Raw genomic sequence first — 72,089 nt, 5'->3', positions numbered from 1 at the left:
TCATTAAAACACTAGCATATCTCCACTATAGCATTATGTGCAAAAACACATAAAATCACACAAAGCAAATCACAGAATTGTACTTTTTGTTTAGTAAATTTGACAGTGAGATTTTACTGTAAACAACTGACTTGTTTACACCATTTTATTTTTAGTGTGTCATCAAAAGTTTGCTGTCCATTCCAGTTTGTTAGACCACAGGTGACATAATCCCCATCTATAACCAATAGAATCATCCACATAACAGCTGGGAAAAAAACTAATTACAATATATTCACAACTTCTATTTACTTTTTCTTCTGCACTCCCATGCAGCTCCCTTTGTTTTGTCTACTGCACTCCCAGCTCCCTTTGTTTTGTCTTCTGCATTCCCAGCTTCCTTTGCTTTTTCTTCATCGTTTCCTTTGACCTTTGCCGTTTCTTGCTTTTCATTAAATTTAAGTAAATAGAGAAACGTTAAAGCAAAAACAAGAAGAGCAGGAGCAATGAAGACAAGGACATGCTATATTCCTGGAATAATTGCATGGATATGAAAAATTTAAATCAGCCTAAATGTCCAGTGGAATCAACAAAAGGCTTGCTGGAACAGATTTTAAAACAGTGTTTTTAGCCAGGTCGTTCTTAAATATGGCTGGAATTTTTTTTGCTGTTTTTTTCTTTTTTTTTTTCTTTTTGACATCTTCTAAAACTCCGACAACACAAAACAGCTTGTGTGACTATTGATGGTGTTTTGGTCTCTTTATGCTCTATGGAAATATTTGCAGCTCGGTGAAGATCCCCGGTGAAGATCCCGATGGAAAGTTGTTTAATTAGTGGACAGAAGTGCTGCAATGAACAAAATGACATAAAATGACAAAAACAAACACAATTCAATACTATTAGATATTACAAAGATGTGTTTACTTGCAACATATGTAAAGACGATGTCCAATAATATTTCAATGAATTTATTTCTTTATTTTAAAGTTAATATACAGTATGTTTTAGACTTACTCTTGTTGTGGCTCTGTTGTGATGTGTTGTCTGTTTGTTATTCCGATTCAGCAACAATAAAAAGTGTTGATGTGTCTTATCAAGAAAAACATGTTTCAGATGTATTAAGCAATGTTCAAAGAAATTTAGGGGGATACAGGGAAGTACAGATACTTACTTATTCTTGAGTTAGTTATAGCCATAAAGTCCAAGTAATATGTATAAATATCCCAGCATGAAACTGAATCTTCTCCAAGTTGAAATAGTGTAGGCTACAGCTCTTTAGAAAAGCTTGCATTGTACCAGTGCAGAAAACCACATCCTGTTATTATAGCATGCTAACCATATTTCACAGTGACAGAAAGACTAAATTTGACAGTCTAACTCCTTCTTTGAATCTTGAACTCAGATTAACCCTTCCTTGAGTCCTTAAAGGGATAGTTCACTTAAAAGTGAAAATTCTGTTATCATTTACTTGCCCTCATGTTGTTCCAAACCTGTATGAGTTTCTTCTGTTGAAGACAAAGGAATATATTTTGAATAATGTTGCTATAACCAGACAGTTGACGGTTAACCTTTATGGTATTTTTTTCTATGGAAGTCAATGGATATCGTCAACTGTCTGATTACCAACATTGTTTTAATGTGTTTATCTTCTTTTGTCTTCAACAGAAGAAACTCATACAGATTTGAAAACACATGAGGGTGAGTAAATGATGACAGTATTTTTATTTTTGGGTGATGAATCTATGTTGTATAGGAGAAAACACCTTTTGTGTCTCACGGCAAACAAACTATATATTACAAAATGGTTAAACGATTACAGAAATGTTATTCATTTTAAGGTTTTAATGTGTAATCTTGTTTAACATGATGTAATCCTCTGAAACGAGTTTGCAACAGAAGTCACAAGCAGAGCTAAATACTATTTCATAGTAGATTAAAATGCATTTAATAAATGTGACAAAAAATATGACATTTGAATGCAATTCTATGTGTCCTAGATGGTTTGTGTTCTATTTAAGAGTATTATTGTAGTGATTACTGCTTTAAAATCCTTATCTCATTAAGTGAAGGGGTTTTGTAAAAGAGAAATCAGACTACACACGATCTTTGTACGTTTTCTTAAACTGAAACTTTAATTAATGACAGAAATCCTGTCTGGCAGGATTGGATGATGGTTATGACATCATAGAGCAGTGCAGCTTTATTGTAAAATATGATCGAAAATAAAGAAATCATCATGCAAGCCAGTGGTTGTGTCGAGTATTTTTAATATTTTTTTAAAAGTCTCTTTCACGTCTTGCACTTGCGCTTATGTAAAAACACTCGTCTTGACGAGTATCTTGGTAAACAAAGGCTGGATCCCAAATGGCACACTCCGGCCTTGTGGACATCCTTCGAGTTCACACTTGGTGACGTCAGGACGTGCAGACCTAAGGGGCGCTGGGCTCAAGTCCATTTTGAGAGAGTATTTTGGGACATTCTTGATGACATCATGCCACTGAAAGTCAAACAGCCACGAAACTCCTCCCCTCATTTATCTGATTGGGCGTTCTCAATGATTCCTGGGTAACTCGTGTGGAGGGTGTGAAAGTGCGGATTTCGCCTAAGTCTGCTTCGAGGGCACAAAGGAGGCGCTCGCGAGCACACTTCTGAGCGCTGAAATGCCAAATGGGACACCCTATGGACTATACACATGGTGAGCATGCGCAATTTAAGGCCACGAGACCGCAAGTCCACATGAAGTGTGCCATTTGGGATCCTTATGCATCACTTTCTGCCAGGACTTTTACGGACTTTTCTCAACTCAGTGAAGTGACCTCGACATCCAGGTTAGCGGTAGCATTAGCCATCAGGCAAGCGTGAAAATAACAGAAAGAAATTTATATTTGCTGAGCCAATTAAGCAAATTAATATGATTCATATTCTTTTGGTTTCTCTACCTAATACATTTATAAATTAAAAATGCAGTGAAAATACAGGTATCTGTATTTGACTTGTTCTGGAAAAAGTGGTATTGGTGCATCCCTAGTAGGTAATAATAGGAATTAATAAATGTTCAAGGCTGTACTGTGGCCTCACAGAACTTCTGGGTTCCTCCAGATGCTGGCTCTTCCAGGAACCACTTAAATGTTTACAGATCTCACAATAACCTTTTTATAGAATTTGAGTCCCTCTAATTTCTCCCAAAGCACTTGAGGTTTCATGGTATTAAAAAAGTTGACTACAGAACCTCTGAACTGAATAAAAAGTGCTTAAAGGTTCCCCCATAAGTTCCAGCAAGAACCGCCAAGACGGTCAATGGTTCCACCAGTAACCCTACTATAGGTGAAAGATCTTTGAGGCACTTAAAATACATTATGAAGTTCCTTGAGCACTTTTAGCAAGAGCACAAGAACACATGATGAAGAAAACATCTTTAATAATCCACTCAGAGGGCAATACAAACAAGATGCACAAAATAAACCAACCGCTATGCGGAAACGTGACCAGAACAATGAACACAGAGAAGACTGGAACTTAAATGCAAAGCAAATGAGGGAAATAATGACAAACACTTGTGATGATTAATGAATCACCATGACAACAGATAAGTGATGGAAAACTGAGACAAAGGAGAACATGTGACTGACAAACCAAACTAAAAGTCCATGATAATGAAACGTACTAAACAGAACCATAAAAGTTAAAGTGTCTTAAGTGATTATGATTTTCTCTTCACATCTTTTTTTTTTTTTTTTTTTGTCTTTGGAAATGTACATAGGAAATGTACATAGTATGTTTTTTTTTCTTTATTTTTACATTTTTTAAACAGAATCATGTTGCAATTCGCAAGAAAACAAATGGATAATAAATCTATTCATATAATATTGACATTTATTTATGTATTATTGTTTTTTTATATACAAAGTTGTATGTAATATACAGATAAACAAATGAAAACTAAATGCACTAAAAGTTACATGAAAAGCACTTTGATAATCTTTATTAGTCATAGACGATTAGATGATCAGTTAAAGAATAAACACATTGAAACAGAAATGAAAACTCACTCTCACAAATAATAATCTCAGACAGCAGAAGAGAGCATTAATAGAACATATGAACACGAGGTGATAATTTCATACACTTTGTGGAACTTGCAGAGCAGTGGCCTCAGTTTCTGCGACCACCTCTGATCTCTGTTGTCTTGACACTGAAGTTCCACTTCTGTTGTTGCCTTTACTCATACACAATATGATGCAGAGGATGCAGCAGGAGACCAAGGCCAGGGCATAACCTATTAACTTGAATAAAATAAAAATAAAAATACATTGATTGTCATGATCATTGAAGCCAATAAATTAATTAAATCCTATACTATGCTATAAGTTATATGTATGTTGAAGGGTTAGTTCCCCCAACAATGAAATTTCACAAATTAAGATATTTTTGGTTTCTGAACCACCCATGACAGTAACGTCATTGCAACTTTCAAGGCCCAGAATGGTAGTAAAGACATAGCTAAAATCTACGTCAGAACGTCGGCTCATTCATAGTTCCTGTTTCAGCATCACACGCAGGTGTCGTGGTTCTCACGTGAACAGCGTCGGCCAATAATGAGCCGGCGTTCTGACGTAGAACCCGGAGATGCTGCACTGTGTTTACTACATGATCAGAGTAGCAGACTGACATGGAAGAGAAGGGATTGTTGAATAAAGTTGTTAATTTTGGAAGTTTTGCGCACAAAAAGTATTCTCGTCACATCATAACATTAAGGTTGAACCATTGTAGTCACATTGACTATTTAAACTGTCTCAACTACCTTTCTGGGCCTTGAAGGTTGCAATGACGTTGCTGCTTATGGGTGGTTCAGAAACCTCTCGGATTTCATAAAAAATATCTCTTCATTTGTGTTCCGAAGATGAACGAAGGTCTTACGGGTTTGGAACGACAAGAATTTTCATTTTTGGGTGAACTAACACTTTAATGGTTTAGGATCACAATTGTTTTTGTCAAAAATAATGACAAAATAATAATAATAATAATAATAATAATAATAATAATAATAATAATAATAATGACAAAAAGGAATCTTTCCCTGCAAGTTCTTTTGGAGAAATTTGCTTCTTACCAATTAACAGATTGTACAAAAAAAAATCAGGTGGAATTCACTTAGACTGAAATGCCAACTATTTGAATGTGCTGTAAATCCGGGTTGATTTAGTAGCATAGAAGAGACAAAACACCCAATTATACTTTTTATGGAAAACCGGTGACTTGAGTTGATTTCACTTGACAAATTACAGGGTTTTCTGTCTAAATTGTCAATTTTTTTGGTTTAAAACGTTTTTCACAGTCCAGAGATTTAATTATCTACCTTCCTTAAATGTAATAAAACAATCTCATCATTAGGCCTTTCCGTTGGATTATATATTTAATGATATTTAAAACAAAATGTTCAATTATAAAAAAGTTTTGAATTTTATTTTTTCTGTCGTAAAACTGATCATGCAGACCAAACCGTAAGGCCTAGAGACTTGTAACTTGGCCAGACGGTAGATCTCAATTTGGGGGGAGACTGACAAGGTATGACCCCAATTGGCCAATAGGTGGCGCTACAGTGATAAAAAATGTGAAACCGCTCATAACTTCTAGACCATTTGTCATAGACTCAAGTGCTTTATATCATTGGAATACAAGTATACTGGCTCAAGACGAACAAAACATTTCATTAATTTATGCCTGGAAATTTTTTCCAGGGCCTAGGTTTTTTGCCCGATTGAAACCAAACCAGTGCAGAAATATTCTCTTGAGTCTGAATATTAAAAATGATCAGAAGAATATAGAAATTTTCATTCAGCTAAGGGGCGCCACAAAGTTTGAAGTGGGCGGAGTCACTTTTACTAAAATGGCTATAACTCGAGAACGAAATGAGATATGTTCACAAAAAAAAAGATGTTCTCATATGTACACATATGTATGAGCTTAAAGGGATACTTCACCTCTGGAAAGATGAATGTGTATTTAAATTGGGTCATTATGTAGTAGAAATGTGGAATTATTTTTGAATTTGGAGCTTTCTAGACTGAGAAAAGCCAGAAAATGTATTTTTGGCTCATGTGGATGAAAGACAACAACTCCCAGAATGCACTTGCTTCGCTGCCCTACGAGGCCACTCCCAAGCCATGCCTACCGGTAAGAGCGCGCAGTTAAACAACTAAGCTGGGCTACTAGTTGACTCGAAACTTAAAAGACGCCGTTTTATCGTGAGTCTCCGTGATGAGTCTGCCCAGGATTTCGAGATTACCCAAAATGTCCGGGATTCGGCTTTTGCGTTCTACAGTCGCCATTCATTATGTTTACTGTGGCGAGCAGGACGAGGCTGAGGGGCACGGGAGAACGTCGCGAGGCCGGTGGCGTGATTACTGATGAGCGACACCTGTGAGACGCACCGGTCTCGAAGGCTATCTCTCAATGAGGAGCGGGAACTTTCTTAGCAATGCTAAAACGCACATCAACCGATCAACTTGTTAGTGTTCATGTAAACACTACATTCAGATTCACCATTGCCATTTCACTTGTGTTGCCATTTGAATGGTCGGTGTGTAGTGCTCCTGTGGTTTTTCTTGGGCCTTCCTGCGGCAGATATTGAAAATATCCAGTAAAACAAAAAAGTAAACAGACATGATTAATTATATTGCTGTCAATTTAAAATGAAGACCATTTCATTTGTTATATCCATCAATCTATTCATCCATCCCAACATCTCTGGCCACAGACAGATATATATTAAATTATTACAATAATTTTTGAAGGCTGAAATAAGTGATTTCCTTTGGAAGTCAGTTGTCCCGTTTTGAAACCAGCATGTATTGCTAACTTTCTTCATCAAATCCAAACTATCATCCACATGGGCCATTTATGCTTGGACCCCGATGATTGCCGCTCTATTTTGATTCCCTATATTTTTGTTTTCATCTTTGTGAAATGGTAAATTCCCCAAAATGGGGAAATATGTACAATTAGTGATTTTAAGGTCCTGTGTTACAGATTGGAATATTATTAGGTCTATTGATCTATTTCTGTTTCACTTATCCTTCCCTGACAAAACTTGCCATATGTGGGGTAAAAATACTTGGCATTTACCTTTGATATATTGATTTTCTCTTGTGTGGAGATATATTTTCCAGTCGTATTTGTTCCTTGGTTTGATTCAGGTTTGCACCAGCTCACACAATTGGGATGAACATCTGTATCACAGGTGTAGTGTCCATTCCAGTTTGTCAGTCCACATGCAACATAATCACCATCAATGAAAAATATACAGAGCCACAGTAGTGATGGAATTAAGCGAATCATACAATGAAGTTTTTTTCCACTCTTAGATCTTCCTGTGTTGTCCTGTCCTTCAGACCATCCACTGTTATTTTGTTTTTGGAATCTTAAAAATAGATGCATCATTAGCCCAGCAAAGAAAGCAGGGACAATTACGATGAGGAGTGCTATAACTTGGTTCCACAAAAAACGACATGGGCATGCAAACTTTACGCCCATAAACACCTGAAAACCTAGTAACAAAAAGCTCACTGCAGCGCTCTGGATAGTAATTTTGGTTTTTTTTTTTATAATTGCCATTTTCTGAGGTTTATACACAGTACAATAAGTATCTTGGGTGATCCTTTTGGTTGCTCCTGTTCCTTCTACGCTATGGAATGTGATCCGGTCCACAGGATGCCCTGGAATAAACAGAATAGCCTACTATTATAAGCACATAGAATAACTAAACTATAAATAATGGAAGAATATCATTTTATTTGCACCAGTAATCGAATTAAATTCATTTTCATTTTTAAATAGAAAACTACCATAAGAATTAGGTGAAACGTATGCCTTTAAATTTGTGTTAACCCCTTAAACAATAGCTTAACCTCAGGGTACTTCTAATGGTACAATCCCTTGTAATTGTGCTGGTTATTTGTGGTAAAGAACTGTTCATTTAGAAGAAACAAATAGTTCTGGCTACAAATACTCTATTTGCAAACCTATTTGCTCTTAAAATTATTATTTAGGGTAAACCTTACAAAACTTTTTTCTATAATAATAAAAGGAACATTTCTTTGACCTAGTTGCAAGATTTTTAAAAAATGTAAATTAAAGTCAAATTATGTATCTTTCTGCATTTTTTTAGTCTGCATTGTGAACGATGTCTCAATGGCTTCAATAAAAAAAAACTGTTTGTGGTATTGGTTTAGTCAGATTATAGGTAATGACTTACTCTTATTTCGGCTCGTCTTGTCTGTTTCGATGAGGTGTTAGTGCATCATTCTGCTTCTGAATCAGCATTTGAGGGTCGCTGTGCAGCAACTTTAAACAGGAAAGAGAAAAAAAAAAAATTCAACACTTGCCCCACTAAAGCTAGTGGGTTCTCTCTCCTGGAGCTCTTTCAACATTTTTCCTTGGTTTTTGAATGAATGAAGACATAAAATTATTAGGGAAAGAATGAGAGAGGAAATGGAATCAAGGCCAAGAATCAGACCTGCATGAGCAATTATTTGATATTTGTCTTCATATTGCTATGTCATCAACCTGCATTTCTGATCAAAGTTTTGGATATCGATCAAACATTTAATTATGCAATTAGTTACAAGTGTCTAAGAATATATGGGAAAACTATTAAATACCTATTTAGGACTTTTAATAAAACAATAAGGTATGGGTTCACCATTTCCTTAATGCACGACTTCCTCTCTGCTTTGCTCAGGTCCTTGTGCATCTCTTTCTGAGATTTCTTCCTTCTGCACTTGTATCCCTGGTCTCTTCTCTTCAGATTCTCCCATATCGTATGCTTTAAGTCTCCCTCCTTCTCTTTCTGTCCTTACTCTGGGAACTCTCGTGCAGTGGTTTCGATGGTATAAGATGGTACTTCCTCCTTCCATTTGAACTGTTGCTGGAGCTCTCACCATTGTTGTAGGGTCCCTCTCTCATGGGCTCATTCCACTTTCTTCTGTATACCCTCAGTTATGCTTGGTCACCTGGCACATTTCTTGACATGACACACCACCAGCATATCCAGTTAAAGAAGTCACTGCTTGCCACTGATATATATAAAATGAGGGGCCAAACAGGTAATAATTACATATAAATAGTGAATATATTATGAGCCTGAATATATACACGTAAATTCGAATATATAGATGCAAAAGAGTACTGAATCTCCTGATCGAAGAATAGGCAAAAAAAGAAGCAGAAACAAAAATATACATGTTCAGATATTCATACAACAAAATATTCTGGTGACCATGAAACTTCTCGGGTTATGACTGTAAGCCCCGTTCACACCAAGGACGACAATGATAAAGATAATGATAAAGATATAGTTCTAAAAATCTTTCTCAATATTAAAGAATAGCTATAACGATAACGCTATAGAGAAACGATATCGTTGGGATCACTTTCGTAACGATTTTTTTCCCAGCTGTTAAACGATAAAACACTGAAAGCCAATCAGAATCCATTCTAATTCATGGCCATTCAAATGCAATTAAAAATGGCAGACGACATTGCAGAGAAGTTAATTGCAGATGTCCAGAAAAATCCACCACTTTTTGACAAGTCAAGCCCCTTTTCAAGAAAATGAATATGGAAAACAATCATTTATACCCTTTGAATAAATGGTGAGAAGTATTACCTAAGGTGCTTAGCGCTCGTTTCAACAACATTGCCTTGCTTCCTTTAAAGTTGCGGTGAAAAAGGAAAGGTGTTGTTTTTATTCCACTATATTGACTACATCAGCTAAATTCACTGTTAGATTATTAGATAAATTACACTAGCTTTACTCAAAACATGGCATGCTGAGTACATGAAAAACGTGTTCAATGACGTTGTACACACTTTGAAACCGCAGCACGCAAGCTTAGTATAAACAGACCATTATCATTCGTTGGTGTGGACGCAAATATCGTTAAAGTTATCTTTAAAGTTTTCGTTCTTGGTGTGAACGGCCCTTAACCCTGGTTCCCTGAAAACAGGGAACAAGACACTGCGTCCTGAGACACTATTGGAGAACTATTTCATGCCAAGAAATGGCTGTGACTAAGCAAAAATAATGACAGTTTCAACAGAAATGCCCCTCACACACAAGGCTGTCATTGACAGTACTCTCTACGGCCACTGCCCGAGCTATCACGCCTCACTGAGGAAATACCTTCGTATAGTAACAGAAGGAGTTGTCAACCAGCAACTTCACTAGGAAGGAGTTCCTTTGAGGGAATAGGGCCAGGGAGCCGAAAGGAGACCTGGCCAGTCACTTTTAGGTGGACTTCGTGGTAACCCCCAGAGCCACCAGGGAGGCTGTCCCGCTCTGACTTGTGGCCTATAACAAACAATCTGTCTGTTGCCTTACTAAAGCCTCCTACCATACTTGCCTCATGAGAGGGACTGCAGAAGAGGCAGTGACCAGCTCAGACCAGACAAAGAGACGGGCATCCTGAGGTGCAGGAATCAGTATAGCGCTTTCCAAACCCTTACAAGGGGAGATACTCCGCTCAACCCTGGACCTACAGAGTGCTTCTTTTTCAAAAGACTATGGAGAGTGGTTACTCTACACTGGGTCCCTAATGAGAGGAGTACCTCCAGCTCTATTAGGAGCTGATCTACTAAGGGAGTTCACAAGAATCTCCCGACCTTTTAGATCAAACTCAGGGAGCGAGGTTCTCTATTGGGCGATCCTCTCAAACAAGGGAGTACCTACACATCTAAAACACTGATCTACCTCTCATGAAAGACCTTCAGCCTTCTGACCAGATTCAGGGAGCGAAGTACTCTACAGAACGACCCTCTAAACGAGGGGAGTACTACCTAGGCTTGACCGAGTGGAGTGCCGACCAAGCTCTAGAGCTAGTACCAGGGAGGCTCCTGTGGAGCCTGCCACATGATGGAACTCTAGGGAGCCAGGATACTAAGTTAGCTAAAATGCTAAAAGCCTAGCTCAACCCGGAGGATTGCCTTTAAAGGGATACTCCACCATTTTCTCATATTAAACTATGTTATTCCCTTAACTAAGATGAGTTGATACATACCTCTCTCGTCTCAGTGCGTGCACTTAATCGCCCAGGCGCTCGGCGACACTTTGATACCACTTAGCTTAGCCCAGTATATTCAATGGTATCTAACAGCAATGAATTTAGAAGTGACCAAACACATCAACGTTTTTCCTATTTAAAAACAGTTACACAAGTAGTTACATGACCAAGTATGGTGACACAAAATAAAACATGGCGCTTTTCTAAGCAGGTTAAAAAGAATAACTATAATGTATGGCAGAATAGCACTTTTGGGAGTACTTCGACTCAGCGCAGTAAAAAGTCACGCCTGATCCTCTTCCTCTCAGCATGCACTGAGACGAGAGAGGTATGTATCAACTCGTCTTAGTTAAGGGAATAACATAGTTTACTATGAAAAAACTGTGGAGTATCCCTTTAATGTGGCCCAAGGAGTGCGAGCGAATCAAATTCTAGCAGAGATAAACTTTCCTCCACAGTGTACTAATTATTGTGGAAATAGTAGTAGATTCAATAATATAAATTCTATGCAACATTTCAGTTTGGTAAATATAGCCTATTAAACATGTAAGCGCTATGCTGTAAAACACAACAATTACCTAAACCTGACAAAGTAAACAATGACTGAATAATAAGGATTTCCCGATAACGTTGCTTTCACTGGTCAACAGTGATAAAGCTAAGGTAAAGCTATACCTTATATATAAGAGTGGTCCAGACCAACCTTCCGAACGTATGACTTACAGAAGGTATACTTAACTAAGAACGTTTCGGGAAACACATAATAATGATAAGGTATAGCTTCCTGTTCCAGAAATTCAGCCCTGGCTGATAGAATAGACTCTTGTAAATTGTTGCAGCTCCGAAGCGAAAAGCTGATATGTGATGCACCTGCTGCTTATTTATACCCGTACTGCGGGCGGAGCGGCAGATGCAAATCTCACATGCCAATGTGCATTGGCTTGTTTAGTTACACTCAAAGTAGATTGGTCTCTCTAGCAAGATTTCCAATTCGTCGGTTCACGCTCCCGACATGACGTCGAACGTGACCGTCTGAAAGGGAACTATTTTTTCTGGTTAGTAGTTTGTCTATGGAAGTAAAATAATGACAAATGTTTTTGAAAACAAAAAAGCTTAAAAACTACTTAAATACTTAAAAAATATGCATTGCATTAACCCTGCATGCATTTTTATGGGCTGAAATTCAACATGGTTGTATATTTAAGCTGTAAATATTTTAATTCAAAACATTTCACACACGTTTTCATTTATAATAATTCAATAATCCATATTCACCTTTCAGATTTCACTTCCAAAATATTCATTCTGTTTAAAAATACAACCTATAATATTCGACAGGCAACAGTTTACAGTTGGTTTTATGACTGTAAGTCATTCTCTTTAAATGCTAGAAGTTAGAAATGTGTACCAATGTCGTATATGTAACTTTAGAGACGGTCCCTAAAGTGTGAATATCGAATATCCAGTGTCAAGCCAACTTTATGGCAGTACTTCACTGGGAATGGCTCAGCGTGAAACTTTGCATATTACGTTCATATTCTGAGTCCGATTGCCTGTTCCCTTATCTAGTATAGCCTACATCCCCAATAAGGTGTGAGTTTGGTATTTTATATTAGTCCATTAAGCGTTAAGTGTCCTGACCACAGGGGAATCCTGGAGAATGACATATTGAGGGAATCCCCAGTTCTGCAGCACAGTTAAAGTTAAGATAACTAAACAACCGAGAGAAATGTATGTCTACTACCTCAGATTTAACGTTTTATCTGTAGATCAGCATCGGGAAATAACTTTATAATCTCAATCACGGTAGAGAAAGCTGCTTACATGTGCAAAAATAACTGTGAAGACTTAAATGTTTACACAGCTTTTGTGTCTATCAGCTTTTCCATATATATATATATTTGCCTCCAAATGTCCAAAAATAAAATAAAAAAATGAGACAAAGTTATGATAATAAAAAAAGAGCAGAGGTTATTGAATAATCTTCGTGGCATTGTCACGAACCACACCGAACAGAAGACAGGTAGATCCAAATGCAGTAAGTGAATTTTAATGGGGAAATCCGTACTCAAAATCCAGTCCAGGCAGGGGTCATAATCCAAACAAGCAATCCAAACAAAGAGACACAAAGACAGGAACAGGCAGGAACAGAATACAGAAGTGGTGTGATATCTTACAACGACTCCGTGACAAACACTAAAACAGACAGGGTATATATACACAAGTGCTGACAAGGTGACGAGAAACAGCTGAAAGACAATGAACAATTAGTGACAGACAGGAATTGTGGGAAATGCAGTTCAGAATTGTGACAGACACCGTGGGGAAGGAGGACATCTAGTGGTGACCCAGGGAACATAAACCAGACACTGTGACATAACCCCCCTTCTACGGAGCGGCTACCAGACGCTCCAAGACACAAACAACAAAACAAGAGTCCAGGAGGGAGGTGGAATGGTGGAGGATCAGGGGGAGGGATGGAGGACCAGGTCCAAGGAGGGAAACGGGGACAGGGAGTGACAGATCATCTGGCAGCCAGGGCGGAGACGACAGACCATCTGGCGGCCAGGGCGGAGACTTTCCTTCCGGCGGCCACGACGGTGAAGACCCCTCGGACGGCCAGGGTGGTGTCAACAGTCTATCGGGCGGCCAGGGCGGAGACTTTCCCTCGAGCGGCCAGGGCGGTGTCAACAGTCCATCGGGCGGCCAGGGCGGAGCAGACTGTCCATCGGGCGGCCAGGGCGGAGCAGACTGTCCATCGGGCGGCCAGGGCGGAGACTTTCCCTCGGGCGGCCAGGGCGGAGACTTTCCCTCGGGCGGCCATGGCACCGGAACAGACACCACCGGCTCAGGAACTGGAACTGGCACCACCGACTCAGAAACAGGAACTGGCACCACCGACTCAGAAACAGTAACTGGCACCATCGACTCAGGCACTGGAACTGGCATCACCGGAACTGGCACTGGAACTGGCACCACTGGAACTGGCACCACTGGAACTGGCACCACCGGAACTGGCACCTCCGGAACTGGCACCACCGGAACTGGCACCACCGGAACTGGCACTGGAACTGGCACCACCAGAACTGGCACTGGAACTGGCCCCACCGACTCAGGTTCAGGAACAGACACAGACTCCGGCTCAGGAACTGGAACAGACACAGACACTGGCTCCGGCTCAGGAACTGGAACAGACACAGACACAGACACAGACACTGGCTCCGGCTCAGGAACTGGAACAGACACAGACACAGACACAGACACTGGCTCCGGCTCAGGAACAGACACCACCGGTCCAAGTGTGTGCGTAGCCCACACACACCACATGGCTGTGGCCATAATGGCCAGTGTCGCGGTCACTGAGGGCTCAGAAACAGACACAAGCACTGGCTCCGGCTCAGGAACAGACACTGGCTCCGGCTCAGGAACTGGAACAGACACAGACACTGGCTCCGGCTCAGGAACTGGAACAGACACAGACACAGACACAGGCTCCGGCTCAGGAACTGGAACAGACACAGACACAGACACTGGCTCCGGCTCAGGAACAGACACCACCGGTCCAAGTGTGTGCGTAGCCCACACACACCACATGGCTGTGGCCATAATGGCCAGTGTCGCGGTCACTGAGGGCTCAGAAACAGACACAAGCACTGGCTCCGGCTCAGGAACAGACACTGGCTCCGGCTCAGGAACAGACACTGGCTCCGGCTCAGGAACAGACACTGGCTCCGGCTCAGGAACAGACACTGGCTCCGGCTCAGGAACAGACACTGGCTCCGGCTCAGGAACAGACACTGGCTCCGGCTCAGGAACAGACACTGGCTCCGGCTCAGGAACAGACACTGGCTCCGGCTCAGGAACAGACACTGGCTCCGGCTCAGGAACAGACACTGGCTCCGGCTCAGGAACAGACACTGGCTCCGGCTCAGGAACAGACACTGGCTCCGGCTCAGGAACAGACACTGGCTCCGGCTCAGGAACAGACATCACCGGCTCAGGGACTGGAACAGACATCACCGGCTCAAGAACAGACACCACCGGCTCAGGGACTGGAACAGACACCACCGGCTCAGAAACAGACACCACCGGCTCAGAAACAGACACCACCGGCTCAGAAACAGACACCACCGGCTCAGGAACAGACATCACCGGCTCAGGGACTGGAACAGACATCACCGGCTCAGGGACTGGAACAGACACCACCGGCTCAAGAACAGACACCACCGGCTCAGGGACTGGAACAGACACCACCGGCTCAGAAACAGACACCACCGGCTCAGAAACAGACACCACCGGCTCAGGAACAGACATCACCGGCTCAGGGACTGGAACAGACATCACCGGCTCAAGAACAGACACCACCGGCTCAGGGACTGGAACAGACACCACCGGCTCAGAAACAGACACCACCGGCTCAGAAACAGACACCACCGGCTCAGGAACAGACACCACCGGCTCAGGAACAGACACCACCGGCCTCAGGAACAGACACCACCGGCTCAGGAACAGACACCACCGGCCTCAGGAACAGACACCACCGGCCTCAGGAACAGACACCACCGGCCTCAGGAACAGACACCACCGGCCTCAGGAACAGACACCACCGGCCTCAGGAACAGACACCACCGGCTCAAGTGTGTGCGTAGCCCACACACACCACATGACTGTGGCCATAATGGCCAGTGTCGCGGTCACTGAGGGCTCAGGAACAGACATCACCGGCTCAGACACAGGCACCGGTTGTACGGCCATCTTATCCAGGGACACAGGGTCTGCAGGCATGACGTGAACAGTTTCTGGCTGGGCAGACACGACGAGAACAGTCTCCGGCTGGGCAGACGTGACGTGAACAGTCCCCGACTGGGCAGACGTGACGTGAACAGTCCCCGACTGGGCAGACGTGACGTGAACCGTCTCTGGCTGGGCAGACGTGACGTGAACCGTCTCTGACTGGGCAGACGTGACGTGAACAGTCTCTGGCTGGGCAGACGTGACGTGAACAGTCTCTGGCTGGGCAGACGTGACGTGAACAGTCTCTGGCTGGGCAGACGTGACGTGAACAGTCTCTGGCTGGGCAGACGTGACGTGAACAGTCTCTGGCTGGGCAGACGTGACGTGAGCCTTTCTCCTCCTCCTGCGTTTTGGAGCCACCGGACTCTGGACCACGGCACTGGGACCACCGGCGCTGGGACCACCGGCACTGGGACCACCGGCACTGGAACTGGGACCACCGGAACAGGGACCACCGGACTCAGGACCCCCAGAACTGGCATGGAGGAAGTCTTCCTCTTTCTCCTTCGTGTCCGCGAGTGACTGGGTGCTGTTCTCTCCCCGGAATTAACCGGGATAGCAGCACTCTCCTCCCTGATATGAGCAACCAACGCAAAACATTCATATAAAGTCATGCGCGGCTCCTCCTCTTCAGCTCGAGAATTCCCATTCAGCTGCCTCCTCTCCCTCTTAGTGTTTGTGGAATAGTCATGAAAACTCATACCGCTGGATCTATGCGTGACGGAGTCGTTCTGTCACGAACCACACCGAACAGAAGACAGGTAGATCCAAATGCAGTAAGTGAATTTTAATGGGGAAATCCGTACTCAAAATCCAGTCCAGGCAGGGGTCATAATCCAAACAAGCAATCCAAACAAAGAGACACAAAGACAGGAACAGGCAGGAACAGAATACAGAAGTGGTGTGATATCTTACAACAACTCCGTGACAAACACTAAAACAGACAGGGTATATATACACAAGTGCTGACAAGGTGACGAGAAACAGCTGAAAGACAATGAACAATTAGTGACAGACAGGAATTGTGGGAAATGCAGTTCAGAATTGTGACAGACACCGTGGGGAAGGAGGACATCTAGTGGTGACCCAGGGAACATAAACCAGACACTGTGACAGGCATAGGTTTCAATGCTCAATGCTCAGACTTCATTTAGATGTTACACTACTCAGTGCTCTGACTTTGGCTAACTGTTACAATTCCCACAAGTGTTAATATAACAAGGAAGAAATAAATAAAATATCACTGCTTCACAATATCATCATGTGACGTTAAAAACCTTTAAATGGAGACATTCTCTTACCCTTACAAAAAAGTATACTTTAAGTTCATTTAATTAATTATATTTAAATAATCTTCAAGTGTATTTTTAAGTATACTTTATGCAGTACTAATTTTAATGTACTAGAAGTATACTTGTAACTTTTGTAAGTGTACTATTTCAATGGTTTGAACTCAACCAAAACATCTTTTCAAGATGCACGTGGAAATTCAGCTGATCCTTGACGCAATAACGGCCAGCATGCAGCGCAAAGTTGATTTTGCGCTAACTTGATTCATATTTGATGGGTTTTTTTTAAATGCTGTAGATTAAGTAGCAAATGAGATTCACTGAAATGATTTAATATGTTTTGAGACAAAGGTCTTTCGGTTTTGTTTAAGCTAATTAAAGCATCAGTTTTTCAATAACAGAAGAATATGTCAAAGTATGGTATTCGGGGCATACGACCCCAATAATTATTGTTATTATTGTTAATAATTAACATCATATTAAATAGATTTAGTTTTCCATTTTTCATGACATGGTTAGATTCAGATGGTAAATATCATATATCAAGATGGGTGTCCACCTTAGAGATACTCACTTATAATTAAACTTATAATATAATTTATAATGAAACCATCATATTTAATTATGTGATATTAATCATATCATTTTATAAAATAGCATTCATTGTTACTACTGTGATGATCATTAATGATCATTCTGATGTGACGCCCCTTATCTAGATGATGCCCTTTAAAAGGAGCCATTCTACTACTCTTCAGGGCTCCTCATTTTTTTTTTTTTTTTTTTTTTTTTGGTCTTTTCCTTTGTTACACTTACACTGGAGCCACATTACATTACATTTCATGCCTACATCGTACTCGTACATCGTACAGTAACTGATTTTACTGACGCTACATTTCGCACTTGTTTGGTTTAGTTTTCTGTTCAGTTAAACAACCTTGAGTTAAATTTGACTGAATGCACGTTTTAGTGGCACTCACTGGACATTTCACTTTTAAACTGAAGCAAAACGTGCAAGAAGCAACATCATATTTTGCAAAAATGTCGCCCCATGCAGAATATATTCATTATATATATATTCATATATATATATATCAGTAGTGCTTTTATAAAAAAAAAAAAAAAAAAATATATATATATATATATATATATATATATATATATATATATATATATATATATATATTTTTTTTTTTTTTTTTTTTATAAAAGCACTACTGAAATCCACATGTTAAAAGAAAAAGTTTTAGAGATTTATTAACAAAAGAAAGGAGATATGGGGATAAAGGGAAGTATATGGAATAAAAATCAATGACGGCTGCATCTCTAACCTTCATCAAGCTGAAATAGACTACAGCACTTCAGAAAAGCTTGCAGATGAGAAACACTTGCACTGTACCTATTGTGCAGAAAAACCACACATCCTGTTATAGAATGATAACCATCATTCAACACAGACAGAGAGAAGAAATGTAACAGTCTAAACTTCTTCCTTGAGTCCTTAACTTAACTATTCTGATTTGTGAAATCTTTCACAGTATTGTTTTGTTCAGTTAACCCTTTCTTTTATGATTCAATTCCCTATTCTGATTTCTGAAAGGTTTCACAATACAGTTTTGTTTAGTTAAACCTTCCCTGAGTGTTGAGTGGGAAAATATTCCCAAGTCAAGATGTGCCAAACTGATAGACTCGTATCCAAACACACTGAGTGCTGTAACAAAATCAAAGGGTGCTTCAAATAAATATTAGTTCAGGGGTGTGCACATTTATGCAGTTAGTTATTCCTTCCAAGATTTTTTTTCTTTGTAATGTCACTGTGGTTTTCACTGGCATTACATAGGTTCTAATTTCTACAATAAACATGCAAAAGTTCTGATATAATTATCTGTTTAATTTTTTACATCTCAAAAGCAGTTTTAACAGGAATGCGTTGACTTATATCCACTGTATGCAAAAACTATATAAATTGTACATCCAACAACAGATATGATAATGATTAATCGTAACAAAAGTTAGACATCTCAATTTGAACTTCAGCATTTCTATTTAATTCTTTCAAGAACATAGAAACTATCAAGAGCATTGAAACTTAATAACATCCATAATGTTGCATTATCTTTCAAAGGTGGCATGTAGATTTGCATTAGTATCTTGCAGTGCATGTGTAGCCCTATAGCACGCATGAGAAAAGCTTGCTCTATATAGTGCAGTAAACCACATATCCTGTTAGAGAAACATCAATGACAAATATCAAAAATAAAATCTGTGACGAGCATATGATGCAAATCAAGACTTCGCAACAGTGGTGTGTGTATGGAGTGTTGAAATAGTGTTTGAGTGATGAACTGCAGGTGTGTGTGTGTGTGTGTGTGTGTGGTATGAGGGCCTATGGGAATTGTAGTCCGAATAGTAACACTAAATATTCTGGTGAGAGCTCCCTCTGGTGATCTGGAGGAAGTGTAGAGGAAGCCTCTACTGTAACAATGTGAATAACTAGAGGCTGCAGTGGGCTACATCGCTACAACTACTTCAAGCATAATTGAAGATGATCCATGTTGATCATTCTAGTACATCTACTATTGCATTTAAAATGAATGCATAGATATTACTGATGTCAGGCATGAGAAGCAATCAGGGGGTGAAAAGGAAATTTTGGCACTGTTTCTTTGTTGTTTTACTGAATGGTGCATTATCCTCGTGTACTAGTAATACTGAAGTGTATATAAATTGATTTTTGTTTACTTCCGACACTGGAAATTGTATAATGGCATGTTCTTGCAGGTTCACTTTCATCCATTATGTTTATTGATGTTTATACAAAAAAAGCAGAGAAATAAGAATTATTATTATATATTACAGCATTTCTTTAAAATATTTCCCTATGAGATGGTCTCACAATACCCATCAAAACCTAATACAATATTGGGTATATTTAAATGTGACTCAATAAAGTTTGTTGTCCATGATGAGGAGAATAGATCTGTGTAGATTGTACTGCCCTTCCACCCCCAGAGGCCCAGCAACAGCCCCTGGAAGAGCAAAAAAATGCACATTTCAAATGGCTTGTAACTCTGTAGTGTAAGTCTGGTTAGTGTATCAAAGTAAAAATCAGCAGGTCAACTGCTTATGCTATGTTTGCTAAATAATGTTGGCCACAGTTTTCAGACATATATGGAAAGCTGGCATAAAGGTTTTTATTAAAAGTGCTCACAGTAAAATATCACTTTTCATCCTGTCACATGTGTCATAAAGGTTTGTTCAATAAACATATTTAGATATCCAGTTGTCCATTAAAGATATTATTTATTTAACATTTATTGTTTAATTACTAAACGTTTTAAACTACATTATATCTCTATCATTCTATCAATGGAACAGGAAACATGGTGCTGTAGTTCATTGAAATGTGGAGAAATGCTTAGGGTTAGGGTTGGGTTCTTGGTAAAGGAGTAATTTCTCACAACATAGAGACACTTTATAGTTAACTTAAAGGGATACTCCACCGTTTTTTCATATTAAACTATGTTATTCCCTTAACTAAGACGAGTTGATACATACCTCTCTCGTCTCGACCTAGGACGGTGACACAAAACAAAACGTTGCGCTTTTCTAAGCGTGTAAAATGGATAACTATATTGTATGGCGGAATACCATAGCAAGTGCTTGTAAGCACTTCGACTTGGCGCAGTAATACCTTCACTAGAGGGAGCGGGGGCCGGTGAGAGGATTTTTCACGAGTGAAGATATTACTGCGCCGAAGTCGAAGTGCTTCCAAGCACTTGCTATGGTATTCCGCCATACAATATAGTTATCCATTTTACACGCTTAGAAAAGCGCATAGTTTTGTTTTGTGTCACCGTCCTAGGTCGAGTTACACTACGCGAGTAACTGTATTTAAATAGGGAAAACGTGGAGGTGTTTGGTAGCTTCTCAGCTTGGCCCATATTGAATGAACTGGGCTAAGCTAAGTGCTAACAAAGTTTCGCCGCAAGACAGAGCGATTGAGTGCACGCACTGAGACGAGAGAGGTATGTATCAACTCGTCTTAGTTAAGGGAATAACATAGTTTAATATGAAAAAACGGTGGAGTATCCCTTTAATGTATAACTAACGTAATGATAACACCAAAACATACTTTGTAACATGAAGCGCCATTTTATATGGGTTAAAAGATAGTCCAATCACAGTGAGTTCTGCAATAATGTCACAGCCAATAACAACCCAGCTGAACAGATGTGTCACACTTACTTGCCCATTTATAGTAAATTATGACAGATCTCTTCTAGTTCCGGCTGCAGGGATAGATACCTTTAATATTTGGGCTGTTAAACATGTATTTCGTCTAATTCAATTAAACAATTAATTAAATAATAAAATTCACATTTAAAAAAACAAAAGACTCCTGTGTGTGATTACCATCTAAAAACAAGTTCACATGATCAATTACAACAAATTGACTTATTTGATTAGACTTATGCATAAATACATTTGAAAGATTTTTGTTTTCTAAGCAATGGCCTACAGCAGGGTAGTTTTGCAGTATTTTAATTAAAGATAATTGCATGTACTAAATTGCTTCTAACATTTACAGCGTAGTATATCAAATGTATATAAATTATATTCAAATAAATATAACAAAAGCATAATGAATGCACACAATTTTGAAAGTATATTCCAATATTTAATGTCAAACTGTTTAAAGACAAATGTAGTGCCAAAACTACTGCACAACAGTATAAAAATCAGTTAATTATATAAAACAAATGAGCCAGATACAGGGGCAATCTATTATAGTGACACATACAATAAAATAAAATAAAAATCACTGATGAAGTAATAATTTATTTACAAACCAAGAGATGAGATTCAACTTTGTTATGTGAAAATATATTTGTTTCTTCCCTTTAAAGAACAAATAGGCAAAAACTTAAGCACAACATTTTATATTCTCAACTTTAATTCTATATCATTGTGATTATTGTAACTAAATGAAAGGCAACTTAAAATAGTTCATTATTATAAATGTCTGCAAGAAAATGCTTTTATAAAATACATTCACGGGTAAGCCTATATTACATTTACATTAACCAGGTAGTGATATAATGATACCATAGATAGTTATGGTGGACATTTACTATATTGACCACTGTAATAAAAGGTTTAATGAAGCTAATGGATGGCAATGAATATGTCCTTTAGCAAAGCTCCTGATGAGCACTGGCGCTTTTTTGATAAAGGCATTAGGCAGACATCAAGAACAGTTTGTGTAGCTGAAAAGAGAAAACAAAATTCTTTAACAGTATGGAAAAAGATAAATGATTATATTGGTTCTGCATATATCAAAGAGATTACGAGGAGGAGTGGGACTTCACATGAAGACTTTCAGAAACTGAGACAGAGCAAAGGGTGCACCTCGCTGGACACATCCTTCGCATGCCCAAACAACAACACAAAGACAGTAATGAAGTGGACACCACCAGGAGGATGCAGGAGACAGGGAAGACCAAGGAAGACACGGAGACAGATCTTTCACGAAGACCTGAAGAATGTCAGTGTCCCATGGGAAGATGAGTGAAACCCCCCCTATTACTTTTACTTGTGAATGAATTGACACAATTTTTGTCATATGTATGAAATCTATAGAAATAATCTTGTACAGCGTCTTAAATATCTGCAAGTATTTTATTGCTTGAAACAAAGCTCAGGTGGTTTGAAATTATTAAAGATATACGTTTTATTTTTACACTGCAGTTTTAATGTTATATAATGGCGTAATAGTTTAAGAAAAACCTCAATCTTGATTTTACATTTTTAAAAGCCTTTACACTGCTGTTCAAAGGGTTGAGAACACTATGATTTTATTTGCCATTGAAATTATCAAAAATGACATTACAGACTAGAAATTATATTTCAAATAAAGGCTGTTCTTCAAACTTTCTGTATAAAACACTTCCATTTTCACATTTTTTTAAACTTATTTCTCTTACAAAAGAGACTTTTAAAATTGTGGAAACAAAGGTTGTACAAATGCACATGAAACAAAAAGTTAAAATATCTAAACACCAAAGTAATGTTTCTGCACATACAGCATAATATCAAAACTCTGACTCTTGCAATCTCAGAATCTTGACCAGAATATGGACCGATAATATGAATCCATGTATAATAAAGGTTAATATGAAGTTTGAGACTTTCCTTTTCTTTCAGTGCTTCGAAGTAGTTTCTGTTCCTCCTCAGATGATTTCTTACTCTTTCGCTTTTTATCGTTGTGGTAGATAAGCCACAGCCAATATAAAAGCAATGCTTATGATTAAAAGACAACAATAACCGGCAAGCTGAAAAACACACACACACTCACACACACAAATAAATCTGCATGTACAATAAAAAATTAAATAATTTCATGATATACTGTGCTTAATGCTCTGTCCAAGTGACAGGAAACAGCCCTGAGATATTAGGTTTATACTATTAAGTTTAAGTCTGTGAGTTAAATTGTGAATTTGTAATACATTTCTTTCAAAATACAGTACTGTAGCTCTATTTATCTTTATGAAAATCACTTGATTTTTAACAAATACAATTCCATTATATTATCTGAAGATACGGTATATATGTGACTTACCTGTGAGTCACATACACTGCTCAAACAAATAAAGGGAACACTTAAACAATACAATGTTACTCCAAGTCAATCACACTTCTGTGAAATCAAACTGTCCACTTAGGAAGCAACACTGATTGACAATCAATTTCACATGCTGTTGTGCAAATGGAATAGACAACAGGTTGAAATTATAGGCAATTAGCAAGACACCCCCAATAAAGGAGTGGTTCTGCAGGTGGTGACCACAGACCACTTCTCAGTTCCTATGCTTCCTGGCTGATGTTTTGGTCACTTTTGAATGCTGGCGGTGCTTTCACTCTAGTGGTATAGCATGAGACGGAGTCTACAACCCACACAAGTGGCTCAGGTAGTGCAGCTCATCCAGGATGGCACATCAATGCGAGCTGTGGCAAGAAGGTTTGCTGTGTCTGTCAGCGTAGTGTCCAGAGCATGGAGGCGCTACCAGGAGACAGGCCAGTACATCAGGAGACGTGGAGGAGGCCGTAGGAGGGCAACAACCCAGCAGCAGGACCGCTACCTCTGCCTTTGTGCAAGGAGGAGCAGGAGGAGCACTGCCAGAGCCCTGCAAAATGACCTCCAGCAGGCCAAAAATGTGCATGTGTCTGCTCAAACGGTCAGAAACAGACTCCATGAGGGTGGTATGAGGGCCCAACGTCCACAGGTGGGGGTTGTGCTTACAGCCCAACACCGTGCAGGACGTTTGGCATTTGCCAGAGAACACCAAGATTGGCAAAATCGCCACTGGGGCCCTGTGCTCTTCACAGATGTTGCAGGCAGCAGAACGTTCTCCATGGCGTCTCCAGACTCTGTCACGTCTGTCACATGTGATCAGTGTGAACCTGCTTTCATCTGTGAAGAGCACAGGGCACCAGTGGCGAATTTGCCAATCTTGGTGTTCTATGGCAAATGCCAAACGTCCTGCACGGTGTTGGGCTGTAAGCACAACCCCCACCTGTGGATGTCGGGCCCTCATACCACCCTCATGGAATCAGTGTTGCTTCCTAAGTGGACAGTTTGATTTCACATAAGTGCGATTGACTTGGAGTTGCATTGTGTTGTTTAAGTGTTCCCTTTATTTTTTTGAGCAGTGAGAGAGTCAGGTTTTTTTATGAGAGAGTCAGGTTTTGTAGTTCATTCTCATTTCTTCCAGGTTCGATAGGTTTACACCATTTTATTTTTAGTGTGTCATCAAAAGTTTGCTGTCCATTCCATTTTGTTAGACCACAAGCGACATAATCCCCATCTATAACCAATAGAATCATCCACATAACAGCTGGGAAAAAACTAATTACAATATATTCACAACCTTTATTTCCTTTTTCTTCTGTATTCCCAGCTCCCTTTGCTTTTTCTTCATCGCTTCCTTTGACCTTTGCCTTTCCTTGCTTTTCTTTTAATTTAAGTAAATAGAGAAACAATGAAGCAGGAGCAATGAAGGACTGTTAGTGCTAAATTCCTGGAATAATTGCATGGACATGAAAATTTGAAATCTGTGTCCAATGTTTTGGTCTCTTTATGCTCTATGGAAATATTTGAAGCTCGGTGAAGATCCCCACAAAAGATCCCGATGGAAAGTTGTTTAATTAGTGGACAGAAGTGCTGCGATGAACAAAATGACAGAAAATGACAAATACAAACACAATTATTATTATTACTGGAGATCATCTTTACATATTTCAGTGAATTTATTTCTTAATATGTTTTAGACTTACTCTTGTTGTGGCTCTGTTGTGATGTGTTGTCTGTTTGTCATTCTGACTCATTTAAAAGTGTTGATGCTGAATGTCTCAGCAGGAAAGGACGTGTCTTATCAAGAAAAACATTTCTCAGATGTATTAAGCAATATGGTTATTATAGTTTTGCATTTTTAAATGAGTTTTTATTTTAATATCGTCTTCAGTTTTGGGTAACACTTTATAATAACTGCACACAATTAATCATTAATTAAGTATTAGTAAACAGTTAATTCATCATTTATAAAGCATTAATAAACATTAATAAGCAGTATATAAATACAGCTATAAATGCTTTATTCTTGATTTAAAGGCGTATCTATAATGTGTTTAATAATTGTATTGTCATACTTCATTAATGATCAGTTTATCATTTCTAAATGAAGTATAGCATTATTTACAAACCAGTTATTTAGGTGTTGTCATTGATTCATAAGATCCCTTACAAATTGTAAGTAAATGTAGTAAATTCAGGTAGTTATAAAGCATTTAGTAGTGGTCAGTTCACTATTTTTTGTGAGCTCATCTAAAGTGAGGACTAGTTATGCCTTGTAAAGCATTTATAAAGGAGATTTAAAGGCTCATTGATCTTCTAAACAGAAAAAGGAAACAAACACAACACTGTGATACAGAACATAGAACTATTAACAGCCTTTAAATCTCCTTTATAAATGCTTTACAATGCATAACTAGTCCTCACTTTAGATGAGCTCACAAAAATAGTTAAAGGAGAAGTTCACTTTTAAAATGAAAATTCTGTCATCATATACTCACCCTCATGTTGTTTCAAAGCTGTATGAATTTCTTTCTTCTGCTGAACAGAAAGGAAGATATTTAGAAGAATATCAGTAACCAGACAGTTTTTGGGTCCCAATGACTTCCATAGTATATTTTTTTCCTACTATGGAAGTCAATGGGACCCAAAAACTGTCTGGTTACTGATATTCTTCTAAATATCTTCCTTTCTGTTCAGCAGAAGAAAGAAATTCATACAGCTTTGAAACAACATGAGGGTGAGTATATGATGACAGAATTTTCATTTTAAAAGTGAACTTCTCCTTTAACTGACCATTACTAAATGCTTTATAACTACCTGAATTAACCATGAATTACAATAGAAATTACCAATAATGAGGTAAAAGCATGGAAAGTTTTGTGATTACTGTCCTTTACTACACCCATCACAGTAAAACTAACAAACAACTCGCGTCTGTTGTTTGAGCCGAAGGTTTCCCATTGAAAGCAACAGAGTTCCTAATTCGTCATAGAGTGACGCAAAGGGCCACCTTTGGCGTCTTCATTGTGACGCCGAGGGCACTTGACCATGCTTCAGTTTTTGATGCCTTGGGAGTGAGAAACTAATAACAAGTTTTCAGTTTTTAGTTGAAAATGGTGTTGTGTAAATGGCCTTTTACTTTTATAAATGTTTACAATTTTCCCCACACAATGTCTGAGCTCTGTTAAAACCAAAAGTTATTAATCAAACAATATCTAAAGACCAAAACAATATCTGTCGGCTCTTGTTGTGAGAAAGTGAGAAAAAGAGAATGAACTGTTGAAATAGGGTTTAATGTAAAATTAAGGTTTAAAAGGGTACAATATCATTTCAGTTACAACAAAAAACACAATATATATATATATATATATATATATATATATATATATATATATATATATATATATATATATATATATATATATTAAAGAAAAGAAAAAAATGAGAACTATGGCTATCTTCACATATGATTCTTAAAGGGATAGTTAATCCAAAACTACAAAAATGCATGGGTTTATTCACAGTGAAAAAGAAAGTCACACAGGTTTATAATCACATGACGGTGAATAAATGATGACAGAACGTCTGAACTATCCATTTAAACACTCAGTTGAGATTTGAATAGGCACTAAAGGAAACAACCAACTGAAATGTGAAAGAAATCTAATTATTTTATAAGAGTTTTATAAAGTTTGAGAGTAACCTGATGGCATAGCTTTGGTTGAGGAAGAGAGTAAATATGTAATCTGCAGATAGCTGGTCTTTGTCACAGCTGCTGGTCACTGTTGGGTTTTTAAAAGCTTGTTTGACAGCTTTCTGGCAGTAGCTTTTGCAATTCCACTGTATTAGAACTCTCTGACCCTTGCTTTCCCTGTATGGCTGTAGCAGAACCCCCTGATTCTTCCTGTCCCTCACCCGCCCGAGAACCCCCTGACCCTTGCTGTCCCGTTGTAGCAGAACCCCCCGACCCTTGCTGTCCCGTAGTAGCAGAACCCCCCGACCCTTGCTGTCCCGTTGTAGCAGAACTCCCTGACCCTTGCTGTCCAGTTGTACCTATTAGAAAAGGAAAATCATAAATATTAAAATTGCATTAAATAAAGCATGATCATTTCCAGCCATCTCCAGTTAATTGTATTTAAGTTTTAAAATTTACGTTTTACCCTCATAACACATTTGGGTCCTTTTTGCCTCGGAAGACATACAGTACATAACTTTTCTAAAAAGAAATGCAATTTTTTAAAGGTAATTTATTAAGATATAATCGTTAAAAAATTGACGAACCATTGCAGCATGAAACATTTACCACTTTTTTCATCTGAAGTGAAAGATTGTGCAAGTTTGCAAGTTTATTTTGTTTGATTTTGTTTATGTTGTTGTTTTGTTAAAAATAAATATGTAGATTTCATAAATGTGGACTGTTTTGAGCAATCATGAGTTAAATCAAATTCCAGTAATTCCAATAGGGTTAATAAGATTCTCAGATTATACTTAGTAAGGTCGCAAGACACACAAAAGCTGATGGCATTTGATGTCATTAACATCAAGGCGGTGTTGTAGCCGGTTTGTTTAAGAGACTTACATCTTCAGTTGCATTTTCAGGTTTGTTCATCGGAAGTTTGTCAGTGCATTGCACAGACTGTTCATCATTACCTGGATCTTGATGTCCTTGAATCTCTGGATCAGTCCGGCCCGCTGATGGTTTAATTTTGCAGTCAAGACTCACAAAAATAATTGCTAGGATGCAGAAGAAAATAGCCAGAGCATAACCTGTAATCTTGATATATATATATAAAAAAAGAAAAATTACATACATATATACATATTACTAAAAATCAATAATTAAAGAACATTTAAATAAACAACAATTTCTATGCAGTTATTTCAGGTATATGTTGGGTATATTTGCACTTGAAGATGTAACTATTAGATTCACAAACCTTGAAGTGTGTGTAGCTGTTGGTTTAGGTGGTTTGTTGTGGGTTTTTAATTTGATTTGATGTAATTATTTATTTATTTTGCTGTACTTTTTCTATGACAGTACAGCATCACTGCACCACTGGGATAAAGACATAAACTCTGTGTCTGGACAAATGCCAGTTGTAACACTCTTCTATCATTTGATCAGCACTTCATGAATTACTGCTGTCATGATCTGAAGAAAATGTACACACATTTCTATTTTAAAATGTAATTAAATCAAAGCTGATAAAAGAGTTGTTTTCTTTCAGTTTAAAACTTTGTTTACTGTCTAGAAATGCGGATGATTACCTTAACTGAAATGCAATAAAAACATTTTAAATATTCAGCATACTTCATTTGTTTGTAGCTTTCTTTAAAAAATATAGAAAAAAAATGTATAACAATTAAATAGTTGTGAAACAGGATAATGCAGTCTTAACCTGTCACATACAGTATAAGGGGAAATTGGGCCAAAATCCTATGACGCTTACCTTTGATATCCAAATCAACTCCAGGGTTCTTTCGTAACATTCATTTTCATTTTTTTCTGGGCTTAATTTGGTGGGTTTGCACCAATTCACACATCTTGGATGCAGTTCTTTATCACAGGCATAGTGTCCATTCCAGTTTGTGAATCCACATGCAAGATAATCACCATCAATGAAAAATATACAGATCCACAAAAGGCATGGAATACAACAAACTACAAAAACTTTACAACAACTAAATTTTTCCACAAGCTCATTTTCTTCAGACCGAGATGTTCCTCTGTTGTCTTGTTCTTGAGATGTTCCTCTGTTGTTTTGTTCTTGAGATGTTCCTCTGTTGTTTTGTTCTTGAGAAGAACAACAGCTACGTTCATATTTACAAGGTCTCAACAATAGGAGCATTATTACCAAAGCACAGATAGCGGGAGCAAAAAAGATGAAACTTGTTAAAGCATGGTTCCTCTCAACTCTGCAGGGGCATGAAAATTTGACATCCATAAATGCCTGCAAACCCACTAACAAAAAGATCATTGGAACTGAGGTCACAATGCTCATTTTGGACAGCGGGGTCACAAACACTCTTAAAAACTGGAAAGAAGGCATCTTCTGAGGAGGTCTGTAGGCAGCACGGTGAGTTAGACTGAAGACCTTTTTGGTTTCTCCGGTTTGGAATGTCTTTGGTCTGGTCTACAAGATTCACAAAAAAGAGAAAGAGTTAATAAATTATTAGTCAGATCACTGTAATGAATCTTCAAATATCAGAAAACTTGAGAGGGGACGAGTTCAGTTCAAGTCTGAGTCAAGTCCTAAGCTGGAGTCCAAGTTAAGTCTGAAGTTTGTGATACTGGAGTACGAGTCAAGTGTTGAATATTTTGTCATAAGTCAGAGTTAAGTCTCTAGTCACTAAACCTCAGTGGCAGCTCATGAGTGGAGGCAAGGAAGGCACAGCCTACATACACAATTTTTAGGTGGAAAATGGGAGAAGGACGATGTTAATGTTAATACAATTCCCAGTTATTGTTTCATTTCATGCCATAAAATACTACTGAATCTAAACCACCGCTGCTCTTCCCCGAACACGCCAAATCTGCCATAGGGAAAACTGTGCCAAGGTGAGTTTGAGGGAATAGAGAAGGGGAGGGGGCAAATCTATAGCTGGAGACTTTTGCCTCCATTACTAAAAAAGAGTTACAGAGTACTTTCAGCGGTTAGTGTTGAGAAAAAAGGAGGGCTAGCTTTCCTTGTTATATCAACCAGTCATCGCAGATAAGCAAATTATGTGATATTAGTCTGAATACTGTGAATTACTCAGAACTGCTCCTGCTGATAATCTAGCAACAGCCTTAATAGTACGTTTACACAACAATTATGCTTAAAACGGAGAAGTTTTTCCTTTGAGATCAGAGTACAGACAAAATAATTGTCAAAATAACATTGTCAAAATAATCCCCATTCACATGGATCCGCGAAAACAACTAAAAACACTGTATTCTGCTGTCAGGCCATTAGATGGCGATGAAACACTATAGACACGTGACATAATACGCATATGCATCAAAGAGTATAGAAGCCCAAGAGGCGAAACTCAATAGAACGCTCCATAGCAACAGTTGCCCCCATGACGTGACGGCGCGGCCGCCATTATGGACTGAAAACTGAAGGAAAACGCCGAAAAATAATGGGAGTCAATGGCACTGAAAAACTTAACATAACAAAAACTTAACATAACTTAATTTTTTCTGGCCGTCATATCTAAATATGAAAACAATTTAAAATACATTAATGAGGATGACCGACGTTAAATGACGTTAAATGACAGAAAATATACGTCTTTGTGTTGGTTATGCATGGCCTAATTACCCTTAGGAAAATAGTATTTTGGGACAAAATATTACTATAGAAGTACTATAAGACTACTATAGAAATACTATAGCGGCTCTAGGATATTATAGAGGTATTACAGAACATAACATACTTCTGTGATGTTCTGTAATACCTCTATAATAATTTTTAAGCTGCTATAGTATTTATACAGGGTGGGCCATTTATATGGATACACCGTAATAACATGGGAATGGTTGGTGATATTAAAGTCCTGTTTGTCCGACTTCTAAATGGCCACCATGGTCACCACCCATCTTGAGGAGTTTGCCCCCTCACATATACTGTGCCACAAACAGGACTTTAATATCACCAACCATTCCCATGTTATTACGGTGTATCCATATAAATGGCCCACCCTGTATATTGCTCCAGTGCTGGAAAGAGGGAACAATACCCCAAGACATGCGGGATGCGAAGATCGTCACGCTCTACAAGAACAAGGGCGACCGCAGCGATTGCAACAACTATCGCGGGATCTCTCTCCTCAGCATCGTGGGAAAAGCCTTCGCCAGGGTAGTCCTCAACCGCCTGCAGGCGATTGCTGACCGTGTGTATCCTGAGTCGCAGTGTGGGTTCCGGGCCAAGCGCTCAACCATCGACATGGTGTTCTCCCTCAGGCAGCTGCAGGAAAAGTGCCGCGAACAGCGACGTCCCTTGTTCCTCGCCTTCATCGACCTGACCAAGGCGTTTGACTTAGTCAGTCGGTCTGGCCTCTTCGCCCTCCTCTACAAGATTGGATGCCCCCCCAAGCTTCTGAAGTTGGTCGAGTCGTTCCACGACAACATGTCTGGCACAGTACAGTACGACGGATCAGCATCGGACCCCTTCCCAATCAAGAGCGGCGTGAAACAAGGGTGTGTCCTGGCCCCGACACTGTTCGGCATATTCTTCTCCCTGCTCCTGCGCTACGCATTCAGTGAGTCCGAAGATGGCATCTTCCTCCACACACGGAGTGACGGGAACCTCTTTAACCTCGCTCGCCTCAGAGCGAAGACCAAGGTGCGCAAGGTCCTCATACGGGAAATGCTCTTTGCCGATGATGCCGCCCTCACTGCTCACACTGAAGCTGCACTTCAGCGACTCATCACTCGTTTCGCTGAGGCATGCACAGAGTTTGGCCTTACCATCAGCCTCAAGAAGACCATCATCATGGGACAGGATATCAGCACCACTCCCACAATCACCATTGGCGACCACATCCTGGAGGTGGTGGACAAGTTCACATACCTCGGCTCCACAGTCTCCAGCAACCTATCCTTTGACGCCGAGCTTAACGTAAGGATAGGCAAAGCAGCAACCGCCATGGCCCGCCTAGCGAAGCGTGTGTGGGACAACCCCATGTTGACCCTCAACACAAAGATGAAGGCGTACCAAGCGTGCGTGCTGAGCACCCTTCTGTACGGCAGTGAGGCTTGGACTCTGTTCATGCACCAAGAGCGAAGACTGAACGCCTTCCACATGCGCAACCTCAGACGACTCCTCGGCATCACCTGGCAGGATCGCGTCTCCAACGCAGGCGTTTTGGCCCAGACAGGCATGTCAAGCATGTTCGCCATCCTCACCCAGAGGCGCCTGCGCTGGCTCGGACACGTATGCAGGATGGACGATGGCCGCATCCCAAAGGATATCCTCTATGGCGAGCTAGCCACAGGAACACGGCCAAACGGACGACCTGCCCTGCGCTACAAGGATGTCTGCAAGAGGGATTTGAAGTCATGCAGCATTAACCCAGCAGATCTTGCGACAGCAACCTCCGACCGCTCTAGCTGGCGTGCAGATGTCAAAACTGGCGTTAAGCAGGCAGAGGAGAAGAGAGAGATCCAGCGTAGGGAAAGGAAGAGCTGTAAACAGCAGAAAACCCAGCCTGCGACTGCTTCCCCTATGGCCCCTACCAATGACCACACTTGTAGCAAGTGTGGTAGGAACTGCAGCTCCCGGATTGGATTATTCAGCCACAGCAGGCGATGCAGCTCCATAACTCAGTAAACACTTCTCAACTAAGGTGCAGACTCCATTGTCTCTAGAGACAGAAGGATGCCAACAACTGAGTATTTATATAATAGTCTTATCGTACTTCAGTAGTATGTCCCAAATTATTATATTATTCCTATAAGATTACTATAATATTTTGTCCCAAATACTATAAGATTCCTATAGTACTTTTTAGTAAGGGTATGTCCCCCACCGAATCGGCTTCATTAGCCTACCACTTACGGTTTGCAAAGATACAGTACAATTATAAAATTACTGCAAACCTCAATATTTATGTTCTATTATGCATTTTCCTTGCTATATGAATAACAGAAATTCATGAACTAATATATAGGCAGACACACAGTAATAAGATATGTATTCAAATGTTGATTTTGAAATTAGTGAACATCACCATATATATGATTTGGAAAAATAAATAAATAACATTATAAATGAACATTTCTAAAGACTTTTCTTTTACATAGAATATCACAAAAATATTAACTTGTTTTTTCAACATCTTCAGTGAAAGTGCACACAGTGAACGTTTCAATGGCAAGAAAAAAAAACAATCTATGAATGTCCTATTACAGGCGGAAACTTACAAAAGTTGTGCAAAAAGATGTGCAATCTAGCAAGTGCACACATGAACTATAAACACCTACTAAAATGGATTTTGCCATTGACTGGCGCTAACGATTTCAGCAGCTTTCAGTCCATAATGGCGGACGCGCCTCCGCAGCGCCATCTACAGACTGTTACCCATAACACAACAGAGTTTCGCCTCTTGGGCTTCTATACTCTTTGTATGCATGATGCCATATAGACCTTTATCTCATTTCCCGGTTTCGGAACGTTCGAAATCGCCAAGCAGTGTACTTGCACTTCCGGTGGTTACTTAGTTACCTTTAGATGAAAAGTAGGTCAGTAGCCTAAACTTAAATAAAATCGCGATGTAGACCAGTGTCTGTCAATATTAAACCGCATAAAGACTATTTAAATAGGAGTTATGCATGTTCTGCGTGTCTCTGAGTGGTAAATGAAACAACGCCTCTGTGCCATTCATTCACACACACTGAGGCAGGCATGACGCTATATGTTTTCAGCCTATATGAGGACATTAATGCACTTCATCAACACAGCCGCTCTGAGAGTCACTTCAGCAGCATTTTAGCTTCATTTGAGAAAAACTATGGTCATATCATAAAACACAGAGAGACTCAAAGGTCTACACCGATACCGTCAAAATAAAAGTTTGGTTTAACCTTTGAAGAAAGTTTTGCTTAAATCATTACATTTTAAATAATTGGTTATAGCAATTTAATTAAACCATTAACATGGAATCAAGAAAACTAAAAAAAAGAAACTTTTGGGAGATGCGAGCGCGAAGTAGTACAGTGATAATTAACAGGCAGCCATGGTGAACGCAATAACCAGAAGACGCAGTACACTGCTTTAGCAATTTTTCGCGGCTACTTCCGGCGTTCTAATGTGATGCGATAAAGGCCTATTGTCTCCAGAGATTCGCGTTTATGTTGTTTACATGAAGACCGCATTCAAAAACTTGCACTTTGAAACCCGTTTTCAAAACTTTTGCATTTTCAGGCACCTAAAACACATGAAAAGTTGTATGTTTTTAGTTGAAAGTTGAAACCAGTGTTGAGTAGGCTATAAATAAATAATATAATATTAATATTAATATATTTATTAAAAATATAAATAACCCCAAATTTACCACGATACCATTTGAGCAGCAGTTACAAATGAAGGAGGACCCCATGCTTAGGGTATCACATCCTGATACCTATCAATAAAAGAAGTGGTCTAAATATAAAAAAAAATTACATATAGCTCAGGACTGATAATATAGTAGTCTATATTATCACTACCTGCTTGTCAACATGTGTTTCAGTGTTTCCTTTAGGATTTTTTTTAGCAGTGGGGGCAGGTCTGTCCGAACAACCGCGCGATTCTCCGACATACACTTTAACAATCACTGCTGATAGACGGCTTTCGTACAGCCCGGGCTTTATGGTAACTTGTTTTATTAGGAGCACTTGTGTTTTTTTTCCTTTAACGACACAATATTACTGTGCCACATTGTGTGACAAAAGTTTACCTTATGAACATTAAATATTTTCAGTTTTAGAAAAACAATTACACTGGCTGTCATAAATAAATTGCATATAAAAAAAAAAAACTAAATTCATACATTTCGTGCCTCACTAGCGATTCTTGCTTTAAGTGTGAATGTCCGCACACAAACATTGTTGGCCCTGCAGGGTTTTACCTGGGTCAAAAATGGTCTTCGGTGGCCAACACTTTAAAAAAAAAAAAAAAAAGGCTGTGATTTTACCTCTGGATTTCATAGCTTTGTAAGATAAAATCCTTCTTTTATAGATTATTTTGGTATATGGGCCATTCTACAGAATTGGTGCAAACTGCTGTCCCTCATCCAAAAAACACATTTGAAAAGCATTTAATTATTAAAATCTTAGATGTTTACTAAGATCCTTCAATTATCTATTGAAACCCACAATAATATTTAAGATATCAGTAAGCTTTATATATATAAAATCATAATTTATGGGCTACTTTCAATTAGGAGGTGGCTGTCCCAAACCCTAACCCCTAAATTTCAACTTGTGAAAATGATATTGAAAAATTTTTTGCAAATTTTTCCATTCTTGTTTTAAAAAAAATATTTTTGTTTTTTTTTTAAAAATGAAGTTAAAAAAAATATTTATTTTATATTTTATTTTTAAATCATGAAACTTTATCTAAAAAAACATGTCCCGCATTTTCATGTCACTACCAAAACAGTGAATGTTGTAGTCCATTGGCTGAGACTGATTTTAACCACACTCCTACATTTTTGATCAGGAAATATTCCTGTGTCCCTCTCTCTCATGTGCTATATGGTGAGTAGATTGATCCCATCATTTTGAGGTAAATGTGTTCTAAAGTCTAAAAATCTGTGTGTAACTTTAAGGAATGTCACTACCAAACTCATTTTTTCTGCTATTGAGAATTTTTTTTGGAATGTTATTCCATAAAATTTAGTTGTTATATGTGTTCAACTGTTCTGACCAGTGATTGCTAACCATGTGCTGATTAGCATCTTCGAGCTAGGCTCAAAAGTTATCTAAAATTGTCACTACCAAAACAGTCACAACCGAAACATTTTCTTGAAGTTTCGGTTGTGACATTGTTTTGGTAGTGACAAAAGGGAACACATAATCCTTTATTTGGAGGAATAAACTACATTTTAGTACAGTTATGCAAATAATTACTACTGTAGTATGTTTTAGTAGTGTTTTAGTATGCAAGATTCTGTTAAAATTCTGTAATGTGATGAGGTTACAATTACTTAAGGTTGCAGTCCATGATACTAGCTTAGGTGTAAGGTTGTTGTCAGTAATGTTAATTTCTATGATTAACTTGACAGGGAGAATGACAAAACACCAACATGCCTAAAAAAAATAGAAAAACTACAACAGAGAGATAGAGAGAATACAAACAAAGGTTGAGGGAAGACCCAGTAAAGTACGAGGAATACTTGAGGAAAGAAAATGAAAGAAATAAGAAACGAAGGGAAGAAGGAAAGTAGAAGAGCATCAGTGAATTATCTGACAGGGAGCAAAGACATGTCAGAAAAGCATGGAGGAAAAGACAGAAAAGACACAGGATGATGGTGAAAAGACAAAAAGAGATGGAGACATTTTGCAGGGCTTCCACACCACCTAGCACATCCAGTGAGGGTGATCAGACACCAGTACACACACACACACACACACACACACACACACACACACACACACAGTTCAGTGGTTCTGGAGATTTATCTGAATGAGGAAAATTATTCTGAAATTAATGTTTTATGTACACACACACACACACACACACACACACACACACACACACACACACACACAGAGAGTTCAGTGGTTCTGGAGATTTATCTGAATGACTCATAAACAAAATGTTGAAAATGTGAAAATAAAACAAAGTGGGTCTGAGTCTACATTGTAAGTTGTTGTTTTTTTGGGAAGAAAAATCTATGAGCATACCTCTTCTCACTTGCACCTCAAGACCCAAAATATAGAATAGCTCTAGGTGTTCTTATAAGATATTTACTGTCAGATGTGTGTCTGCTATATGTACTGACTGCATATGTGCATCATAGTTATTTATTTATATTAACATAAAATGTGGACAGTCTGATTCAGCCATGGCTAACAAAGTATTGTGGTCACTACCAAAACATTACTGTCACTACCAAAAATGTGCAGTCACTACCGTAACATGGGATGTTTTGTCAAAAATACAGTATATTGAATTATCAACTAAGATGTTATGATAGTGTTTGGTTCAATGCATATTCAAACTAATGAATCCTTAACTTTGAAATCAGTACGATAAACTTTATGCCTTCTACAAAGAAAGATTGGGTTCAAAATACAACAAATCCCATAAATCACACTTAAAATATTATTAAAATTATAATCTTTATTGATTTAACCAGTAAAAATATTTTTTTTAAATAGAAAAAATATATATTTATAAGGTAGATGTAAACAAAATCTTAATAGGTCATTATAAGCCTTCTTAATAAATGATTTAATATTGTGTTTCGGTAGTGACAAATTTGGGGAGAAGGAAAATATTCCAGCATTTTCTGAAAATACAATATGAGAATTAACTGCACAATTACTAGAAAAGCGTACCTAAGTAAGTCCACCGTAAGTGGATATTATACAATTTGCATACATGCAAAATTTGTGGGAAAAAACAAAAAAATTTCAAGATGTTTCCAACTCTGACTTTGCACCAATTCTGTAGAATGGCCCATATAATCATATCAATATAAAAAAGCAGGGAGAAAAAGTAGCATTAAAAAGTTTATTTTAACTAATAGTCTTATTTTCTACCATCTACAATTGAATAGGCTACCATTCAGTTGTAAATGCTGTAGTTTATTAAGGCTAAATCTTGCTAACCATATAGGCTGTACTAAAGGGGGTAAGCACACCTTACGTTCTTATTTGTTCTGTAAATGATTTTTTTTAAACCCTTTACAATATGGTTTGATTTAACATTAGTTTATTACTAACATGAACCATGAGCAATACATGTTACTGAATGTATTCATCTTTATTATTCTTAATAAAAATACAGCTGTTTATTGTTTGTTCATGTTAGTTCACAGTGCATTAACTAAATGTTAACAAATACAACTTTTGATTTCAATAATGTAGGCTATTAAATGTTGAAATGAACATTAGCAAAGATTAATACATTCTGTAGAAGTGCAGTTTATTAAAAGTTAATGTTAACTAATGTAGTTATAACTAGAGTTTAATAAATGGAACCTTATTGTAAAGTGTTACCGATCTGTTATACACCGATTCAGACGTCTCGTGAGTTCAGTGTTGGAAAGATCAGTCGTTTAACCATTCATTAAAACGTGGAACCTTGCTTCGCAAAGAGAGTGCTCGCGCGCACGCGACCAGAGGGCGCGCGCTCTCGCTCTCGCTCTCTCGTTCTTTTAAACATGCGCCCAGCTGTCACAAGCGCAGCAGTTTATCTACATTACACACCGGTCAAATGAGACTTTGGCGGGACGAAAAAACCGCTTTGGCGGCTGCCCAAAAAAAAATCTTCGATCGGGTCAGTCGCACAAGTGCGCCTAAATATCTTTTCATGATCGCACACAGACATATTTAGGCGCAAATGCGAGTGAAATGGTCGCACTGTAGAGCCCTAACGTTACCGTGGCGGCAAAAATGTTGCCGTGGCGGGCCGCCATTAACTAATCAACATAGAGGAAACACTGTGTTTTCATATCTGCACACCCTGCAAATCCTCATTCACTATTCCCTACATTTGTTCACTAATACTGCTCACTTAAAGGAGTGAATAGATGCAAATCTCGCACATCAATGTCGATTGGCTTGTTTAGTTTACACTTGAAGGTGATTAGGGCACTCAGGCGAGATCCCAATGCTGTACATGACAGGGAGCATATTGTTCTGGGTACAAATATGTGACCCTGGAACACCAGTCACATGTCGCACAGGTATATTTGTGGCAATAGCCAAAAATACATTATATGGGTCAAATTATAAAATTTTCTTTTATGCAAAAAAAAAATTAAAAAACCATTAGGATATTAAGTAAAGATCATGTTCCATGAAGATATTTAGTAAATTTCCTACCGTATATAAAAAATATATATTTTTGTGAGTGGATGCAGCAAAATCGCGAACATAAATGGATAACACACCATACACCAATGGAAAGCTTATTTAATCGGCTTTCAGGTGATGTATAAATTTCAATTTCCAAAAATTTACCTTTGTGAGTTTGTGATCCAGGGTCAAATATATGCTTCAAAAATGACCAGTTTGCACTTAAAATGATTTTTTTAAAACCTGTACAAAATAGTTTCTGTAATAAAGAAATGAACTTTTCTCTGACCTAAATTTGCAAGAAGTGACCCGATCTGGCGAAATGAGTCGGAAGTCGCAACGTTCCATTTTAAGATATGGGCCGATTATGTGGAAAAACAATGAAATAATAGATTTAAAAAAAACAAACAATTTTTTAGCTAAAATCCAAAGAACAGACATCCAAAAATAATCTCCTAAAGTTTCGTAGTCTAGATAATTGAGTAAAGGTATTTAAATGACTATTAAAGTTTACAAAGTTTTACTAAATTTGCTGAAAATGAATATTGCTTTTCTCAACTTCTCTCGTCACCTCTGAGCATTTCCCGGGAATCCCCTCAAACGTCTCTGCTCTCCAAATATGGTGTTTCACGTTGTATAGAACCAATCAAAGAGCTTAGAAATGTACACAAACGCTGATCATTTGTCGACTGACCGGCACGCGATTGGTCCAGCCATCCTCCTGTCAGACTCGTAGCGCTATGTGTAAACAAGCTAGCAGATCTCCTCAGAAAGATTAAATATTATTAATTTGAGAAATGTCGCTGTCAAAAGAGAGCAAAGTCGCCAAAAAGTCGCCAAAAGCGTTGAAATCACTAGAGGCTTCTAACCTAAGCTCTGCTGCTGGTCATCAAGAGTGGCTAAGGCTAGTCAGTGATTTTTTTTGGATATGGAGACGTGTCATCCTCTGATGACAGCGACAGCGAAAGTGACAGCCCTGTGGTATTTATTGTGTATGGATGTGAGTGAGTGCAATTATTCTGTGAGTGTATTTATCTGCAAGGAGAATCCATTACAATGTGTTTGATTTATTTTAACCCAATATTTAACTGTTGGTATCTCCGTTATGAATGTGTTAAACTGTTATTGTCAACTAGCCTACACAAAGATATGATTGCATAGGCTAACATTATTTTGTTCTCTGTTTCCTTGTCTCTCTGCCTCTCTCAATTTCTCTCTCTCTCTCTCTCTCTCTCGCGCTCTCTCTCTCTCTCTCTCTCTCTCTCTCTCTCTCTCTCTCTCTCTCTCTCTCTCTCTCTCTCTCTCTCTCTCTCTCACACACACACACGCACACACACACACACACACACACACACACCCTCTCTCAAGGAAAACTGTAGCACCTCTGTTCAATCTTACTGATTTTAGTAAATGTTTGTAAAAGTGCCTTTTAAATTATTTATTAAAATAAAAACTTTAAAATAATTTGAGCTTCAGCCTGGTTTAATAGCATATATTAATGTCTTTGGTCAAATTAAGCTGTACAATAAATAGTTTATCCCTTTAAATGCAATGGATTTTGAAAGATATCAACAAAAAACGGGCAAAAAACTTTAAAAGCGATTTTCTCAGGTTTTCAATTGTAAAAAGAGGACAGACGACCATAATTCAAATGTGTATATCTTTACAACCATTCAAGGTATGACTTTGACTTGGATATCATTTGAAAGCTTATGGTCTCCTCTTTCCATTAATACCAAAATCTCAATTTTTAAATTTGGGTCACTGTGACTCATTTTGCTGGATCAGGTCATTTGTATATTTCTACATTTTTCAGACTGCACTGTCAATGATTACTCTATGGCTTTTTTTTAATTTTTTTTTTAATTGAATAGTACAACTATTTGTGTTATTAGCTTAGTTAGATTGAGTTTGTCTATTTATGATTTACTTACTCTTGTTTCGGCTCGTCTTGTCTGTTTCGAGGAGGTGTTAGAGCATCGTTCTGCTTTGCATCAACATTTGAAGGTGGCAATGCAGCAACTTTAAACAGGAAAGAAAGCGGCTTTCTGTGTTCTCAGAAAAAAAAGAAAAAAACCACAAGAAATGTGATAAAAAAATAAAATCTTGTACTCTAAAATAAAAACACATACACGTCATTAAAATGTGCACTTTCTCAGCACTTTTATTGTTTTTTGCTGCTTTAAAAGAATAAAGACAATTTAAATTTAAATTTTTCTTTAAAAATGACAAACATGGAGGCTACAGTGAGTTACTCAAAATGGAAGTGAATGGGGCCAGTTTCTGGAGCATTTAAGAGCAGAAATATGAAGCTTATAATGGAATAAAAGCACTTACATTGATTCACATGTTAAAACTCCTGTTTTATTCAGGCCGTAAAGCTTTAAATCATTTTACTGTCATTTTAGGGTTTATGACATTGTCATGGCAGCAAAGCTGTAAAATTAGATGAAATGTTACACAGAAAAGATTGGGATCAATTGTGTGGCTATACTGTACAATTGAGTATTTAAAAGTTTATGGATGCGTCTCACTGTAACAAATGACTCAATTAATTAGTCCAGTCAAATTAGGAAATTACATGGACAGGAACACTGTGTACGCTATAAAATAATACCACAAAATCACACATTCATATTCACTAATAAAGGTGAGAGATGCACTTCATAGAGATGTCTGGGCACATCCGTGACAAATCTTAACATTAGCGTCTTGCTGCAAGTGTGTAACACTGGGCATTCATGAGAAAAGTTTGCACTGTACCCACAATGCAATTTACCACACATCCTGTTTTTGCATAATATCAGCACTTGTTCACATAACACACTGATATTTATCTCTGGCTTCTCTAGGTTTGTAGGTCAGGTGGTGTCCAAGGGCTTCATTTATAAAATATTTTTTTTATAAAAAAAATACCTACAGTGTCACTCCACTCTGCAAGGTCCCCGTCTTTGGCATCGCCTTGGACCTCCGGGCCTGCAATATTGGCCCAGGCTGTTGTCCCTCTGACCTCGCTGCAATCTCCACCTCTGTCCATCAGCCCCAAGGGGGGCTTGTGGGGGGTCGTCTTGGGCATTAAAATCCCAGGCTGAAAATGGGTCCCACTCTGGTCATTGTCCTTAAGAACAGTTAAAAACTAAAACATCAGAGAAATTCACAAATAGCAAATGAGACACTGCAGAGAATACAGAGAGAAATATGAAGCTGATGTCACATTCCTGTCTTGTGTTCCCCTGGTCTTGTGTGGACTTATTTCCTGTTCTGTGCCATGTTTTGCAGTCCTTTGTAGTTTTTCTTGTTGATTAGTTCTGTAATTGTTCTCAAGTGTGTTTTATTTGCCAATTACCCCTTGTGTTTTTAAACCCCAGTGTTTCTCATGTTCCTTGTCTGGTGTTGTCCTTACATGGATGTATCGTGAGCATTTTTTTGTAGTACAAATAAAAAAGAACAGAATGAGGTTATCCTCTGAAAACTTAGACTATCAGAATTGTCTCATTTGGCTGGTTCTTTTTGAGTCGGACATGAGGGAGAAGCTGACTTTCACATCTGCCTGTACTGTAGGTTTGATTTGTTCATTTCTGGTCATTCTTATTGGCTGGACACATTTGGACATGCTCATTGGCTCATCCAGTGTTGTGCAAGAACTGTGCATTCAACTTCAGATGTGCATCTTCTGCCGTCAACTAAATATCCATTTGAAAAGAATGATTTGTTCAAGCTAACATAGTACAGTATCATATACAAGTCCCGTGAAACACGAGTCACAACACTCCACAAAAGAGCATACAAAGTTGAAGATACAAAATGGAAAATGTTTATTTAAAAAAAAAGTTGTATCTCTCTTTTGCTTCACAGGACACTTTTTTTTCAGTTTTCGATTTACTGCGCTACGTGAACAAAAGCAATAAAATGTTGGCATAGTCACATTTATCTGTTTTGGAGAAAACTGAATGCACGTTTAGATTTTTCACTTTGAAACTGACGCAAGATGTGCAAAAGGCAACATCATATTTTGCAAAAATATCACCACATGCACAATAATTTCATGGAAATTCACGCGTTAGAAGATTTTTTTTTTTTTGAGATTTATTAAGCAATATGCAAACAAAAGAAGGAGTTATGTGGATAAAGGGATAAATAAAAATCAAGGACGGCTGCATCTCTAACCTTCATCAAGTTGAAATAGACTACAGCACTTCAGAAAAGTTTGCAGATGAGAAACGCTGACACTGTACCTATTGTGTAGAACAAACACACATCCTGTTATAGAACGATAACCATCGTTCAACAGACAGAGAGAAGAAATGTAACAGTCTAAACTTCTTCCTTGAGTCCTGAACTATTCTGATTTGTGATCTTTCACAGTAGTGTTTTGTTTAGTTAACCCTTTATTTTATGATTAAATTCACTATTCTGATTTCTGAAAGGTTTCACAATACAGTTTTGTTTAGTTAAACCTTCCCTGAATGATGAGTGGGAAAATATTCCCAAGTCAAGATGTGCCAAACTGATAGACTCGTATCCAAACAGACTGAGTGCTGTAATAAAATCAAAGGGTGCTTCAAATAAATATTAGTTCAGGGTTGTGCACATTCTTTTTAAGAAGGGAGACCGGAGGGTGTGTTCCAACAACAGGGGGATCACACTTCTGGATACTGGAGAGGAGAATACGGCCGATAGTAGAACCTCGGATTCAGGAGGAACAGTGCGGTTTTCGTCCCGGTCGTGGAACACTGGACCAGCTCTATACCCTCTCCAGGGTGCTGGAGGGTTCATGGGAGTTTGTGCTTGTGGATGTGCTTTGTGGATTTGGAGAAGGCATTCGACTGTGTCCCTTGCGGCGTCCTGTGGAGGGTACTCTGGGAGTATGGGGTCCAGGGCCCATGCTATGGGCTGTCCGGTCCCTGTACAACCGGAGCAGGAGCTTGGTTCGCATTGCCGGCAGGAAGTCAGACTTGTTCCTGGTGCATGTTGGACTCCAGCAGAGCTGCCCTTTGTTGCCGGTTCTGTTCATAATTTTTATGGACTGAATTTCTAAGCACAGCCAGGGCCCGGAGGGTGTCAGGTTTGGGGACCACACGATTTTGTCTCTGCTTTTTGCGGATGATATTGTTGTATTGGCACCATCAGACCAGGACCTTTTTGCATGCACTGGGACGGTTTGCAGCCGAATCGCTGTGAAGCGGCTGGGATGAGAATCAGCACCTCCAAATCCGAGGCCATGGTTCTCAGTTGGAAAAGGGTGGCTTGCCCACTTCAAGTTGGTGGAGAGTTCCTGCCTCAAGTGGAGGAGTTCATGAGTGAGGCAAGGATGGAAAGGTAGATTGACAGATGGATCGGTGCAGCTTCTGCAGTAATGCGGTCGATTACTGGTCTGTCGTGGTGAAGAAAGAACTGAGCCGCAAGGCGAAGCTCTCGATTTACCGGTCAATCTACGTTCCTGTGGGTCATAACCGAAAGGACAAGATCCCGGAATCAGGCGGCTGAAAGGAGCTTTCTTCGCAGGGTGGCTGGGCGATCCCTTAGAGATATGGTGAGAAGCTCGGTCACTCAGGAGGAGCTCAGAGTAGAGCCGCTGCTCCTCAACATCGAGAGAGGTCAGCTGAGGTGGCTCGGGCATCTGTTCCAGATGCCTCCTGGACGGCTTCCTGGGAAAGTGTTCCGAGCATGTCCCACAGGGAGGAGACCCTGGGGAAGACCTAGGACACGCTGGAGGGACTGTGTCTCCCGGCTGGCCAGGGAACGCCTCAGTGTCCCCCTGGAGGACCTAGAAAAAGTGTCTAGGGAGAGGGAAGTCTGGGCATCTCTGCTTAGACTGCTGCCCCCGCGACCCGGCCCCGGATAAGATGGATGGATGGATGGATGGATGGATGGATGGAAGGATGGGTGTGCACATTTATGCAGTTAGTTATTCCTTCCAAGATTTTTTTCTTTGTAATGTGTCACTGTGGTTTTAACTGGCATTACATAGGTTCTAATTTCTACATTAAACCTGCAAAAGTTCTGATATAATTATCTTTGTTTAATTTTTACATCTCAAAAGCAGCTGTTTTAACAGGAATGTGTTGACTTAAATCCACTGTATGCAAAAACTATGAAAACTGTGCATTCAACAACAGAGATGATAATGGTTAATCGAAACAAAAGTTAGACATCTCAATTTGAACTTCAGCATTTCTATTTAATTCTTTCAAGAACATAGAAACTATCAAAAGCATAGACACTTAATAACATCCATAATGTTTCATTATCTTTCAAGGATGTCATGTACTGTATTTGCATTAGTATCTTGCAGTGTGTGTGTAGCCCTAACAGGATGTGTGGTTTACTGCACTGTACAGAGCAAGCTTTTCTCATGCGTAAAAGCTTGCTCTGTACAGTGCAGTAAACCACACATCCTGTTATTACAAATAAATAAGACTACATGCATCTAAACAGAAATGAAAATTGTACCTTGGCGAAAGTTTAAATCTATGTCTATTTATGAATATTTATAACCATAAACATTTGTTTGACATGTTGCATTTAGGCAGACGGGTGCTGTGCTTCCTCTTCCGAGCTGCTGAGAGATGTTTGTCGTGTTGGTTCATCATGTTTATTCAGTTGCTCTAAAGTTCTGCTCGTACAGTCGTTATACAGGAGGAAGTATTTGAATACCCTGCTATTTTGCAAGATCTCCCACTTGGAAATCATGGAGGGGTCTGAAATTGTCATCGTAGGTGCATGTCCACTGTGAGAGACATAATCTAAAAAAAAAATCCAGAAATCACAATATATGATTTTTTAACTATTTATTTGTATGATACAGCTTCAAATAAGTATTTGAACACCTGTCTATCAGCTAGAATTCTGACCCTCAAAGACCTGTTAGTCTGCCTTTAAAATGTCCACCTCCACTCCATTTATTATCCTAAATTAGATGCACCTGTTTGAGGTCGTTAGCTGCATAAAGACACCTGTCCACCCCATACAATCAGTAAGAATACAACTACTAACATAGCCAAGACCAAAGAGCTGTCCAAAGACACTAGAGACAAAATTGTACACCTCCACAAGGCTGGAAAGGGCTACGGGGAAATTGCCAAGCAGCTTGGTGAAAAAAGGTCCACTGTTGGAGCAATCATTAGAAAATGGAAGAAGCTAAACATGACTGTCAATCTCCCTCGGACTGGGGCTCCATGCAAGATCTCACCTCGTGGGGTCTCAATGATCCTAAGAAAGGTGAGAAATCAGCCCAGAACTACACGGGAGGAGCTGGTCAATGACCTGAAAAGAGCTGGGACCACCGTTTCCAAGGTTACTGTTGGTAATACACTAAGACTTCATGGTTTGAAATCATGCATGGCACGGAAGGTTCCCATGCTTAAACCAGCACATGTCAAGGCCCGTCTTAAGTTTGCCAATGACCATTTGGATGATCCAGAGGAGTCATGGGAGAAAGTCATGTGGTCAGATGAGACCAAAATAGAACTTTTCATAATTCCACTAAACGTGTTTGGAGGAAGAAGAATGATGAGTACCATCCCAAGAACACCATCCCTACTGTGAAGCATGGGAGTGGTAGCATCATGCTTTGGGGGTGTTTTTCTGCACATGAGACAGGGCAACTGCACTGTATTAAGGAGAGAATGACCGGGGCCATGTATTGCGAGATTTTGGGGAACAACCTCCTTCCCTCAGTTAGAGCATTGAAGATGGGTCGAGGCTGGGTCTTCCAACATGACAATGACCCGAAGCACACAGCCAGGATAACCAAGGAGTGGCTCTGTAAGAAGCATATCAAGGTTCTGGCGTGACCTAGCCAGTCTCCAGACCTAAACCCAATAGATAATCTTTAGAGGGAGCTCAAACTCCGTGTTTCTCAGCGACAGCCCAGAAACCTGACTGATCTAGAGAAGATCTGTGTGATCTAGTAGAAGGCTCACTGGGGGAAACGCATACTTGCGGAGGCCCCGCGGCCAGCTGTGTGCCAGTGCATCCGTGCTGAGCGTGCCCTCGGTCAGGGAATAAAACAGGTCGCAGTGGGACGAGTCGTGGGAGGAAAACAGATCTACCTGAGCGTCCCCGAACTGATCCCAAATCAGCTGAACCGACTGGGAATGGAGTCTCCATTCTCCAGCGAGAGGCCGAAACCGAGAGCGAGTTGCGACATACGGCGGGAGCGTAGATCACCTTGACGTTTGATGTACGCTACTGTGGCGGTATTGTCTGATCGGACAAGTACGTGTTGTCCCCTGAGCAACGCAAAGAAGTGGTGCAGGGCAAGGCGTACAGCCAGCAACTCGAGGCAATTGACATGCCAAAGGCGCTGGGGACATGCCATTGCACATGGTGCCCCAACCCGTGGTGGAGGCATCTGTCGATACAACAACATGCCTGGAAACTTGTTCTAAGGGAACTCCGGCCCGTAGAAAATTGAGGTTCGACCACGGGGAGAAGGTCTGATGGCAGGTCGGAGTCACTGGGACTCGGAGCGTGCCGTGTTGCCATGCCCACCTCGGGACTCGATCGCGAAGCCAAAGCTGAATGAAGCAATCATATGAAGCAATCCTAGCGGCATTACTGCGGCTGCGGATGCCATATGCCCCAGTAGCCTCTGAAAAAGTTTCAGTGGAACCGCACTCCTGCCCTCGAACTGACGAAGGCAAGTCAGCAGTGACTGCGCGCTCTCGCTCGTAAGCTGCGCGCACATGGCGACCGAGTTGATCTCCATACCGAGAAAAGAGATCCTCTGCACGGGGCAGAGTTTGCTCTTCTCCCAGTTGACCCGAAGGCACAGACGAGCTAGGTGCCGGAGCACAAGGTCCCTGTGTTCGCAAACCTGGTCTCGAGAGTGAGCTAGGATCAGCCAATCGTCGAGATAGTTCAGGATGCGAACCCCGTGTTCCCGTAGAGGAACAAGGGCTGCCTCGACGACCTTTGTGAAGATGCGAGGAGACAGGGCTAGCCCGAAAGGGAGAACCGCGTACTGGTATGCCTGCCCCTCGAAAGCAAACCCAAGAAACAGTCTGTGTCGAGGAAGAATGGAGACATGAAAGTAGGGTCTGTGTCGAGGAAGAATGGAGACATGAAAGTAGGCGTCCTTCAGGTCGATCGCTGCAAACCAATCCTGTGGCTGCACGCAATCGAAAAGGCGTTTGGCCGTGAGCATCTTGAACGGCAGCCTGTGAAGGGAGCGGTTCAGGACGCGCAGGTCCAGGATAGGTCTTAATCCACCGGATTTCTTCGGTACAATGAAGTAGGGGCTGTAAAAGCCGGAATTCATTTCGGCTGGAGGGACAGTCTCGATCGCACCCTTCGCCAGTAGGGTGGCGACCTCCACTCTCATGACAGGGGCATTGCCACCGACCATAGTGAAGCGGACTCCGCGCGAACTGAATCGCATAGCCGAGCCTGATGGTCCTCGCGACCCAGCGGGACAGACCGGGAAGCTCTAACCAAGCTCCCAAGAACTGTACCAGCGGGGTCATGCGGACCACAGACGTACCCTCGGTGGTGCAGCGAGGCGGAACGAGCAGCGGGAGTGGGAAAACCAAGGATTCTCCCCCGGCCCTCCACCGGGGGAAGGAGCAGCCCTGCTACCGTCTCCTGAAAAGAACTCAAAGCCATCTCTGAGCAGCCCGTCTCAGGAGCGCTGTTTTGCATGGTGTTTAGCGGGGCGCGGGGTGGGAGAGGGCTGTGGCGCCTTCCTGCGGCTTCCTCCACGACGCGGCCCAGAAGCAGCTTGCTGCTGGGGCCGATTGGGAGGGGTGGGAGCCGTAGGAGGGCGCCCTCGGCTGCGAGCAGGCTGAGGCACCTGTGCCGACAACTGCGCTGCCGAAGCAGCGGGCCACCAGGGCAGGACATGTTTTAAAGCCTCAGTCTGCTTCTGAGCAGTCGAGAACTGCTGGGCAAAGTCCTCGACTGCACCGCCGAAGAGGCCAGCCTGGGATATGGGGGTGTCGAGGAACCGGGTCCGCTTGGCCTCCCGCATATCGGCCAGGTTGAGCCACAGGTGTCGCTCCTGGACCACACAAGTGGACATCACCTGACCCAGCGAGGTCGGTGGCGGCACGCAACTCATCAAAGAGTGCTGGTTCATTGCGTTGATTGGCAAATTGCGTTGGTCGCTTGACTTCACACACCAGCCCTGAAAAACAACACCACACAATTTTAACGGAATGCACCAAAACACTGTACACATTAACAAATGCACAGATTAAAATAATAAATTAGATAAAGTCATTTGGCGAATACAACCCAAATTACTGTACATATAAAGCAAGAGATTAAATCTAAAATTGCTACTTTGGTTATCATTAATTTGAGGCAAATAAATCAAAGCTAAATGTCCTTGTGGGATTTTAGCTAAATTAAAAAAGATAATATTCTGTTTTACTAAACCAAGCAAAAACAAATTATAGAAAAAAATAGAGTTTAGATTAGGCAGAGACATAAACCTATAGATCACCTTGTTTATTTTACATCACCTTGAATGTTTCAGCACATTTTCAACCCATTCTCACTCCCAAGGCATCAAAAACTGAATCATGGTCAAGCGCTTAAACTGAGGTTAAAAGCATGGTAAGTGTTTACTGTGCTTCTACTACAAATACCACTTTGGAACTAATTGTACTACTTTGAACCTGATATGAATATGATTAACTGATTGAAGGTCTATAGCATGTCACGTGACAGGCATTGTTTAATCACCATAATTTAGGTGTTGAAAGCAAGCAATAAAACGCAAAGCCTCCGTGGAATGATACTGTAGATATAATGCAGTGACTGAACATGAGGTAGCTAATCTGATTAATATCGATGAAGCCATATAACAAACATTATTAGGACAGCGTATTTACGGCTGCTTACCAACATCTGGCACACTTTGAACCGATGCTAAATATCGTGATGTGTTTGGAATGAGACTTCTTCAGCGCAATAACCTACTGATAAAATGTGCATCTGTTGTTGATGCCACAGGTTTCCCATTGGAAGCAATGGAGTTCACAATTCGTCATAGAGTGACGCCGAGGGGCGCGTTTTTGGCGTCTTCATTGTGACACCGGAGACGCTTGACCATGCTTCAGTTTTTGACGCCTTGGGAGTGAGAATGGGTTGAAAACTAATACAAAGTTTTCAGTTTTTAGTTGAAAATGGTGTTGTGTAAAGGGCATTTTCTTTTACAAATGTTTACAATTTTCCCCACACAATGTCTGAGCTCTGTTAAAACAAAAAAAAGTTATGAATCAAACAATATCTAAACACCAAAATAATATCTGTAGGCTCTTGTCATTTGAGAAATTGAGAACATGTGATGTAGTTGAAATAAGGTTTAATGCAAAATTAAGGTTTAAAAGGGTACAATATAATTCAGTCTTTAGGAAGTTACAGCGAAAAACATAAAATATATAAAAAAGAAAAGAAAAATGAGAACTATGGCTATCTTCACATATGATTCTTAAAGGGATAGTTAATCCAAAACTACAAAAATGCATGGGTTTATTCACAGTGAAAAAGAAAGTCACACAGGTTTATAATGACATGACGGTGATTAATGATGACAGACTGTCTGAACTATCCATTTAAACACTCAGTTAAGATTCAAATAGGCATTAAGCACAGGTAAAGGAAACAACCAACTGAAATATGAAAGAACTTTAATTATTTTACAGAGTTTTATAAAGTTTGAGAGTAACCTGATGGCAAAGCTTTGGTTGAGGAAGAGAGTAAATATGTAATCTGTAGATAGCTGGTCTTTGTCACAGCTGCTGGTCAGTTGGGTTTAAGCTTGTTTAACAGCTGTCTTTGTGTTGGTGGTCTGATAGTAGATTTTTCATTTCCATTGTATCAGAACTCTCTGGTCCTTTCTCTCCATTTTTGGCTGTAGCAGAACCCCTCATCAGAAGGTTATCAGTGCGTTGCTCAGACTGTTCCTCATTACCTGGACCTTGCTGTTTACTCTCTTGACTTCTGCAGCAGTCACAACAAGTGACAAAAATAACTGCAATGATACAGAAGATAACAGCCAGACCATAACCTGTAATCTTGATATAAAAAAAGATATATACATATTAATAAATATCAATAAATAAAATAAACAACACTTTCTATGCAGTTATTTCAGGTATATATGTTGAGTATATTTGCACTTGAAGATGTAACTATTAGATTCACAAAGCTTGAAGTGTGTGTAGTTGTTGGTTTAGGTGGTGTGTTGTGGGTTTTTAATATGATTTGATGTAATTATTATTTTATTTTTTTGCAAAGGACAAATGACTACTGTGATCTGGTGTATGTTTTCTATGACAGTAAAGCATTATTGCACCACTGGGATACAGACATAAACTCTGTGTCTGGACAAATGCCAGTTATAACACTCTTCTATCATTTGATCAGCATTTTATGAATTACTGCTGTCTGAAGAAAATGTACATGCATTTCTATTTTTAAATATAATTTAACGCTTAAATTACTGACGCAATGACGTAATGACACTTACCTTTGATATCCAAATCAACTCCAGTGTTCTTTCGTAACATTCAGTCTCATTTTTTCCTGGGCTTAATTTGGTGGGTTTGCACCAATTCACACATCTTGAATGCAGTTCGTTATCACAGGCATAGTGTCCATTCCAGTCTGTGAATCCACATGCAAGATAATCACCATCAATGAAAAATATACAGATCCACACAAGACATGGAATACAAACGACAAAAGCTTTTCTTAAATTTTCCACAAACTCTTTCAGCCTTCCACACTTTTTTTCACACTGAGATGTTCCACTGCTGTCTTTTCCTTGAGATGTTCCACTGCTGTCTTTTCCTTGAGATGTTCCACTGCTGTCTTTTCCTTGAGATGTTCCTCTGTTGTCTTTTCCTTGAGATGTTCCATTGTTGTCTTTTCCTTGAGATGTTCCACTGCTGTCTTTTCCTTGAGATGTTCCACTGTTGTCTTTTTCTTGAGATGTTCCACTGCTGTCTTTTCCTTGAGATGTTCCACTGCTGTCTTTTCCTTGAGATGTTCCACTGCTGTCTTTTCCTTGAGATGTTCCACTGCTGTCTTTTCCTTGAGATGTTCCACTGCTGTCTTTTCCTTGAGATGTTCCACTGCTGTCTTTTCCTTGAGATGTTCCACTGCCGTCTTTTCCTTGAGATGTTCCACTGTTGTTTTGTTCTTGAGAAGATTTAAGTCTCCACAATAGGAGCATTATTACCAAAGCAAAGATAGCGGGAGCAAACAAGATGCAGCTTATTAAAGCATGGTTCCTCTCAACTCTGCAGGGGCATGAAAATTTGACATCCATAATTGCCTGCAAACCCACTAACAAAAAGATCATTGAAACTGAGGTCATAATACTCATTTTGGACAGCGGGGCCGCAAACAGTCTTAAAAACTGGATAGAAGACATCTTCTGAGGTCTGTAGACAGCACGAGAAGTTAGACTGAAGACCTTTTTGGTTTCTCCGGTTTGGAATGTCTTTGGTCTGGTCTACAAGATTCACAAAAAAAGAGAAAGAGTTAATAAATTATTGGTCAGATCGCTGTAATGAATCTTCAAATATCAGAAAACTTGAGAGGGGACGAGTTCAGTTCAAGTCTGAGTCAAGTCCTAAGCTGGAGTCCAAGTTAAGTCTGAAGTTTGTGACACTGGAGAATGAGTCAAGTGTTGAATATTTTGTCATAAGTCAGAGTCAAGTCTCTAGTCACTAAACGTCAGTGGCAGCTCATGAGTGGAGGCAAGGAAGACACAGCTTACATACACAATTTTTAGGTGGAAAATGGGAGAAGGACAATGTTAATGTTAATACAATTCCCAGTTATTGTTTCATTTCATGCCTCAGAATTTTAATTTCTTGTCTGTAATTTCACCATTGTAACACCATAAAATACTACTGAATCTAAACCACGGCTGCTCTTCCCCGAACATGCCAAATCTGCCATAGGGAAAACTGGTGAGTTTGAGGGAATAGAGAAGGGGAGGGGGCAAATCTATAGCTGGAGACTTTTGCCTCCATTAATAAAAAAAAATTGCCAATCACCATTGAGTACTTACTTAGTGTTTAGTATTACAGAGTATTTTCAGTGGTTAGTTTTGAGAAAAAAGGAAGGCTAACCTTCCTTGGTATATCAACCAGTCATTGCAGATACGGTAATTATGTGATATTAGTCTGAACTGCTCCTGCTGATAATCTAGCAACTGCCTTAGAGTACGTTTACACGACAGTGATATGCTTAAAACAGAGAAGTTTTTCCTTTGAGATCAGAGTACAGACGACACCATTGTCAAAATAATAATAGTTACCCTTCTCTGTTTCCATGTCGATTAACCACTCACCCTTGTTATCTTGTTAGGCTTGTTACCCCTTGGCTGAATTGGAAATCGCCTCCTAAATCCTCATTCACTATTCCCTACGTTCGTCCACTAATACTGTTCACTTAAAGGAGTGAATAAAAAAGAGTGAGTGAATTCGGACAGCCGTTGAGGGTACATCGGTTGTACACTTGTTATTGCAGTGCAACTCTCAACTGCACTCAATGGCTATATAATCTCCATTCAGAATCTTCCATCCATCCAATGTGTCTACAGCATAATATCATACATGTGAGATCTGGTGACTGTGGGGGCCATTTTAGTACAGTGAACTCATTGTCATGTTCAAGAAACCAATTTGAAATGATTCGAGCTTTGTGACATGGTGCATTATCCTGCTGGAAGTAGCCATCAGAGGATGGGTACATGGTGGTCATAAAGGGATGGACATGGTCAGAAACAATGCTCAGGTAGGCCGTGGCATTTAAACGATGCCCAATTGGCACTAAGGGGCCTAAAGTGTGCCAAGAAAACATCACCCACACCATTACACCACCACCACCAGCCTGCACAGTGGTAACAAGGCATGATGGATCCATGTTCTCATTCTGTTTACGCCAAATTCTGACTCTACCATCTGAATGTCTCAACAGAAATAGAGACTCATCAGACCAGGCAACATTTTTCCAGTCTTCAACTGTCCAATTTTGGTGAGCTCGTGCAAATTGTAGCCTCTTTTTCCTCTTTGTAGTGGAGATGAGTGGTACCCGATGGGGTCTTCTGCTGTTGTAGCCCATCCGCCTCAAGGTTGTGTGTGTTGTGGCTTCACAAATGCTTTGCTGCATACCTCGGTTGTAGCGAGTGGTTATTTCAGTCAAAGTTGCTCTTCTATCAGCTTGAATCAGTCGGCCCATTGTCCTCTGACCTCTAGCATCAACAAGGCATTTTCGCCCACAGGACTGCCGCATACTGGATGTTTTTCCCTTTTCACACCATTCTTTGTAAACCCTAGAAATGGTTGTGCGTGAAAATCCCAGTAACTGAGCAGATTGTGAAATACTCAGACCGGCCCGTCTGGCACCAACAACCATGCCACACCCAAAATTGCTTAAATCACCTTTCTTTCCCATTCTGACATTCAGTTTGGAGTTCAGGAGATTGTCTTGACCAGGACCACACCCCTAAATGCATTGAAGCAACTGCCATGTGATTGGTTGATTAGATAATTGCATTAATGAGAAATTGAACAGGTGTTCCTAATAATCCTTTAGGTGAGTGTAATATGTGGCCTGGCTAAATGAGTCGGCCTGATAGCTAATTTTGGTCGAATTTGAGGTCTTCACAAAAATAGCAATTAAACATCTAAAAGTATCTTAATTTCTGCATTTTCTGAGAGGAGTAGGCTACCTATTCCTTGTCCATGAAAAATGCTGTTTCCCTTTCGAAAGGAAAATTGTAAGGACTGATTTTCCTGCTAAAACAAAAACTCACCCTGCAATAAAGCCATAAAACGCACCTACAGAAGATAGCAAAAACAGAGCACAGGACAGGATTGTCATGTCCAAACTTATCTCTTCGTCTCCTTGTTTGACTTCAACTTATCCCCCCTCTCCCTCCTTAAGTCACTGAAAGTTCATTAAGAAAGTCTATATATCACATATGGTGTATCTTGTGAATCTATTGTTTTTCCTTTTCGTGTTTGGTATCATTTTAAGTGTCTCAGTGCGATTGGTAAAATGGTCTTAATTTCATTGCAGTCATTGGTTTAATGAGAAAGATTGAGAACTTAGGAAAATCCTGTTCTCCTCTCTGGGTGATGTCTCTTAAAATATCTTAATTCAAACAAGAAAAAACCTGTAAAATAACAGTTTTTTTTTTTTTCTAAAACTTTTAATGAAAAATTCTGTAAAATTATAGTTTTTGCACTTTATTGGAATTAAGATATTTTACTTTCATTTACGTTTTTTGTTTGGCAGCCGTAGCTGCCAGTCATTTGACCGTTTTTTTACAGTAATGCACGCCTGTCACCGGATTTACAAATGCACATCTTGCTTGTTGCACACACACATATTATGTCATATATATTATAAATAATTTTTCATAAATTAAACATATTCATAGGTTCAAGAGGATTTTTCATGTTGTTTTTCATATGTTAATTGATTAGTTTGTATATGCTGTCCTACGTCAATATATGTTTCAGTGTCTCTACAAATATAACTAATAGTACATCCATTAGAACCCCACTTAGTTAAAATTCATAGCTTGATTTGTGGGATTCACCCACATTTAGACGGCATCCAGTCCCCTATGGACAGTACTAGAACCAAGAATCTTTAGTGCCCTACCTTGCTGCAAATCAGTAACACAAACAGATTCCAGTGTTTCCTTTGCTTTGTTTTTATTCACGACCAGCAGGAACCTCTTCACAGCAGAGAAACTCACCCACCTAACGAACCACACAAGTTTATACTGTAGGATAAAGCATTGTAAAAGTTAGCATACCACAGAGAGGCAAACATGTCTCCTGTCTAGATCAGCTGGACCTGGGGGTCTCCACTCTCCTGGAAGCGCAGGCTGTAGTGAGAGCTCGTCGGCTGCACGACGGAACAGGCCCGGAATGTGAATGTGAATGTTATGCAAAGGTGCCATGAAAGAAATCAAGACAAGACATGAAAGTACAGGTCAGGTTGATCGCTGCAGACCAATCTCTGTGACGGATGAATTCGAAAATATGTTTTTAGCATCTGGAATGCAGAGGTGGAGAGTAACAAAGTACATTTACTTTAGTACTGTACTTAAGTACACTTTTTGAGTATATGTACTTTATTTGAGTATTATTTTTTCTGGAAACTTTTTACTTTAACTTCAATACATTTTAAAGACAAATATCGTACTTTTTACTCTTCTGTCAAGGTCCTTGTGTAGAAAGTAGTAACGTCAGTCAGGGGATGATTTTGGTTGCAGGGGTTGCATTTTGGTTGGAAATTAAAGTCGGATTGATGTCAGAAACCGACTGATGTTGGTACTACAATACAACCACAATACAACGTCTGTCCTACGTTGGAGATTATTGTCAATCTAGCGTTAGATTCTGACATCAACCTGATTTTCATTTTCAACGTTGGGTTTGGTCTTCTAAATGCGAATTTTGTCATTGTTTTGGTGCACACTAGCTTATAGATAACAGTAAGGCTAACATATTCATACTAAAAGCCAAAAAACTTTAAATAGGGCAATATCTGAGGGAACAGCCATTTGGGTGTCCGAAACCATTGTGGACGTTATTGAGTGCACTTATTCAATCTCACATTCAATCCCACTACTAGAACTGTGTTCTAGAAATAAATATGATATTGATATGAGGGTAGGTAGGCAGGCATAGATTCAGAGGCATAAGGTACTGTAAGTATTACACTCAACAATGCAACAATAGTAAAACAAAGCATTGACATTTACTTTTGATACTTAAGTACTTTTAAAAACAAGTGCTTCTGTACTTTTACTTAAGTAAAAATCATTCTTTACAACTTTTACTTGTAATGGACTAATATTTGACCAGTAGTATCTGTACTTTCACTCAAGTAAGGAAGTTGTGTATTTTGTCCACCTCTGGTGGAATGGGAGCTTGTGAAGGGCTTGATTCAAATTTCCAGGTTCAAGATTGGCCATAACCCACCGCCTTTCTTGGGTGAACTCGAGTCTCGACCGGCACATCTAAAGTGCCGAATGACACACTGGATTGCTGCCACAACCCGCACTGTCAGCCGGCAGCCCGACGGCACACAGTGCTGACGTGGTGATGCTCTCATGTGAGAACATGAGCCACCCACGAACGTAGTCTCAGCACGCTTATGCCCAAACATGTGAGACAGTGATCGTTGCCGTCAGACGAGGATAGGCAACAACCGCATCCAGAAATGCATAGGTGGAATGATAGCATTAAAAAGACGCACTGTCTGTGCTTGCCCTTTCAGGGAAATTTTAGCTCTCTTACAGTGCTGAAGCGCACAGGGGAAATGGCCGTCGCACAACTAGCAGGGAATAGATGCAAATCTCGCACATCAATGTTCATTGGCTCGTTTAGTTTACACTTGAAGGTGATTAGGGCTCTCAGACGAGATCCCAATACTCTACATGACAGGGAACATATAGTTCTGGGTACAAATATGTGACCCTGGAACACAAAACCAGTCACATGTCGCACAGGTATATTTGTGGCAATAGACAAAAATACATTATATGGGTCAAAATTATCAAATTTTATTTTATTTTAAAAGAAAAAGAAAAAAAATCATTAGGATATTAAGTATAGATCATGTTCCATGAAGATATTTAGTAAATGTCCTACCGTAAATCTAAAAAAATATATTTTTGTGAGTGGATGCAGCAAAATCACAAACAAAAATGGACAACAAACCATACATCAATGAAAGCTTATTTAATCGGCTTTCAGATGATATGTAAATCTCAAAAAAAAAAAAAAAAAAAGACCTTTGTGACTGATTTTGTGATCCAGGGTCACATATATGCTTAAAAAATTACCAGTTTACACTTGTGAAATGATTTTTTAAAAACCTGTACAAAATAGTTTCTGTAATGGTGCGTTCACACCGGACGCGAACAGCGCGTCAGGCGCGAGTGATTTCAATGTTAAGTCAATGCAAAGACGCGTTACGCGCGTAAAAAATTCCTGCGGCGCGAATGAGGCGTTTAGCGCGGCAGACGCGAATTCGCCTCATTCGCGAATTGAGCGTCTGGCGCGTTAAGCGCGTTACGCGCGAATGATTTTATTAGTGCTCTTTGTGCATTCACGCGTTTGACGCGAATTCGCGTCTGACGCCCGAGTTGAAAAATCTGAACTTCTGCGTCAATTCGCGCCGCGTTAACCAATCAGGAGCCTGCTTGCATGCTGCTGTCACGTGGTGAAGTGACAGTTTATAATGTTATTTTATGTTTGGCCTCAATAAATTATTTTGTAATATGACTAAAATGCACAATAAAGCAAATAAAAACATAAAACTCGATTTCAATATATGAGAGATACTCATTTTGTATTGAATGCTATTTATTCCATATCTATTCTAGATTATATGAAACATTATTAATCTAATGTAAAGACAACAAACACAATTTAGTGTATAAAAACAAAAATCACAGGACAGGTTTCACTTTTGAAGGCTGGCTCCATTTATTATCAAAACAAAAATAAATCACAGATTAGGTGCGGATTAGATTACCTCGCGCCGGGCTGTACAGCGCGGGCTCGTCAGGCAGCGACCACTCGAGGCCGAGGCTTATACGGCCTACGCTATCCACGTCAGCGTCCTCACCGTTAGATCCACCAAACCCTCCGGAGGGTTTCAGGAGTTTCACAATTTGCTCCAGCAAATTGTGAAACTCCTGAAACCCTCCGGAGGGTTTGGTGGACCCGAGTACAGCCACGATGTCCCCTACGCAGCTGTTTCTGCTCTCCAGAGCATATACGAGCGGTGACTCTCTCGATTAATGCTAATGCTAATGCTCGATAAACATCTAAAAAAAGATGGCCGCCAACAGGTTTCGAAACTTTTGCCTCTGACACGCGTGACGCGCGTAAATTTCGCTTCAAACTTTTGATTTTACGCGCGTCAATTTCGCTCTTGACACGCGAATGCACACAAAGTGGTCAAGCGTATAACTAGATGCGGCAGGCGCGAATTTGACGCGCTGTTCGCGTCCGGTGTGAACGCACAGTAATAAAGAAATTAACTTTTCTCTGACCTAAATTTGAAAGAAAAAGTTTGTATAGGCCTATTTCTGCATTTTTTTAGACTGCACAGTGAATGGCTTTAAAAAAAAAAAAAAATTAAAAAGTACAACTATTTGTGTTATTGGCTTAGTTAGATTGAGTTTGTCTATTTATGATTTACTTACTGTTTCGGCTTGTCTTTTCTGTTTCGAGAAGGTGTTAGAGCATCGTTCTGCTTTTGCATTAAAGGAGAACTCCGGTCAATTTTAACATTGAGCTCATTTTTTTGTACATTTGGAGTGCTGTCAATACAGAGAACAACGACAAAAATCGGTGTTGCCTACACCGAGTTATTCTATTTTTAAAATTTGCACCCTGTTGACTTCAATGGGGCAAGTACTAAACCTGCTTTTAGCCTCTTAACATCCTTGATGTGTCATTACAAGTGCACAGAAAATGTGAGTGATTCCTTCTGAGTGAACACGAGTGAGTCTGACTGCAGTAGATGTGAAAGAAATGTATAAAAATGATGTTATTTAAGCCAGCGCAAATACCTTTGTTTACATCCTGTTTTTCGGTTGAAGTCCAAAGTAGTCGATTGCCGAGTTCACGAGCGTGATCATAGGTATTAAACCTATGCGTGTGAACTCTGCAATCGACTACTTTGGACTTCAACCGAAAAACAGGATGTAAACAAAGGTATTTGCGCTGGCTTAAATAACATCATTTTTATACATTTCTTTCACATCTACTGCAGTCAGACTCACTCGTGTTCACTCAGAAGGAATCACTCACATTTTCTGTGCACTTGTAATGACACATCAAGGATGTTAAGAGGCTAAAAGCAGGTTTAGTACTTGCCCCATTGAAGTCAACAGGGTGCAAATTTTAAAAATAGAATAACTCGGTGTAGGCAACACCGATTTTTGTCGTTGTTCTCTGTATTGACAGCACTCCAAATGTACAAAAAAATGAGCTCAATGTTAAAATTGACCGGAGTTCTCCTTTAACATTTGAAGGTGGCTATATAGCAACTTTAAACAGGGAAGAAAGTGTCTTTCTGTGTTCTCAGAAAAAAAAACACAAGAAATGTGATAAAAAAATTAAATAAAAAAATAAAAAAACACTGGTGTGCTTTCTCTCTTCCAGTCCGAAATAAAATACAAACACATACATGTCATTAAAATGTGCTTTTGCTACTTTGAAAGAATAAAGACAGTGAATAGGAAAATTATTAGGGACAGAGAGAGGAAATAGAATCACCACCCAAAATCAAACTCTTGGCTACGTTTCATCATCGACCTGCATTGCTGATCAGGGTTTTGAGTATTGATACTTTTCAGTGAACACAACATGCAATAATATGCAAATAGTTATAAATATAGCCATAAATGTAAGAAAATACAACAAAATCTTAAGTTTTAAAGGAATATTACAGGTTCAGAAAAGTTAAATTAATTCAACAGTATATGTGTAATTAATTTAAAATTTTCCTCTTTTTCTTTAAAAATGACAAACATGGAGGCTACAGTGAGTTACTCAAAATGGGTAAATGAGGCCAATTTCTGGAGGATTTAAAAACAGAAATGTGAAGCATGTTAAAAACTCCTGTATTATTCAGGCCATAAAGCTTTAAATCATTTTACTGTCATTTTAGAGTTTATGATTGACATGGTCATGGCAGCAAAGCTGTAAAATTAGATGTAATGTTACACAGAAAATATTGGGATCATCAATTGTGTGGCTATACTATACAATTGAGTATTTTAAAGTTTATGGATGCGTCTCACTGTAACAAATGACTCAATTAATTAGTCCAGTCAAATTAGCAAATTACATGGTCAGGAACACTGTACACTACTTAAAATAATACCACAAAATCACACGCTCATATTCACTCATAAAGGTGAGAGATGCACTTCATAGAGATGTCTGGGCACATCCGTGATCAAATCTTAACATTAGCGTCTTGCTGCAAGTGTGTAACACTGGGCATTCATGAGAAAAGTTTGCACTGTACCCACAATGCAATTTACCACACATCCTGTTATTGCATAATATCAGCACTTGTTCACATAACACACTGATATTTTATCTAACTGTCTCTGGCTTTTCTAGTTTTGTAGTTCAGGTGGTGTCCTAGTATCCTGACTACGTCAGACTTCGTACTTCCGCTCAGTTTCATTTCGCTTCTGTACTCAGTCTGAGATAGCGACCGTTTTCCCCCGTTTAACAGCCGGCCAATCAACGAACAGGGGGCGGGCTGAGAGCCGTGACGTAGACACTGATTGTACCGTGGATGCGTAGATTTACTTCACATAATCTGCAAAAGTCGTTCACAGCCATGTTCACTCCGGTATTTCGCTCGATGGTTTTGTTTTCGCATCATACATGTCATGTCAAGTCAAGTCAAGTATATTTGTATAGCGCTTTTCACAATACAGATTGTATCAAAGCAGATTGTAGACAGATTGGCACTGTACCTATTGTGCAGAACAAACACACATCCTGTTATAGAATGAACCATCGTTCAACACAGACAGAGAGAAGAAATGTAACAGTCTAAACGTCTTCCTTGTGTCCTTAACTATTCTGATTTGTGAAATCTTTCACAGTAGTGTTTTGTTCAGTTAACCAATTATTTTATGATTAAATTCACTATTCTGATTTCTGAAAGGTTTCACAATACAGTTTTGTTTAGTTAAACCTTCCCTGAGTGTTGAGTGGGAAAATATTCCCAAGTCAAGATGTGCCAAACTGATAGACTCGTATCCAAACAGACTGAGTGATGTAGCAAAATCAAAGTGTGCTTCAAATAAATATTAATTCAGGGGTGTGCACATTCTTTTATGAGAAGGCTCAGTAGTTTCGGGATTTCTTCGCTGTATTCACGCTTTTTGCTCGCAGGTTTCTCTCTAGAGCTCCCCCTACAGCTTCGGAATAGATATTTGACAACACTTGTAAAAACTCGTTGGCGATTCTCAGACACCAGAGGCTAGTAGATCAACGACATCAAAGCAGATGGGACATTCTTTAAAACGTCTTCTTCATTCGGGTTCGAACAGCGTGAGGGAGCGCAATAATGACAGCATTTTAGCAGATTTCTTTTGGCCGTAAAGCAATTGTTTACATCGCGAGACCTGATATCACGGGATACTTCCTGACGCGGCGGCCGGCGGCCCGCCGGCTCAAAGTTGCAAGTGCAGATTTTCCGCTCACAGGCACCAGGGGGTGCGAAACGACCACCATTCAACCCGAAATAAGTAATATAACCATTCCAATGATTCCGAAGCTGTTCAGTTAAGGTAAAAAAGTTACTTACTGTAGTTCACCTTTAAGAAGGGGGACCGGAGGGTGTGTTCCAACTACAGGGGGATCACACTTCTGGGTACTGGAGAGGAGAATATGGCCGCTAGTAGAACGCGGATTCAGGAGGAACAGTGCGGTTTTCGTCCCGGTCGAGGAACACTGGACCAGCTCTATACCCTCTACAGGGTGCTGGAGGGTTCATGGGAGTTTGTGCTTGTGGATGTGCTTTGTGGATTTGGCGAAGGCATTCGACTGTGTCCCTCGCGGTGTCCTCTGGGAGTATGGGGTCCAGGGCCCTTGCTAAGGGCTGTCCGGTCCCTGTACAATCGGAGCAGGAGCTTGGTTCGCATTGCCGGCAGTAAGTCAGACTTGTTCCCGGTGCATGTTGGACTCCGGTAGGGCTGCCCTTTGTCGCCGGTTCTGTTCATAATTTTTATGGACTCAATTTCTAGGTGCAGCCAGGGGCCGGAGGGTGTCAGGTTTGGGGACCACACGATTTCGTCTCTGCTTTTTGCAGATGATGTTGTTGTGTTTGCCCCATTAGACCAGGACCTTTAGCATGCACTGGGACGGTTTGCAGCCGAGTGTGAAGCGGCTGGGATGAGAATCAGCGCCTCCAATTCCGAGGCCATGGTCCTCAGTCGGAAAAGGGTGACTTGCCCACTTCAGGTTGGTGGAGAGTTCCTGCCTCAAGTGGAGGAGTTTAAGTATCTTGGGGTCTTGTTCATGAGTGAGGGAAGGATGGAAAGGGAGATTGACAGACGGATCGGTGCAGCTTCTGCAGTAATGCGGTCGATGTACCAGTCTGTCGTGGTGAAGAAAGAGCTGAGCTGCAAGGCGAAGCTCTCGATTTACCGGTCAATCTACGTTCCTGTGGGTCATGACCGAAAGGACAAGATCCTGGATACAGGCGGCCGAAATGGGCTTTCTCCGCAGGGTGGCTGGGTGATCCCTTAGAGATATGGTGAGAAGCTCGGTCACTCGGGAGGAGCTCAGAGTAGAGCCGCTGCTACTCCACATCGAGAGGGGCCAGCTGAGGTGGCTCGGGCATCTGTTCCAGATGCCTCCTGTATGCCTTCCTGGGAAGGTGTTCCGGGCACGTCCCACCGGAAGGAGACCCCGGGGAAGACCTAGGATACGCTGGAGGGTCTATGTCTCCCGGCTGGCCTGGGAACAGCTCGGTGTCCCCCCGGAAGAGCTGGAGGAAGTGTCTGGGAGAGGGAAGTCTGGGCATCTCTGCTTAGACTGCTGCCCCCGCGACCCGGCCCCGGATAAGCGGAAGAAGATGGATGGATGGATGGATGGGTGTGCACATTTATGCAGTTAGATATTCCTTCCAAGATTTTTTTCTTTGTAATGTGTGACACATTACACATTACACACATTACACATTACATATGGTTTTCACTGGCATTACATAGGTTCTAATTTCTACATTGAACCTGCAAAAGTTCTGATATAATTATCTTTGTTTAATTTTTTACATCTCAAAAGCAGCTGTTGTAACAGGAATGCGTTGACTTATATCCACTGTATGCAAAAACTATGAAAACTGTACATCCAACAACAGAGATGATAATGGTTAATCGAAACAAAAGTGAGACATCTCAATTTGAACTTCAGCATTTCTATTTAATTCTTTCAAGAACAAAGAAACTATGAAGAGCATAGAAACTTAATAACATCCGTAATGTTTCATTATCTTTCAAAGGTGGCATGTATTTGCATTAGTATCTTGCAGTGCGTGTGTAGCCCTATAGGCACTCATGAGAAAAGCTTGCTCTGTACAGTGCAGTAAACCACATATCATGTTATTACAAAGAAACAAGACAACATGCATCTAAACAGAAGTGAAAGTTGTACCTTGGCGAAAGTTTAAATCTATGTCTATTTATGAATATTTATAACATTAAACAGTTGTTTGACATGTTGCATTTAGGCAGACGGGTGCTGTACTTCCACTTCCGAGCTGCTGAGAGATGTTTGTCGTGTTGGTTCATCATGTTTATTCAGTTGCTCCAAAGTTCTGCTCTTACAGTCATTATAAATGACGGCAGCCATGACGGAAACACACAGGACAGACAGTAGAGCTAAAGCTGAGAGCTAAACAAACAAACAAACAAACAAACAAACAAACAAACAACCATAGAGTGATAAGATGCAATAACAGTACTTCTTTTCCATTTTGTTTTTTGTTGTTGGTTTTTGAAATTAATAGATTTAAACCATATACAACTTACATTCAACCTGTAGATAATTTAATCTCTAGCTATTATAATATGAGCGATTTTTAGGAAATGTAATTCAAGTTTTAAAATGGTCTTCTATTACATTTACATTGAACAGGGTTCCTCAAATCCAGTCCTGTAGGGCCTAGTTCCAACCCTGATCAAACACAACCTAGTCAGGTTCTACAGAGTTACAGGTGAGTTTGATCAGGGTTGGAGCTACTGTAAACTCTGCAGAACTGTGGCCCTACAGGACTGGATTTGAAGAACCCTGATATAGAACGTTAGAATGTTGGTCATCATGATCATTCGCATACTGAACAGTGATGGGTCTTCTTTCTTACGTTTAAATGACAAATTTAATTAAATTACAAAAGTTACATTAATATTCTTTTGTATGAGCTGGTATTTCCTTTGCAAACTGCAAATTTATCTAAAAACATACAGTGATTTTAAATGGTTTAGTTGATGTGTAAAGGTTTAAAAACTGTAAAGTACACTCACCCTTGAGTAGAAAATGAGTTTTTCGGTCAGTTCTAGTAGGTCTGTTGCGTTCACTCCATTGGGTTTACACCATTTAATCTGGAGTTTCTCATCCAGCACGTAATCTCCTTCCCAGTGTACCACGCCACAAGCGACATATTCACCGTCAAACAACAACAGAAACATCCACAATGAAGGTGGAATCAGACAAAATAAAAAAAACTCTGCAAAATTCTTCGAATTACGTCTACAAGGCCTTCGAATGAACATCATGACAGTCAGAGCCAGAAGAGAAGGTCCAAGAAAGATGAAGCTGATCAGTGTCACGTTAAGACTCGGGGTACATGGGCACGAAAATCCCTGATCCATTAAGAACTCCAATCCGATTAATATCACGGTAAATGGTAAAGTGCCAAATCCAGGAGTTTTTCTAAGCGTTTTTTCCAGATTGTTTGCAAATTGTTCTGGCAGCGACATCTTCCAATGTAAACCCGGTTACTTTTATGAGGGTTTCCACATCTCTTACCTTCTGTTCTATGGAGAATGCATCCGCTTCTCCTGAAATGTAAATTATACTGGAGCAAACCGGTTAAACAAGGAAGATAACATATAATAATTTATACATGCAACACAAATAAGCCTGAGTTATGCAAAAGTGCACACTTCAATCACAACTAAAACACATTTAAAATGGCAAGAAAAACCATTTATTTCATAGTTCTTGGTCCAAAAACACATTAGGTGTATCTATATGTATTCCAATTCATTTCCTTTTATACAATAGCAACCTGTATGATTGCGCAGTGCAATATCAAGATATTTAATTTCATTATTAAAAAACACTCCAGTTGCAGCTCAAAGTGAAGACGGACCAATATACTGCGTACATCGTTTTGTATAAAAGGTCTACATTTAATACATTTCAAGAAAATACAAGCAAACCGGACGTACAAATCAACTATAAAATTATAAAACGTTTTTTTCTCCTCCTATAGTTGTGTACATTTGCACAGAGAATGTGTATTTTCATCAAACATGGCATTACGAGAGTCCCACGCATGTCGTTTCACAACCAGTGAGTGAAGGTGAGTGACATAAAATAATTTTTTAGTCCTTGTAAGTGCTGAAAGATATGTTTTGCAATATGCAAATGAAATATAACATGTTTTCAAGTTGTAGTACAGTTGCAAAAAAAACACCATGGGTTGGTTTCACTTTCGGTTTTGACTGCATATCTGAAGCATCTGGTCAACTTAAAGAGAAACATCAATGACAAATATCAAAAATAAAATCTGTGACGAGCATATGATGCATTTATTAAATAGGTGTCTCTTTTTTCTAATACTGCTAAATGTAAGAGGCAACTTGGGAATATCTAGGCATTGGTGACCGCACCACCAACAGGAAAACATATACAGTGAGTATGTAAATAAACCTATATAAAATTCTCTTTAAATGTGTATAAAGCCTTTTGAGATTCAGCAGCTGTTTCGTTTCATTTTTTCGTATTTGTGTAGTGCATTTACAAAGTCACAAAGCAAAGAAAAACACTGCATTTGTCATTTATAAAAAGACATTTTGGTTGCAACTGAAAAAAAAAAGTTGTAAAAAGGAAATTGGCACATATATGTGGGACACAACGTGAGATGATTTAACCTGACTGGACATAAAAAGTTCTTTGTTTTATACATTTTATACAGATCTATATAAAAACAAAGCAGGAAAAGCTAGGCTACGCCGCCGTTTCTCGAATGGTCGTGTCCAGTCTCTTTGGGAGTAAGTCGCGTCTCATGTCGAGGTGGATGACTGGCTTTCGACAGTGCTGTCCGTCATGATACATCTTTGAGTAGATGGGGTTTGAATAGTTCATGGCCTGTGAATACACAATGATGTTTTAGTTTGGTTTGTATTTACTTCATAAACTAAGGGTGTGTTCACACTTAAAGTTCAGTTGTCTTGGTTCTTTTAGAAAATAATGTGTACATATGATGATTTTTATCAGCTGACAACTCATGAAGAGCTTATAAAATGTGTAATGGAGTCAAAACAGCATCAGGAATCCTTCCGTCACACACAAACTAAGATTTGCTGCGAGGAGATGCCGTTTCTGACGCCTGTACCGAACTGTGATGGGGAAACATCGCGACTAAAAACAATTATGTTTGAGCATTAGGCTTGTTCGACTTGAACCGGCGCTGCACAGACCGATCGGTTTATGACATCAAAGTACCGCGAGAGCAATTCAAAAGCATAAGTAGCCATCTACTTTCTATTCGCTCTCGCGGTACTTTGATGTCATTTACCGATCGGTCTGTGCAGCGTCGGTTCAAGTCGAACAAGCCTAATGTCTTTTTTAGGGTCGCATCTTGTGACATCATTTTGGTCCGCGTTGCGTTCATATTTCAGTCTAACCGCACCAGAGTTCGTTCAGAAGTGGACGGAGACCCATCTTTTCCGGGTTCTTGGTCCGCTTGTTTGGTGCGCACCAGGGTTCAGATGGCAGCGTTCACACTTATTCAAACAGAGCAATCGCACCGGAGTTTGTTTTAATCCAACCAAACCTGCTCAGTGTGAACACACCCTAAAATTCTTCATTTAAAGGCACAATATGTAACTTTTTTGCTTTAAAAATAGCAAAAATCACTATATCTATGTTATATATTTTTTTTAATTGTGTACTTACATTATCCCGACTGTTTCCAACAACTTTCAAACCAGGAGAAATTTGTAATTTAATTCAAGAAACGTCCCGTTTCTTTATTTCCGTTTTGTCGCTGTCAATGGCGTCATATCCGCGTTGTCCCTGGTTTCCGCTCGTACTGCCATAGCAACCATAGCTATGAACCAGAGCCCTCTGATAGTAACCAAAGCGACCTATGTGGACCACTGTGTAGTTCGCAATGTCTATTTGCACGCTGTTGTTGTTTCGTTCAAACATTATGGACCATGGCAAGCAGACTTTGGATAAAAAATGAGAACTAAAACGAGAATCAATATTAGCGCAGTGTTTTCGAGATGCCTAGAGCTCCCATAGACAGTATATAAACGAGAGCTCCACGTCCGAGACTTCGACCGCTTCTACATGTACTTTATTAAACAGGTGAGCACATTTACATAAAACTAATCAATGTTATATAGTTCAACAATGATAAAATGTTAGAATATGATCTGTATGTTATTCTAATGTTGATCTAGCTTACTGCTAGTCTCATACAGACAAACTAACACATTAATTTCAACACATTCAAATGCAGTTTAGTGTGCTAGTGTAATGTTAGACCAGGTAAAACAGCGCTGCGTTACCTCACAAGTTTAATTTGTCTAATAAACTGACCTGTGACTAGTAATTCTGCACTCGCGTGTAGTTCGGTAGAATGAAATGTCCATATTCCTTTTATATCCACGGGACTCGCGTCGCGTGTGGAGCTGATAGCTGTCTCTTAGCAATCCCGATCTGCTTCATATCACAGTCATGATAAAAGCATTGATGTATTCAGTCATCCATAAACATTATTAGATCGGTCGGCTTGACGTTGAAGACAAGATCCATAATTCTTAGCAAATGTTGTGTCATCAAACTACGCCTTTGTTATTGTAAATAGGTTAGCGACCCCTAGTGGCGAAAAATTCCATACTGTACGTTTAATGTAGTTTCGGATAATGGGAGTCCACCTGTCCTGGAATGAGCTCCTTTGGAACGTTCTGGATAGATAGGTAAAGTGTGCAGTCAAAGGGCGGACGGGGGGCAAATTGCGTTGGTCGCTTGACTTCACGCACCAGCCCTGAAAAACAACACCACACAATTTTAACGGAATGCACCAAAACACTGTACACATTAACAAACTTACAGATTAAAATAATAAATTAGACGAAGTCATTTGGCGAATACAACCCAAATTACTGTACATATAAAGCAAGAGATTAAATCTAAAATTGCTACTTTGGTTATCATTAATTTGAGGCAAATAAATCAAAGCTAAATGTCCTTGTGGGATTTTAGCTAAATTAAAAAAGATAATATTCTGTTTTACTAAACCAAGCAAAAACAAATAATAGAAAAAAATAGAGTTTAGATTGGGCAGAGACATAAACCTATAGATCACCTTGTCTCTTTTACATCACCTTGAATGTTTCAGCACATTTTCAACCCATTCTCACTCCCAAGGCATCAAAAACTGAATCATGGTCAAGCGCTTAAACTGAGGTTAAAAGCATGGTAAGTGTTGTTTTTACTGTGCTTCTACTACAAATACCACTTTGGAACTAATTGTACTACTTTGAACCTGATATGATTAACTGATTGAAGGTCTATAGCATGTCACGTGACAGGCATTGTTTAATCACCATAATTTAGGTGTTGAAAGCAAGCAATAAAACGCAAAGCCTCCGTGGAATGATACTGTAGATATGATGCAGTGACTGAACATGAGGTAGCTAATCTGATTAATATCGATGAAGCCATATAACAAACATTATTAGGACAGCGTATTCACGGCTGCTTACCAACATCTGGCACACTTTGAACCGATGCTAAATATCGTGATGTGTTTGGAATGAGACTTTTGTGTCTGTTGTTGATGCCACAGGTTTCCCATTGGAAGCAATGGAGTTCACAATTCGTCATAGAGTGACGCCGAGGGGCGCGCTTTTGGCGTCTTCATTGTGACGCCGAAGGCGCTTGACCATCCTTCAGTTTTTGACGCCTTGGGAGTGAGAATGGGTTGAAAACTAATAAAAAGTTTTCAGTTTTTAGTTGAAAATGGTGTTGTGTAAAGGGCATTTTCTTTTACAAAGGTTTACAATTTTCCCCACACAATGTCTGAGCTCTGTTAAAACAAAAAAGCTATGAATCAAACAATATCTAAACACCAAAACAATATCTGTCAGCTCTTGTCATGTGAGAAAGTGAGAACATGTGATGTAGTTGAAATAAGGTTTAATGCAAAATTAAGGTTTAAAAGGGTACAATATAATTCAGTCTTTAGGAAGTTACAGCAAAAAACACAAAATATATAAAAAAGAAAAGAAAAATGAGAACTATGGCTATCTTCACATATGATTCTTAAAGGGGTAGTTAATCCAAAACTACAAAAATGCATGGGTTTATTCACAGTGAAAAAGAAAGTCACACAGGTTTATAATGACATGATGGTGATTAATGATGACAGACTGTCTGAACTATCCATTTAAACACTCAGTTAAGATTCAAATAGGCATTAAGCACAGGTAAAGGAAACAACCAACTGAAATATGAAAGAACTTTAATTATTTTACAGAGTTTTATAAAGTTTGAGAGTAACCTGATGGCAAAGCTTTGGTTGAGGAAGAGAGTAAATATGTAATCTGTAGATAGCTGGTCTTTGTCACAGCTGCTGGTCAGTTGGGTTTAAGCTTGTTTAACAGCTGTCTTTGTGTTGGTGGTCTGATAGTAGATTTTTCATTTCCATTGTATCAGAACTCTCTGGTCCTTTCTCTCCATTTTTGGCTGTAGCAGAACCCCTCATCAGAAGGTTATCAGTGCGTTGCTCAGACTGTTCCTCATTACCTGGACCTTGCTGTTTACTCTCTTGACTTCTGCAGCAGTCACAACAAGTGACAAAAATAACTGCAATGATACAGAAGATAACAGCCAGACCATAACCTGTAATCTTGATATAAAAAAAGATATATACATATTAATAAATATCAATAAATAAAATAAACAACACTTTCTATGCAGTTATTTCAGGTATATATGTTGAGTATATTTGCACTTGAAGATGTAACTATTAGATTCACAAAGCTTGAAGTGTGTGTAGTTGTTGGTTTAGGTGGTGTGTTGTGGGTTTTTAATATGATTTGATGTAATTATTATTTTATTTTTTTGCAAAGGACAAATGACTACTGTGATCTGGTGTATGTTTTCTATGACAGTAAAGCATTATTGCACCACTGGGATACAGACATAAACTCTGTGTCTGGACAAATGCCAGTTATAACACTCTTCTATCATTTGATCAGCATTTTATGAATTACTGCTGTCTGAAGAAAATGTACATGCATTTCTATTTTTAAATATAATTTAACGCTTAAATTACTGACGCAATGACGTAATGACACTTACCTTTGATATCCAAATCAACTCCAGTGTTCTTTCGTAACATTCAGTCTCATTTTTTCCTGGGCTTAATTTGGTGGGTTTGCACCAATTCACACATCTTGAATGCAGTTCGTTATCACAGGCATAGTGTCCATTCCAGTCTGTGAATCCACATGCAAGATAATCACCATCAATGAAAAATATACAGATCCACACAAGACATGGAATACAAACGACAAAAGCTTTTCTTAAATTTTCCACAAACTCTTTCAGCCTTCCACACTTTTTTTCACACTGAGATGTTCCACTGCTGTCTTTTCCTTGAGATGTTCCACTGCTGTCTTTTCCTTGAGATGTTCCACTGCTGTCTTTTCCTTGAGATGTTCCTCTGTTGTCTTTTCCTTGAGATGTTCCATTGTTGTCTTTTCCTTGAGATGTTCCACTGCTGTCTTTTCCTTGAGATGTTCCACTGCTGTCTTTTCCTTGAGATGTTCCACTGCTGTCTTTTCCTTGAGATGTTCCACTGCTGTCTTTTCCTTGAGATGTTCCACTGCCGTCTTTTCCTTGAGATGTTCCACTGTTGTTTTGTTCTTGAGAAGATTTAAGTCTCCACAATAGGAGCATTATTACCAAAGCAAAGATAGCGGGAGCAAACAAGATGCAGCTTATTAAAGCATGGTTCCTCTCAACTCTGCAGGGGCATGAAAATTT

At 39.6% G+C, this 72,089-nt stretch overlaps 2 protein-coding genes and 2 long non-coding RNA genes across 4 annotated transcripts in view; all 4 read right to left on the bottom strand.

Moving 5' to 3' along the window:
- The window catches only part of LOC307170424, a 1,742-nt gene extending 414 nt beyond the window's left edge, over window positions 1-1,328 (bottom strand). The window contains exons 1-3 of the long non-coding RNA XR_013823382.1: window positions 1,151-1,328; window positions 994-1,068; window positions 1-825 (exon numbers count right to left, since the gene is read on the bottom strand). The exon at window positions 1-825 is cut by the window's left edge and continues 414 nt beyond it. This is a non-coding gene — a long non-coding RNA (uncharacterized lncRNA). The remainder of the gene's footprint in view (window positions 826-993; window positions 1,069-1,150) is intronic.
- Window positions 1,329-3,381: 2,053 nt separating this feature from the next.
- On the bottom strand, window positions 3,382-8,299 carry LOC307170417. Its single transcript, XR_013823379.1, has 3 exons — window positions 8,234-8,299; window positions 7,105-7,694; window positions 3,382-4,262 (listed from the first exon to the last, which is right to left on the bottom strand). It is a non-coding gene; the product is annotated as an uncharacterized lncRNA (long non-coding RNA).
- Window positions 8,300-27,253: 18,954 nt separating this feature from the next.
- Window positions 27,254-56,200, bottom strand: LOC307169624 (uncharacterized protein; the record flags this gene model as incomplete). Its single annotated transcript, XM_079890353.1, has 4 exons — window positions 27,254-27,812; window positions 28,410-28,533; window positions 51,737-52,726; window positions 56,054-56,200. 4 exons carry the CDS (start codon window positions 56,198-56,200, stop codon window positions 27,553-27,555), a joined length of 1,521 nt encoding a protein of 506 aa, XP_079746479.1. The 3' UTR covers window positions 27,254-27,552.
- A 14,019-nt stretch (window positions 56,201-70,219) lies between these two features.
- LOC307169622 (uncharacterized protein) overlaps window positions 70,220-72,089 on the bottom strand; it is a gene marked incomplete at its 5' end in the record, with an annotated part of 7,489 nt that continues 5,619 nt past the window's right edge. Inside the window, 2 exons of the mRNA XM_079890350.1 lie at window positions 70,220-70,947; window positions 71,403-71,968. Of these exons, the coding sequence (XP_079746476.1) occupies window positions 70,696-70,947; window positions 71,403-71,968 (818 nt within the window). The 3' untranslated portion in view covers window positions 70,220-70,695. The remainder of the gene's footprint in view (window positions 70,948-71,402; window positions 71,969-72,089) is intronic.

This window comes from Squalius cephalus (assembly GCF_949319135.1).
Source record: "Squalius cephalus genome assembly, chromosome: 13".
In the NCBI taxonomy this organism is placed as follows: Eukaryota; Metazoa; Chordata; class Actinopteri; order Cypriniformes; family Leuciscidae; genus Squalius; species Squalius cephalus.
The sequence above is the reverse complement of the archived record's forward strand: the minus strand, read 5'-3'. Positions and strand labels throughout refer to the sequence as shown.